The sequence below is a fragment of the Symphalangus syndactylus genome, chromosome 4 (assembly GCF_028878055.3).
Source record: "Symphalangus syndactylus isolate Jambi chromosome 4, NHGRI_mSymSyn1-v2.1_pri, whole genome shotgun sequence".
In the NCBI taxonomy this organism is placed as follows: domain Eukaryota; kingdom Metazoa; phylum Chordata; class Mammalia; order Primates; family Hylobatidae; genus Symphalangus; species Symphalangus syndactylus.
In genome coordinates, this window is record NC_072426.2 from 113,132,971 (window position 1) to 113,193,918 (window position 60,948).

Here is a 60,948-nt window from a genome sequence, read left to right on the forward strand (position 1 = left end):
ACTTCTAACTGGCTTCCCTGCTCGCAGTCTTGCCACCTTCCTCAAACTCCAAGCCCAAGGCCCTGCTGGTCTTGCCCATACTGCATTTATCACACTTCCTTCCCTGGGCAATGCCGTTCCCTCATTCTCCCACACTCACCCTTGGCTCCAGCCACAGTGAATTAGCTGCTGTTCCTCAAATGCAAGGAGCCATTTTATACCCCTGTGCTTTTGTTTGTGCTATTCTTGCTAGCACCAATGTCCTCCTTGTCCTCTACAGGTTTCAAAACTCAGTTTGTGTCACCTGCTCTGAGTTGCCCTCCTTGAGCTCTCCTCTCTGGTGTAGCTGCCTCTCCTTCTTCCTCCTCAGCATCCTGTGCAACCAGCTTGCATGACACTGACGGGGGCACCTCTGCTCACAGATGTTGCTGTCTTTGTCACCAAAGTGCAAGTTGCTGGACTCATTTGTCTTGTATTCCCAGTTCCCTGGACAGTGCTTAGCATGTTGTGATGCTCAATAAAAGTGGGTTGAATGCCTATTTGAGTAAATTTCTCAATGGTGATATTCAGTGAATGCTTTGTTCTCATTTGTGGCACTTGACCCTGCTGACCTTTTACTCCTTGAAACTCTCTTCCTTCAGTTCCTCAGTGTCACAGTCCTCTGGTTTTTCTCCTCCTGCTCGGGCCAGCCCCTCTCTGTCTTCTTCATTGAAATCTTCTTCTGGTCAATCTTACTTATTAAAAAATTTTTGTATAAATGTATGGGGTACAGGTGTAATTTTGTTACATGCACAAATTGTATAGTGGTGAAGTCGGAGCTTTTAGGTTATCTGTCACCCAAATAACGTACATTGTACCCAGTAAGTAACTTTTCATCCTCCACCACCTTCCCATCCCCCACCCCATTCCCATCCCCCACCCATCCAAGTCTCCATTGTCTATCATTTCACTCTCTATGTCTGTGTGTACACATTATTTAGCTTCCCCTTACAAATGAGAACATGCAGTATTTGTCTGTGTGTGTCTGACTTGTGTCACTTAATGTAATGGCCTCCAGTTCCATCCATGTGGCTGCAAAAGACATGATTTCATTCTTTTTATGGCTGAGTGGCACCCTAAAGTGTATGTATACCATATTTTCTTTATCCAATCATCTGTTGATGGACACTTAGGTTGATTCCACATCTTTGCTATCATGAATAGTGCTAGGATAAATATATGGGTACAGGTATCTTTTTGATATAATAATTTCTTTTCCTTTGGGTACATACCCAGTAGTGGAATTGCTGGATAGAATGGTAGTTCTATTTTTAGTTCTTTGAGAAATCTCCACTCAATCTTTTTTGTTTGTTTGTATGTTTGTTTTTGAGACAGGGTCTCACTCTGTCACCCAGGCTGGAGTGCAATGGCGTGATCTTGGTTCACCGCAATCTCTGCCTCCTGTGTTCAAGTGATTCTCATGCCTCAGCCTCCCGAGTACCTGGGATTATAGGCATGCACCACCATGCCCAGCTAATTTTTGTATTTTTAGGAATTTCACCATGTTGGTCAGGCTGGTTTTGAACTTATGACCTCAGATGAGGTCTCGCTCTCCTTGGCCTCCCAAAGTGCTGGGATTACAAGCGTGAGCCACTGCGCCTGGTCTTCCATTCAGTCTTTACATATGATACATTGCATACAATTCACTCATTTAAAGTATGCAATTCCATTGTTTTTGGTATACTGCATTATTAAGTTATTACATATTTATTATATTATTAATTTTTGAAAATTATGGTAAAATGTATATAACATAAAACCTATCATTAAGCATTTTTAAATGTGCAATTCGGTAGCATTAAGTACATTCACATGTTGTGCAGTCATCATCACTATTTCCAAAACTTTTTCATCACCCCAAACAGAAACTCTATAACCATTAAGCAATAGCTCCCCATTCCCCATTCTCTCCAGCTCCTGGCAACCTTTAATCTTCTTTCTGTCCCCATGAATTTGCCTATTCTAGGTACCTCCAATAAGTGGAATCATACAATATTTGTGCTTTCATGACTGGGTTATTTCACTTAGCATGATGTTTTCTGGTTCGTCCGTGTTGTAGCATGTGTCCGAATTTCATTCCTTTTTATGGCTGAATGATATTTCACCGTATGCATATAACACATTTTGTTTCTCCATTCATCTTTTTTTTTTGGAGATGGAGTCTTGTTGTCACCCAGGCTGGAGTGCAGTGGCACGATCTCGGCTCACTGCAACCTCAGCCTCCTAGGTTCAAGTGATTGTTGTGCCTCAGCCTCCTGAGTAGCTGGGACCACAGGTGAGTGCCACTACATCCAGCTAATTTTTGTTTTTGTTTTTTGTAGAGATGGGGTTTCGTCATGTTGGCCATGCTCGTCTTGAGCTCCTGACCTCAGGTGATCCGCTCACCTCGCCTCCCAAAGAACTGAGATTACAGGCATGAGCCACCGCGCCCGGCCTGTTTTACCATTCGTCTCTTGATGGAGACAGATTGTTTCTACCTTTAGGCTTTTGTGAATCATGCAGTTATGAATGTTGGCATACAAGTATCTGAGTTCCTGCTTTCAATCCCTTTGTGTACCCACCTAGGAGTGGCATCACTGACTCATATCATAATTCTGTGCTTAGCTTTTTCAGGAACAACCAAACTGTTCTTCATAGCAGCTGCATGATTTGTTTATTCCTATCAGCAATGTATGATGGTTCCAATTTCTCCATATCCTCACCAACACCTATTTTCCATTTTTAATACTATAGCTATCCCAGCAAGTGTAAAATGGCATCTCATTGTGGCTTTGATTTGTATTTCCCTAATGACTAGTCATGTTGAGCATCTTTTCATGTTGCCATGTCTGAATATTTGTGTCCCCCACCCCCCAAATTTTTATGTTGAAACCTAATTGCCAATGTGACAGTATTAAGAAGTTGGGCCTTTAGGAATAAATTAGTCTTCTATGAACCGGAAGACAGCCTTCCTCACACATCAAATCTGCCAGCACCTTGATCTGGGACTTCCCAGCCTCCAGAACTTGAGAAGCAAATTTTCATTTTTAAGAAACTGCTTAGTCTATGATATTTTGTTGTAGGAGCCTGAATAGACCAAGACGGCCATTTGCGTATCTTTGGAGAAATGTATATTTACGTTCTTTGCCCGTTTTTGAATTGAGATGTTCGCTTTTATATTGTTGAATTGTAAGTGTTCATTATATAATCTCGGTTTGTTTTTTTTAGGCAGGGGGAAGCTGGAGTGCAGCGGTGCTGTCATGGCTCACCGCAGCCTCAAGCAATCCTCCTACCTCAGCATCCCAAGTAGCTGGGACTACAAGCATGCACCACCACGCTCAGCTATGCTTTGTAATTTTTGTAGAAACGGGATTTTACCATGTTGCCCAGGCTGCTCTTGAACTTCTGGGCTCAAGTGATCCTCTCGCCTTGGCCTCCCAAAGTGCTGGGGTTACAGGTGTGAGCCACCACTGCACCTGGCCATATTCTGGATATTATTCTCTTATCAGACACAAAATTTGCAAATATTTCCTCCCATCCTATGGGCTGAGCCATTATGTTTTGTTGCCTCTCATAGTTCCAACCTCTGCTCTCTCTTCTCATTCATACTTCCTGGGATATTTCATCGTCATAGGTGGTTTAAATGCTTATATGTTGATGATGCCTGCATCTCTTCTGCCAATTCTGATGTTTCCTCAAGCTCTAGACCACCCATATATTCAGAGGCCTATTGACATTCCCACTTGACTGGCAAACATGGCATACTGAAGACAATTCTCACCTTCTCATTCCAAATCGACTCCCTTCTAACATTCTCCACCTCTGGCACCACCATCCCAGCCACTCTAGAAAAAAGTATGAAATCATATCTAAATCCCTCTCTCTCCCACACACACTAAACCCCTCCCAGATATTTGGTGATTGCATCCTCTTCTTTTCATGCTCATTGCCACTGGCCTTATGTGATCTCACTAGGACGACTGCAGTAGCCACCATCCTTCCTCCCCCAGGCTGTTCTCATATGTCCACCTGACTAGGCCACAAGCCTGCTTCAAATCATATAAAGACTTTCGGAAGAATGTTCAAACTCTTTGCATGAGCTTACCTGAGGCTCTTTTAGATGATCTGTCTCCTACCCCCTCAGCTCATCCTACATTCCTCCTTCACACACACTTCTGCTTCCACCTTTCCAAAATGCTTGCAGTTCCGGAGACACACTGTCTCGCATCGCTCTGCTTTTGTTCCATGCCTTGTGCACTTTCTGAGTGGAGCTTTCTCTGTTCCACCCTTCCTTGTGTGGTGAACTCTTACTCATCCTTCAAATACCCTTGTCCATGGGTCACCTCCACTGTAAAGCCCACTCTGACCTTCCCATGAAGGATTAGCTCTTTCCTCTTTTGGCTTGTTTTGTACCCTACACAAACTTTTATTATTGCACATGCCTTACTGTATTAAATTTAATTAGATGGCCAGGTGCAGTGGCTCACACTTGTAATCCCAGCACTTTGAGAGGCCGAGATGGGCAGATCACCAGAGGTCAGGAGTTCGAGACCAGCCTGGTCAACATGGGGAAACCTTGTCTCTATCAAAAATACAAAAATTAGCCAGGCATGGTGGCACACGCCTGTAATCCCAGGTACTCGGGAGGCTGAGGCAGGAAAATTGCTTGAATCTGGGAGGCGGAGGTTGCAGTGAGCTGAGATCACACCATTGTACTCCAGCCTGGGCAACAGAGCAAGACTTGGTCTCAAATAAATACATAAATACATAAATTTAATTAGATCCCTGTCTCCTCCAGCAGACTATTACCTTTGTATTTCCAGCACCTAGCATGGGGCCTGATGTGATGTAGTGCTTCGTTATTGGCAATACTTTGGAGATATTGTGGGTTTGGTTCCAGATTATCTCAATAAAGCAAATATCATAAAAAGTGAGTGGGTTGAATCACAAAAATTTATTGGTTTTCCAGTACATGTAAAAGTAACTATACTGTAGTCTATTGTGTACAATAGCATTGCACTGGAGAAACAATGTACATACCTTAATTAAAAAATACCTTATTGCTGAAAAATGCTGACACAGAGACCCAAAGTGAGCATGCACTGTTGGATAAATGACACAGATAGACTTGCTCAACACAGGGTTGCCACAAACCAATACAATATTTGCAAAGTGCAATGAGGCTAAGCACAATAAAACAAGGTCTTCCTGAGTATAAATTTTGAACTGTTTAATCAAAACCTCATGGAGTAGGCTGGGTGTGGTGGCTCATGCCTGTAATCCCAGCACTTTGGGAGGCCGAAACAGGCAGATCGCCTGAGGTCAGGAGTTCGAGATGAGCTTGACCAACATGGTGAAACCCTGTCTCTACTAAAAATACAAAAATTAGCCAGGCATGGTGGCATGTGCCTGTAATCCTAGCTACTCGGGAGGCTGAGGCAGGAGAATCAATTGAACCCAGGAGGCAAAGGTTTCAGTGAGTTGAGATCACGCCACTGCACTCTAGCCTGGGTAACATAGCAAGACTCCATCTCAAAAACAAAAACAAAAACAAACAACAACCCAAAAAAAAACCCTCATGGAGTAGAACTTCTAAACAGGTCAGACAAATTCCCACCACGAAGGAGAGCATTCAGGGAAGTGGCCCCTGCTACTTGTCTCTCACTGTCCCCAAAGGAGAGCAACTCTTTTTTTTTTTTTTTTGAGATGGAGTCTCGCTCTGCCAGGCTGGAGTGCAGTGGCGCCATTTCAGCTCACTGCAACCTCCTCCGCCTCCCTCATTCAAGAGATTCTCCTGCCTCAGCCTCCTGAGTAGCTGGGACTATAGGTGCCTGCCACCACACCAGGCTAATTTTTTGTATTTTTAGTAGAGATGGGGTTTCACCATGTTAGCCAGGATGGTCTCGATCTCCTGACCTCATGATCCACCCGCCTTGGCCTCCCAAAGTGCTGGGATTACAGGCGTGAGCCACTGCGCCCAGCCAAAGGAGCGCAACTCTTAACTGTAGGAGGCTGGACTCACAATTATTGCCTGCACTTAGTTGTGGCTCCATTTCAGCTTCGTGTAACTTTAACTTTATTCAAGTACAAAAATTGTATGTCTTAAATAAGGCAAGCTGCCCCCTTGAGAGGGCCAAATGGGGAGTGGGTTGAGAATTACTTAGGTCAGCAGACAGTGCTAGTTTGCCATCTGAGGGGATAGCAGAGTGGTTTTTGGGAATAGCAGGTGTTGGAGGTCCATAGGTATCAAAGTGACCTTATGATCACCGCCCAGCTTTGAGAAAACCCTGATCCCAGACCCCAGGCCTTATTGGCCTCGTCAGGCAGAAAATTATATATATATAATTTTCCCTCTGGGAGGAGACAAATTCTTTGGGATTTCTTTTCTTTTAGAGACAGGATCTGGCTCTGTTATCCTGGCAAAGTGCAGTGGTGCAATCACAGCTCACTGCAGCCTCCAACTTCTGGGCTCAAGTGATCCTCCTGCCTCATCCTCCCAAGTAGCTGGGACTGCAGTTGTCTGCCACCACGTCTGGCTAGTTACAAATTTTTTTTTTTTTTTTTTTATAGAACGTGGACTGTCTATGTTGGCCAGGCTGGTCACAAACTCCTGGCCTCAAGTGATCCTCATTCTTTGGGGTTTCTTAATTTTATATGACTTTCTTCTAAACAAGGCACCATGTAGCCTGGCCTGGGACACTTCTGGGTTGAGCAGACCCTCTGCTCTAAACTTTCAACCTGAAGACAACTCTGCTACCTCTACAGTTACCCAGGTTATATCAGGTAGATCTAGGAAGCCTTCTCAGCACCATCTTCCAGGTTAGAAAAATCTCAGAGAATGAGGGAGTTCTATGAACTCCAGGAATGGTCTGCTTTGGAGGACATTTGAAGGAGAGTGAACAGCAAAAGGACTGCTTTTCACAAAGAGGTGGACACTGGTGATGTTCTGGTCATCAATAGAGACCTCCAAACCAGATCTATCCAGGTAACCAAGTGAGGCTCCTGGGAGGGAGGATTCATCTTAAAATTACTTGGATCATTTCAGCCATATTTACCCTTAGTGTCACACAAATGATGAGGTTCATTTGTTAGTGAGCATATTGTAACCTAGGACTTCTCCTGTGACCTCTAGGGGTCAAACATCTTTATTAAGCACAAAGTTGCACCCACTACTCAGAATTAAAATAAAATAAAATAAGCGATTAGGTCCTGTTATGGACTGAGTTGTATCCTCCCACTTCCAAAGTCATATGCTGAAGCCCTAGCTCCCAGTACCGCAGAATATGACTGTTTTTGGAGACAGGCCACGTGATAGGCCAGGTGATAGGCTGGGTGCAGTGACTCATGCCTGAAATCCCAGCACTTTGGGAGGCTGAGGTGAGAGGATTGCTCTAGGCCAAGAGTTCGAGGTCAGCCTGGGCAACATAGGGAGACCCCCGTCTCTAGAAAAAATTAAAAAATTAGGTGGGCGTGGTGGCACACACCTGTAATCGCAGCAACTCCGGAGGCTGAGGTGAGAGGATCACTTGAGCCTGGGAGGTTGAGTCTGCAGTGAGCCATGTTCACACCACTGCACTCCAGCCTGGGCAACAGAGTGATGCCCTGTCTTTAAAGTTAAAAAAAAAAAGGGGGGGGTGGGTTGGTGGTGATGAAGTTAAAATAAGGCTGTAGGATGGGCTCTAATGCAATCTGACTGGTGTCCAAAAAGGAGATTAGGACACACAGAGAGACATCAGGGTGCACAAAGAAAAGAACCTGTGAGGACACAGTGAGAAGGCAGCTATCTGCAAGCTCAGGAGAGAGGTATCGGAAGAAACAAAACCTGCCCACACCTTGATCTTGGACTTAACAGCTTCCAGAACTGTGAGAAAATAGATCTCTGAGAAAATAGAAGGCTTCATTTTCCTAAATAGAATTCTTTTTTGACGTTCTCCCTGCAGCTGGTCTCCCTCAAGCCGATTTAAGCCACATAGTGTGTAGTACTTCATTATGGCAGCCACATCAGGCTAAGACAGGGCCCTTAGATTAGCACATGTGTGTTGTGTGCACGTTCATGTGTGTGTGTATGTTATGATATGTGCATGTTATGGTGTTATGAGATGTGTGTGTTGTGCATGTCTGTGTTACGGTGTGTGTGTGTGTTGGGTAAGCAGGCAGGAAGGGATGTCTGGGAAATGCCCCTCCAGTTGCTACAAGAAACTGCAGGCCTTGATTCTCCCCACCACCCAGCTTGCCTGCTCCTCTCTGTCTTCAGGACACACTATTCTCTGATGTGGGTGGAACTAGTGCCCTTGTGTCAGAGATGGAGAGAAAATAGAATCAGAGATGTGGGTTAGCAGTAGGATGGGAAAGGAAGAAAGAAGCGAATTCATTTATAGTCTGCCGAGAGCCATCCAAGGATCCCGGTGGGAGACGGGGCAGGCAGAAGGCTTCATTTTCCTAAATAGAACTCTGTTTTGACATTCTCCCTGCAGCTGGCCTCCCCCACGCCTGTCTCGCCAAGTGAACTGATAAAAAGCAACAGGATTTTAGCCTTCCACTGCGCCATCTGGTGGCGTTCAGGGAGAGGTACAGTGGTTCTTGTGCATACACAGCTACGTCTATCCCAAACTTAACGCCTTCCTTTCTTTAAGAGGAGTGGATACAATGACTCTTGGGAAGAAAGCAATAGTGCAAAGAGCACTGGACTGGAGTCAAAAGTGGACTCTATCTCTGCATCTTATTAGCTGTACGATCTTGGGCAAGTTAAGTAATAACCTCTTTGCGACTCAGTTTCTTTATGTAAGAAATATGGATCACTAATACCAACAGGATTTTGTGAGAATTCATTGAGAAAAAAGCACCCAAAACAGTACAGTATCGGGGATGTGGTGCCTTTGTTAATGATTCACCCCTCTTTCCCTTCTTTCTCTTTTCTTGTATTTCTTTCTCTTCCCATGATTTTGTGACAGATCAAAAGTTTTTAGTGCTATAGGCACTGCCTTTTATGAAATTAGCTGGGGGAGGGCTGTTGGGAGAACCTGAGAGTTGGGAGGGCAGGAGGGTGCAGGTCATGGGAGCCTCAGCTGGGACCGGGAGACTACCAGGCCCTGCCCCTTGTTTGGTCATTTGCAGGAATCAGAGCTAGTGTCACAGGCCTGCCCCTGACTTCTTGCTGCAGAAGGAATCTCACCTACCTATGATCAGAAACAGGAGGTGGTGAGCTCCCCATCACTTTAGGCATCCAGGCCTAGACGATTTACATTATCAATTTTAAGACAGGCTTCAGGTCTGGGAATATTATGAGTTTATGAACTAAAGCAACATTTACAAGAATGTAAGTCAAAGGCACCAATTATCTAAATAACACAGGATAGACTAACATGATGCACATGTAGAACATTTGCAATTTTGGTTAAAGATGAGAGGGAGAAGAATGAGGAGAGTTACACATTGAGAAAGGGTTCTAACATATTAGAAAATTAAAAAGTATTTTCCCCTCCCAGTTTTTTGTTTTGTTTTATTTTGTTTTTTAAGACAGAATCTTGGTCTGTCGCCCATGCTGGAGTGCAGTGGTACACTGTCAGCTCACTGCAACCTCCGTCTCCTGGGTTCAAGCGATTCTCCTGCCTCAGCCTCCTGAGTAGCTGAGACTACAGGTGCCCGCCACCATGCCCAGCTAATTTTTTTATTTTTAGTACAGACGGGGTTTCACCATATTGGCCAGGCTGGTCTTGAACTCCTGACCTTGTGATCTACACGCCTCGGTCTCCCAAAGTGCTGGGATTACAGGCGCGAGCCACTACGCCCAGCCTTCCCTTCCCAGTGTTTTTAAAAAGTATATCTGATGGGCCAAGAGGGATCTTACCACTGCACTCCAGTCTGGGCAATGGAGCAAGGCCCTGTCTCAAATAATAAATAAATAAATAAATAAATAAATAAATAAATCTGATGATATCTCTCCTGCCAGCGTTGTAGGGCATGTGTGTTTGTATATGGCAGCTCTTGTGGAAGCCACGCTTTTTCCTGGGGTCGCTTCTGTCTTCTTTAACATCCTGTTCTGGAAATACGTAATTCAGCTGGTCAAGAGTCCCAGCCTGACACCTGCAAAATATTTCTCACACAGGAAACAAGAATCAGGGACAGACCCTTAAGCCTTCTTGGGGCCCTGTGGTCTCAAGATCAATGATCTTGACCATCTTTGGTGACCTGGGCTCCCACTTCTTGTCATTTCTAATGGACTCACAGGCACTTCAATCCTAGCCCCCTCCTTTGGTCTAAATTCTGTGGCAGTAAATTGCCCCATCATTAATGTATCTAGTTGTTCAGAAACCAGAAATGTGGAAATCCTTAACTCCTCTTTTCTCTCTCTCTTTCCTTTATCAGGCACGTCCAGTGCAGCGCCCAATTTTCTGGAGCTCATCCTCTCTCCTGAATTCTCAGCCATGCACTCTACCTTGGCTCTGCTGTGGCCGGCTGACTTCCTGTGGGGCCTCTGCAATCCTGCCACCAAAGGGCCACCAGCCATACTCCTGGTGTCCCTGGCTCCTGTCTGAAGTGCCACACTTGCAGGGCATGGGGTGGTATCACTGGAGCCAAATGATGCACCCTGGGAAGCTGAGTTGTTACCTTGCAATGAGGTTGTTCTGGTGACTACTCAGGTGTGACAAAGTACCCCAAAGTTTAGGGGCTTATAACAACCATTTAATTAGGCTTTAATGAATTATGTGGGTCAGTAGGGCACAGTAGGACTGGCATGTCTCTGCTCTTCAATGTCTGAGGCCTCAGCTGAGGACACAATGGCTGGGAGTGCCCCCACAGCTGTGGGCTAGAATCATATGAACGTATATCCACGCAGGTAGGGCTGTGTGCTGGGGCCGTAGCTGGAGCTGTCACCCAGAGCCCTTACACGTGGGCTCACATGGTGCCCTTCGGGTAGCTGATTTCTCTCATGGCAGCCGAGAGCTCCAAGCATGAGGGCCCCAGTGAACAAAGCAGAAGCTGCACAGCATCACTCCTGCTGCGTGTCCCCACCTCACGACGGGAGAAATGGCAAAGAATTTGCAGTTCTGTTTAAAAACTGCCATGGGGGAAACTGCCCCATTGGGAGATGAGGTATAGAAGATAAAGTCCTGAGAACACATGGACACATGGAGGGAACACACACACCAGGTCCTTTTGGAGGGTGGAGGGTGGGAGGAGGGAGAGGATCAGGAAAAATAACGAATGGGTACTAGGCTTAATACTTGGGTAATGAAATAATCTGCACAACCAACCCCATGACACACATTTATTATGTATGTAACAAACCTGCATATGTACTCCCGAACTTAAAATAAACGTTAAAAATATATATATAATAAAAGAAAATAAGTTCTCTCTCCTTTCCTCCCTTCAGTGGATTGTGCCGAGGTGCAGTTTCTCCACTCAGCCTGTCCAGAGATCCCCTGAGGGCTGGCTGGGGTGCCTGCGCAGTGACTGGCTACATCTCATCACAGGGCATCTGAAGCAGCGCCCCACCTGGACATGCTCTGCTTCTGGCCAATCTGCCATACTTGGCTCTCCCATCACTTTTGCTGCCCTGATACTGCACCTGCCAAATAAAGCCTCAGCATTCCAGCCTTGTCTAGAAAGCATGGGCTAAGGGACCCTCTACAACCCATCTGCCCTGAAATGCAATTGATTTGTTCTTTTAAATCTCTTTCCCCATCCATGCTGACATTTCCCTAGGCCAGGCCAACATCTTCTCTTGCCTAGACCATAATATGCTTTCCTAACAGATCCATTCATATCTACACGAGTGAGACTGCCCCATCATTCCATACTGCTGTCAGAGTGATCTTTTTGAAACAAATCTCATCACAAAACCTTCCAGCTTAAAACCCATGACAGGCTTCACATCCTCCTTGTAAACAGGGTCTCTCAACCTCAGCACTACTGACATTGTGAGCGGGGCAACTCTTTGCTGTGGGGGCTGCCCTGTGCAACGTAAGATATTTAGCAGCATCCATGGACTCTACCCACTAGGTGCCAGTAGCACCTCACTCCCCAGCTGTAATAAGTAAAATGTCTACAGGCATCACCCAATGTCCCCTGAGGACAAAATCATCCCAGGTTGAGAACAGCCGGTATGAAGTAAGCATACTTAACACGACCCTATGTGGGCCAACCCTGGCACAGCAGACACTACTCTCTTCCAGGTCTCTAAGCAACAGCCACACTGGACTTCATTCAGGATTCTTTGACGATGCCATAGCCTTTCCCTCTGCAAGCCTTTTACTGTTCTTTCTCAGCCTGGAATACTCCCCTTTCTCCTTCCAGTCCACCCTCGGACACACACACACCTGTGCACCATTCATCTAGCTAACACTTTAGGATCAGTCCTCAGCCAAAATGTCGCTTTTGTGAAGGCTCTTCTTGCCTCCCAGACTAGGTTAGGCCCCCTGACATACATTCACATGGCAGCTGGGACCTCTCACAGCACTCTCCACATTGATCATGAATTAATTCGCTTTGGTTATGACTTGTTAATGTACATCCTCCTCACTCTGCTGTAAATACTGGAAGAGCAGGGCTGTTGTCTGTCTTGCTTATCCCTGGGTCTCAGCACTTAGTATGGAGCTTGCTATGTGGTAGGTACTCAATGCATTTGATGAATGAATGAATAAGTGAATGGGCAAATACTACTTATGCACATTTTTTTTTTTTTGAGATGGAGTCTTGCTCCATCTCCCAGGCTGGAGTGCAGTGGGGCGATCTCAGCTTACTTCAGCTTCCACCTCCCAGATTCAAGTGATTCTCCTGCCTCAGCCTCCTGAGTAGCTGGGACTATAGGGGCGTGCCATCACACCTGGCTAATTTTTTGTATTTTTAGTGGAAATGGGGGTTTTGCCATGTTAGCCAGGCTGGTCTTGAACTCCTGACCTCAAGTGATCTGCCTGCCTTGGCCTCCCAAAGTGCTGGGATTACAGGCATAAGCCATCACGCCCGGCCTTATGTGCATTCCTATTTTCTGGTTTCTTCCTTTCTTTCTTTCTTTCTTTTCTTTTCTTTCTTTCTTTTTTTTTTTTTTTTTTTTTTTGAGATGGCAGCTCAGGCTGGAGTGCAGTGGTGCAGTCATAGCTCACTGCAGCTTAGAACTCCTGGACTCAAGCGATCCTCCTGCCTCAGCTTCCTGAGTTGTTGGGATTACAGGTGTGAGCCACTGTACCTGGCCCCCTTTCCTTGCTTTAGATTTTTCTCTTTCATTGCAAAGCAGTACCCTCATTCCAGTATGAATAAAAACCCAGTTCTCGGATGTTTTACCAACCAAACTGCCTGATGAGAAACTCTTCAGACACTGCCCAGCTCTCTGACCCACTCCTTTCCAAAGAATTTATGCAAAGTTGTTTTTTGTTTTTTTTTTTTTTTGCCAAGCCACTTTAAAAGCTGGAGGTACATCAAGGTATCAAATCGAAGTCCAAGGTGTGGTATCCAATTCCTCAGAATATTGATCAAAAAACGGGCATCCCCTTGGCTAGGGATTTCCCCACCACCAGGTGGAAACCTTGTGTCTTTTCTCACCTCTCCTCTATCCCCTCACAGGTTGCCACAGGGACGCCAAACCTACAGTGTCCTTTTCTGACCCTTCTCCATGGAATGTACGTCTCTGGGGCAGCGTATGTGTTTGGCTTCTGTCTAGCTCTGAGTGAATCAGGACTAAGGATTAAATCCTGGTATTTTTACATTTGAGCACCTGTGGGTTTTGAGCAATTGACTGTTACAGGTCGCTTGCTGGAAATGGTCAATGTGTTAATCTCTGAAAAACTGAATTTTTATAGGACATTATTTAGGCATGATTTTGGCAGTTTTTGTTAACTGACTTGTTCCATTTTCGCTGATGTGCATCTGTAGGGACTTCTGGAAACCTGGAGGAGTAAGCTATCACAGGGACCTCAGAGGGTGGCTTGCCTGGAAGCTGAGCTGCCTCTGGTGGTGTTATCCCGGTAGGTCTGGCAGCCCTGGATTGACTCCCCCTAGCGGTTCCACAAAATATGTTATTTTGATAGAACACCTTAAACTGCAGCTCCCAGCTCTGAATGTGTGGCTGTTAGAATCCTTCTACTGCAAATTAGGGATGAAATTAGATGACCAGCCAGTGGGACCTCTGAGAAGAGAATGAGAAATAGGCTTATGCAGGAGGGGGCGTGGAAGGGCGGATAAGCTGTTTTGTCTGGAATTCCTGTCCCAGACAGGTTTGTCTGGGAATGGCCAGAGACTGAAATTCCGAGGACATCATCCTGCCCAAGTCCCAGAAGCAAAGGTGAGAACCAGGCACACTCTAAGGGCAAGAAGAAGGGAAGAAGAAAAGAAAGAAGAACGAGGGAAAAACAAGAAGAAAGAAGAAGAAAGAAAGAAGAAGGAGGAGGAGGAAGAGAAGGAGGAGAAGGGAGGGAGAGGAAGGGGAGGAGAAGGAGGGGAGGGAGAGGGGGAGAAAGAAAAGGAAGAAGTGAAAGAGGAAGAGGAAGAGGAAGAAAAAGAAAGAAAGAAAGAAAGAAAGAACGAACCAGGCAAGCAGTTTTCAAAATTCTTTATCATGTTGCTAAGGTAGCTGAAGGATGCAGTCACAGGCCTGCACGCACAGGAGGGCTTTCCTGTTTGGGGCCAGTAGGTTTCTTGTTTTGTTGTGTTTCATTTCTTTTTGTGCAGGACGTGACTTGGCCTCCGATCTAGACACATCGGTGTTTTTGTGAGTCATGTTCTAACAGGATTGTGCTGTGTTGAAATGACTGTTGTTTGGTGTGTCAGCCCAGATGCAGGTTTAGCACCATATTTCAAAGTGAATAAGAGCTGCTTTTAACTGTTTGTTCTTAATCCACCAACCTTTTGTGTTTTCTCATCAAAAAAGGGGTAGCTTGCCCTTTTTCTTTTGCCTTAACAAGCCCCAGAGAGACATAAGTGAAGCCACAGTACCCCTTTTTTTCTTTAAGTAGCCCAATCATATGCTATGCTGTAGGTTTCAAGAGAGTAAACTCTCCTCTGGTGCATAGAAATCTCAGTAAGTTCTCTGAGGCAGTAGTTGGTAGTCCTGGAGATTTTTCAGTTAAATCAGTGTTTATTTCAAAAACGCCCTTGGTGATTCTAATGTGAGAATCACCAGTCTCCATGCACTTCAAAGCCAGTGGGCGGGGATGTACTGGGCCCAATCAGCTGAGACTCGGCTCCAGCCACACTTACCTCTGCTGGTGCCTCCGAGCCTGTTGTCCCATCTCAGCCTCAGATTTCCCTCCCATGTCTGTCTGTCCTTCTCTCTTCCACCCAGGCATCCTGTAAACTCCTCCAGTGGAAACCAGCATTTCTCCTGGGCAGCACCCCTGAGGCCTACAGGTCCCATCTCTCCCAGCCTCACCTCTTCCCTTCTGCCATTGCAGAACCTTCCACACCCCTTTCTCCTCTATCCTGGCACCACTGATGCTCACTTTGGGCGCCTACCAGATTATTCACCCCCTCAACAGCCCTGCCCCATCTTCCTTCTTTAGGATGCAGTGAAATGATTAGTCAAGCTCCTGAAGCTTTCTAGATCCCAGTTTCAGTTTCCTTATCTATAAAATGGGAATAATTTACAGCCTCCTGGGAGTTTTGTGCAAGTTACATGAGACCATGTGTGCTTTGCTGGCGTGTCATAATGGATTGTGGATGAGGCCCAGACATCTGCATGTTTCTGTCACCTCCGGTGTGGTAGCGGTGGTATGGGCTATGCTGAGAAACATTGGTTAAGACAGTGGTTCTCCACCTGGCTGTGCATTAGGATTATCTGGGAAGCTTTAAAAGGTTCAGGTGTTTAGGCTGAACCTGAGCTAATTAAATCTGAAGTTCTGTAATTTTTAATGACCCCTCCTCACATGATTCCAATATGCAGCCAAAGTTAAGAGTAAAGGCTCTGGGGCAGCAGGACTGGGTTGTACTGACTCTGGGCCAGTCACTAACCTCTCAGTCTCAGTTTCTCCATCTGAAGAATGGGAATAATATATGCACTTTACTGTTTGACTATGCAGATTAGTTGAGATAATTCTGTCCGGTGGTTGGCATAGGGCCTAGTATAGTGCCTTCTGTTGACTGGATTTGGGAGCTGGCAGGGTGGGCATGAGAGGCCCCCATCAGAGTGAGGCCTTCTCAGCAGCCCTGGGCTCATCCAGAGCACCTCAGCCCTCTGGGCTCCAGCCTGTCCCGTCTCTTGCTGCTCTATCCCAGCAAGTTCAACAGTCTAGCTCTGAGCATGGCCTACAGGAGCCAGCGCATGTTCATGCCAGTTGACCCTGTTTTAAAGCATCTAATACAAAGTACTATTCAGTTTAAAAAATTTGTAATGATTCCATGAAAAAGGCAAACCAATAGTATTAGTTCTTTTTGTTGTTGTTTAATTTCCAATATGCAGTATGTTACCTAATTTATGGGTTCAAATTTGGTTTAAAACACAAAAGCAAAAAAAAAGAATAGAAAGTTTTGTTTCATGGGTGGTAACCTGGAAACATGGCTACCATTTATATTATTATTATTATTATTTTTTTTGAGATGGAGTCTGGCTCTGTCGTCCAGGCTGCAGTGCAGTGGCACGATCACAGCTCACTGCAACCTCCGCTTCCTGGGTTCAAGTGATTCTCCTGTCTCAGCCTCCTGAGTAGAGTAGCTGGGACTACAGGCACGCGACACCATGCCTGGCTAATTTTTCTATTTTTAGTAGAGACAGGATTTCACCATGTTGGCCAGGCTGGTCCTGAACTCCTGACCTCAAGTGATCCGCCCACCTCGGCCTCCCAAAGAGTTGGGATTAGAGGCGTGAGCCACTGCTCCTGGCCATAATATTATTTTTGTGAAAATATGTGTTCTGAGGTCTAAACATTCAGCTTACAAATCTCCTTTTGGAACATAAGTTTTTGTAGAGTATGTAAGTGTATGAGTGTGTGTTTTGAATGTGTGGTGGGAGTATATGAATGTGAATGTGTGAGTGCACAAGTTTGCGTGTGTGCGTGAGGGTTTTATGAGTGTGGGTGTGCGTGCGTAGGAATGTGTGTGAATCTGGATGTGTGTGTGTGTGTGTGTGACTTTGTGTGTGTGGGGAGGGCTGCATGTGCTGAGAGCTGTCAAGAGTGGGGACTTCTATTTCTCCTCACCAATCTCTAGATCCTGCTTTATTTTATCCTCTCCTAAGCCTTATGCAAACTTAAGACAACTCAGGTTGAGACCGTCTATTACTGTCAAAAGCCATTTTGAAGCAATTCAAATGCTCTGTTTCTATTCTTCTGGGAAATCCGTGCTGTCTCAGAAATTCTAATGGCATTCTAAAATCATCTGTTGCTTTGTAATATGGCCTTTGCAACAAATAGGCCTAGTCTCTTCTGCTTCCACCCAGGGTTGGAGGGCATCGGGATGGCAGAGAGAATGGGCAGGGTGGTGACACCTGTGGACAGCCAGCATCATGCCGGGTTCTGTGCTATTTGCTTCCTTCACATGACTTCATTTATTCATCAGAGGAACCCTGCAAGGTCAGTATCATTATTTCCCTTTGAAAACACATGTCCAGGAAGTTTAGCAACTTGTCCACCATGACACAGAGATAGGAGCTTAAACCTCGTACTCTTTTTTTCTACATTACATTGGCAACTGATCTTTATTTTCCTTGCCTTTCTTCTCTTTTTCTGTCTTTATCTTTGAGCCTTGATATGTCATTACTGGTGCTGGGTAGTGGGCAGTTTCTGCTGGAAGGTAGCTGGCATTCAGCTGTAACCCTTTGCCCTGTCTGGTCCAGGGCAAAGTCTCCTCAATGGGAATAAAATGCCTTTGCCCTCTTTAGCTCGGTTCTTCACACTCAGGGCTACAAAGCAAAATGCTGCAGTTACTGAAATGGGAGAAAATATTCTGTAGGATGACTAAAATTTCCTAATTTTTTGCAACATGAAGCAAAATGGAGCATAATTTCAAATTGCATTTATCTAGGCTTTGCTTAAAAACTTACTGTGTTAAAGCTACTATTAAACCCAGCTACTCAGGAGACTGAGGTGGGAGGGTTGCTTGAGCCCTGGAAGTTGAGGCTGCAGTGAGCCATGATCACGTCACTGCACTCCAGCCAGGGTGATAGAGTAAAACAGCCTCAGTTTCTCAAAACAAAACAAAACACAGAAAGACTGCTGTGTAGTTACAAGATTCTTCAACTAGTCAGGACTTCTAGCAAGATAATGTAATGAACTCTGGGTACATGGAGAGTTAAGTGGTCATTGATAATCGTGATCACTGTGATAGTTCCTGGGAAAGAGGTGTATTTTCTGTCTCTTTCTGCTACCTGGCCTGATGGCAGTGAGGACAGCCCTGCTGTAGTGCTCAGCAGAAACCTGGATGATGTGCTCTCATTTTTGGAAGGGTAGCAAGTGAACAGAGAGGGTGACACCAGGGAATAATTTGGGGGGTTGCAATTGGTTTGAGGAAAAACCTTTTTTTTTTTTTTTGAGATGGAGACAGAGCTTGACAGAGCAAGCTCTGTCACCCAGGCTGGAGTGTAGTAGCATGTTCTCAGCTCACTGCAACCTCCACCTCTTGGGTTCAAGTGATTCTCATGTCTCAGCCTCCCCAGTAGCTGGGATTACAGATGTGCACCACCATGCCTGGCTAATTTTTGTATTTTTAGTAGAGATGGGTTTTCACCATGTTGGCTAGGCTGGTCTTGAACTCCTGACCTCAGGTGATCCACCCACCTTGGCCTCCCAAAGTGCTGGGATTACAGGTGTGAGCCACCATGCCCGGCTGAGGAAAAACATTTCTATAGTTTAATATATCATTTCTTTTCATCTATTACCAAAATTATACTGAAAGAGTTACATTTAGAGTTTACATTTCACGAAAGCAGTTCTTTTACATGGTTCAGGTTTCTTTTTATGTGATCAAATCTTGGCCTCTCTGTTTCACCTTACCTAGAGTATAATTTTGGTAACAGTGATTCAGTAATAACCAAAGTCCTCAGAAACTCTTTTAGGTTTCTTTTGAGTTTACATAGATAATAAAAATATTTTAAAAACATTTTACTATCATTACTGTCTTATTCCATTTTGTCGCTATAACAGAATACCACACACTGGGTAATTTATAAAGAAAAGAAATTTATTTCTCACAGTTCTGGAGGTTAGGAGGTTTAATATCAAGGTGCTGGCATCTGCTGAGGACCTTTGTGCTATATCATCCCAAAGGGAGAGGGAGGGGGCAAGAGAGGGCCAAGCTCACATTTATAACAATCCACTCCTATGATAACAACATTAATCCATTCATGGGAGCAGGGCTCTCATGGCCTAATCACCTCTTATTGTCCTACCTCTTAATACCATTATAATGGAAGTTAAATTTTAATATGAGTTTTGGAGGGGACAAACATTCAAACCGTAGTAATTACCAGTATGCTGTTCGTCCTCTTATTTTCCTTTTCATAGAAAAATGTAATAAATGGAACATACTAGAAGGATCTATGGGAACAACATTCAGGGAAAATGCCATTCCTCTTCAACCAATCCAGGGAAAACGTACAGAGAAACTCTAATTTTTGTGAGTTTTTGTTAATGCTATGGCCGTATTTCAGCTGTGGGTCACCTGGAAATTTTATCACTGCAGAAGGTGATAAACATTTCATTATCCAATGCTCTATTCTTTTATACTTTCCTAGAGGCAATAACTACATATACTGACAATGAAGATCTTTTTAAATAGATGCATGGGGTTTTGAAGCACTTGAGGTTTTATTGATTAATTGATTTTTTATTTTTTTACTTTGTGTCAACCATCTCTTAGAATCTGGATTTGGGGGACTGACTTAAGATCGGCTGGGAGAAGTCAGTAGGGAACCTCAGGATTTGTCTAGAACCTGGGAAGTTGTCTTTTTTTTTTTTTTTTGAAACGGAGTCTTGCTCTGTCACCCAGACTGGAGTGCAGTGGCCCCATCTCAGCTCACTGCAAGCTCCGCCTCCCAGGTTCACGCCATTCTCCTGCCTCAGCCTCCCGAGTAGCTGGGACTACAGGCGCCTGCCACCACACCCGGCTAATTTTTTTGTATTTTTAGTAGAGACGGGGTTTCACCATGTTAGCCAGGATGGTCTGGAACTCCCAACCTCGGGTGATTCGCCCACCTCTGCCTCCCAAAGTGCTGGGATTACAGGCGTGAGCCACCGCGCCCGGCTGCAAGTTGTAGTTTTTAAACCAGTTGACTAGTACAGGTGTACTCAAGAGTCTCTCAAAATAAGAGTTACCAACACCCAAAAGTTACAGTCATCAGCCAGGGCCACATTTCTCTGCTCAGGTCCTCCTGCTGTTGTTCCTCTCTTCCCGAGCAGTTCTCTGACTTTGAGAGCCTCTGCCTGCCTACAGGCCTAGTGTAGATCTCTCCTTCGAGATCTGTCATTTGGGAGGTTATTATAGTAGATGGTGATATGGGTTCAGGGCAGCTAGTTTGCAGATTAGAATCTCTGCCATATACTGAAGCCCAAAACTATTCAACTGAGTATACAAGAATGTTTTGGTGCTGCCCTGGCTTCTTGGCTCTGCCTTCTTATCTAATCTTAGTTGTCAATGATTTCAAGAGCAAACAGCCAAGGAAGCCTGAAGACCAACAAGAAACTTTGAGCAGACCTGGCTTGCAACTATTTATACATTAATTTTGTTATTCCCTCTTTCCTATATATGTGTAGTTCCATGAATTCTCCTTTGAACTGGTTATAACATCTTACTGGTTCCCTCATGAATGAGTTACATAAAAATTTTGATATGTTTTCATTTCATATTGTATGAAAGGCATGATTTTTACCTCTGAAAGTATCTTTTAACATTAGGTACATTATATGCTAAGTACTTGTCTAGATACTTTGTGTGTTTATTTTGCAGACACACAGAACACATTTGTATATGCCAGGTGCTGTTTTAAGTGCTCTATAAGTATTAACTAATTCAATCCTTAGAATAGGACTATATCATTTAAATTTCTCTTCAGCTCTTATTAGCCCCATCTTATCAAATGGAGGCTCAGAGAGACCCAAGGTTGTGTCATTAAATTGTAGGGTCTGTGTGAGGCTGAGGCAACTGCCCTCCCCAGCAGACACTGGGAGCTCCCTGCTATGGACTAAATGTTTGTGTCCCCTCTGCAATTCATATGTTGAGACCCTAACCCCCAACGTGATGTTATCAGGCATTTGGCAGATAATTAGCTATAGGTGAGGTTATGAGCATAGACCCCCATAATGGGATCTATGCCCTTATAATAAGAAGTGACCAGGAAGCTTGCTCTTTCTGTCTCTCCAACATGAAGGTGTCCTTCTGCAAAGCAGGAAGAGGGCCCTCACCAGGAACTGATTGGCCAGCACTGTCATCTTGGACTTCTCAGCCTTCAGGACTGTGACGAATAGATTGCTACTGTAAGCCACCCAGTCTATGGTTTCTTTGTTATAGCAGCTTGAGCCAAGACATACACCTCTAATGGTGCTGTAGGATGGGGTGAGGAAAGGCCCCCAGCTTTCTTTTTTGGGAAGCTGCGTCTTTATTTTTATTATTTGTTTGAGACAGGGTCTCACTTTGTCACCCAGGCTGAAGTGCAGTGGAACGATCTTGGCTCACTGCAGTTCCAGGCTCCTGGGTTCAAGCAATCCCCTTGCCTCAGCCCCCTAAGTAGTGGGGACCACAACAGGCATGTGCCACCATGCCCTGCTAATTTTTGTATTTTTTTTAGAGATGGGGTTTTGCCATGTTACCGAGGCTGGTCTCGAATTCTTGAGCTCAAGCCATCTGCCCATCTCAGCCTCTCAAAGTGTTGGGATTACAGGCATAAGCCATTCTTCCAGGCCAGAATCTGCATCTCTAAAGAGCAGATTCTCCTGCCTCAGCCTCCTGCGTAGCTGGGACTACAGGTGTGTGCCATCATGCCCAGCTGATTTTTTGTATTTTTAGTAGAGAAGGGGTTTTACAGTGTTAGCCAGGATGGTCTTGATCTCCTGACTTCGTGATTTGCCCTCCTTGGCCTCTTAAAGCGCTGGGATTACAAGTGTGAGCCTCCGCGCCCAGCTGGTTTATTTTTTTAAAAATGGCTGGGCACAGTGACTTGTGGCTGTAGTCCTAGCTACTTGGGAGACTGAGGCAGGAGGATCACTTAAGCCCAAGAGTTGGAGGCTTCAGTGAGCTATGATCGTGCCACTACACACATCAGCCTGGGTGACAGATCAAGACCCTGTCTTAAAAAAAAAAAAAAAGTAAGATTATTATCAGAGTCTCTAGGTGACAGTGAGAGGCAGCCTGGTGCAGGGGATAGGGCACAGCTGGAATCTGCTAGACTGGGTTCAAATCCTAAATCGGCCATTCAGAGCGTGAATAAATTAGAACTGGCTTAAATTAGCATTTAAAATTTCAACAGGATTAAGTAAGTACTTCCATCTGACTTTTTCCACAGGTGGTGAGAAAGGTCTCAGCAAGGCCCTGGGAGGGAAGGGCGTGGGGATGAAAGGGATCCAGAGAGTCTGTGCATTGGCAGAGAAGATGGCGTAACTGGCACTGCGGCTGGAGGGCTGGTCCCACAGTGAGCTGCAGCCCTGCCCGCTGGCATGGGAGAGGCTTAAACAAACGCCGGAAGCAACTCCCAGCCCCATAAAGATCTGTGACCGGCAGCCCCAGACCTGCCTGCCTTCCTGACTTCTGTTCCAGAGCAAAGGTCATTCAGCCGCTTGAATCAGCCTTTTCCCTCCACTCGGTCCTCAACTTTGTTTACCCGGTAAGGAAGGTCAGCATTCAAAGTCAAGAAGCGCCTCTTATCTTCCCCTGCGCTCTACAAATAGTTCCGTGAGAAAGATGGCCGGGAACTCGATCCTGCTGGCTGCTGTCTCTATTCTCTCGGCCTGTCAGCAAAGTAAGAGGCATGGGAAGTTCGTGTGTGTGTGTGTGTGTGTGTGTGTGTGTGTGTGTGTGTGTGTGTGTGTGAGTCAAGGCTTGCGGGAGATAGGGAGACGAGATAGGGAGGGAGATGGGGCCGGTGTTTTGTTTCCTACTTGCCCTTGCAGGTAGCTCTGGGTCCTCAGAGCACAGTCGCCTCAGGGTCACCCATGCCGCCTGCTCCCCTCCTTCCCAGGGGCAAGCAGAGACTGAGAACATTTCAGAGATTAGTTCTCCCAACTGGAACGCTGTGGGGCCTCAGAGCTCAGCGATTCTACATCACCTGTGGTTACGACCCACAGCCCGTTCAAACGAGCGTTAGTAGCCTGCTAACCTGCAGGAAGTGGTGTGAATATTAATTACAAGTGTTCCAAAGGAAACGTGCCTGCTTCTAAACCTGGTTGTGATTTCTTGAACGTTGTTGTTTTAATTAATGTGTTTTCTTAAATAAACTGCCTATGGTGGTATGATTATCAGATTGAAAAAACTTCCTTCAGAAATATGAGCTTTAGATTAAGTAATTAGCTCTAAATTTTAAAACAGCTTCCCCCTAGGATTATTCAATATCGCGACTGCCTGGTTAAATAGAGGGCTTTTACTCCATGGGAGTCACATTTGCTCAATTCATATTATCTTACCTACAATGTCAGCTGGGGAAAGGGGTCCGAGTGCAAGAGTGTAAGACTTCTTACCAAGCATGCATATTTCTTTATATTTCCAAGTATGCCTGTACCAGGAAATAGGGCCAAGCTGTAGACTGCTCAGGTTACACAAATAGCCAGAAGCAGGAAGGCCTCACAGCTGAGGATCCAGTCCAGGCCTCCGTGCATGCTCAATGTCTTGCCTAGCCAGTCTTTTGAGATTGTATGAAGATCTTGAACCTTCAGACTCACGTTGTGTGGTTTGATTCACACAATCTGTTGTGGAGAAGAGCAGGATATTTCTTTCTAATTAAAGAAGCACTTAGATCTGTTAAAAGGAAAACCCTAGACAAATTGCATTTAACTGAGTTTAATTGAGCAAAGAACGATTCACAGTTGGGCGTGGGGAACTGGAATAGGTTCAGAGATACTCTGGGGCTGCCACGTGGTAGAAGAAGATTTATGGACAGAAAAAGAAAGCGACTCCCAGAAAATGGAAGCATACAGTTCATGATGTACGGAGAAACCTTTAGGCCGAACTTAAAATATGTCAGAAGGCAGCTTTAGGCTAAACCTAATTTAACAGGTCTAAGGCGACCTATCCTGACTCACAGGTGCTACCAAACCATAATGCGCCTTTATCCTAGGCCTGCAGGTCCACAGATGTCCCAAGGCTGACAGAGGTGCTCATCTTCCCTGTTTGCTGCTTCTGCATGGGGCTGTGTGAACTGGGGCCAGAATGTTAGGGGGCTGGATGGAGTGGGGGTAGGGGTGGGGAGAGAGGAGAGGAGACTGGGTGAATCCACATAGTTAATGGTGGACAGGGAACGTTTAATGACAAGGTGTTAGGGCCGGGCACGGTGGCTCACGCCTGTAATCCCAGTACTTTGGGAGGCCAAGTCAGGTGGATCACAAGGTCAAGAGATCAAGACCATCCTGGCCAACATGGTGAAACCCCGTCTCTACTAAAAATACACAAATTAGCTGGGCGTGGTGGCATCCTCCTATAGTCCCAGCTACTAGGGAGGCTGAGGCAGGAGAATCGCTTGAACCTGGGAGGGGGAGGTTGCAGTGGACTGAGATCACGGCACTGCACTCCAGCCTGGTGACAGAGCGAGTCTCCATCTCAAAAAAAAAAAAAAAAAAAAGATGTTGATGAAGAGTTGAACTCTGTAAAATAATTGAAAAGCTGTATTCTGAGCCAAACATGAGGGACCAGTGGCCGGTGACACAGCCCCAGGAGATTCTAAGAACATTTGCCCAAAGGGGTCTGGCTACAGATTGGTTTTATACATTTTAGGGAGACATAAGACATCAACCAATTAATGTAAGATGTACATTAGTTTGGTCCCAAAAGGCGGGACAACTGCAAGTGGGGCATGGGCTTCCAGGTCATAGGTGGATTTAAAGATTTTCTGATTGACAATTGATTAAAAGAGTTTTATCTACAGACCTCAAATCCATAGGAGGGAGTGCCTAGGTTAAGATAAGGGGTTGTGGAGGCCAAGGTTCTTACTATGCAAATGAAGCTTCCAGGTAGCAGCGTTTGGAGAGAATAGATTGTAAATGTTTCTTATGAGACTTGAAAAGATGCCAGACTCTGTTAATTCTCTCCTGGATCAGAGAAAAGACCTGGCAAGGGAAAGGGATTTTCTACAGAATGTAGACTTTTCCCACAAGAGACGACTTTGCAGGACCATTTCAAAATATGACAAAGAAATATATTTTAGAGTAAAATACTTCAATTTCTTTCAAGGCCAGCTATCTGTCATGTGATGCTATACTAGAGTCAGGCTGGAATTTGGTGTCTCATTGCTACAAAAAGTCTTAAGTGTTAGGTTTTTTAAAGGGAAGGTGGGGTGAAAGAGAGAGAGAGAGAGAGAAAGGAGGGGGAGAGGGGTGGAGGGGGAGAGGGAGAGAGAGAGAGGCTTTACAACAACACAGGTATAGTACAAAAACCTGTGGAGGTGGGGGACCAGCTTAATGCCAGAACCAACCATTACTTACATGCTGGGGTATGTATAGGTATGGGTGGGAGGGGTTTGGGCAGTATGGCTTGCTGCCCTGGAGAATATTGATAAGATGTTCTTATGTTCAGGTGCTTTGGCCAGGGATGTTCCTTGGGCTCTCTGTCAGGATTTGATAGGGATATTTCTTCAGTTGGGCCTTTGCTTGGCAGGGTATGATAAAGATGTTCCTGTGTCTTGTGGTCAGGTGGTTAGGCAGTATTTCTCAGGGCCCGAACCCCCATGGAATGTTTTACTTTGACCAAGGTCTGTGAAATGGCAGGGGGCTTACAAAATGGTGCAGTTTGGACTAACATTAAGGTCTGTTTTAATGTTAATGCTGGTCAGTTATGCCTGAATTCCAAAGAGAGGAGGATATAATAAGGCACATCTGACACCTTTTTCCCATCATGGCCTGAACTCGTTTTAACTTTGGAATGCCCTTGGCTGAGAGGAGGACTCCATTTAGATGGTTGGGGGGCTTAGAATTTTATTTTTGGTTTACAAAGGAGAGAGAGAGTGTAAGAGGCAGACAGAGAGAGGAAGACACAACTGTTTAGCTGGCATTAGGAACCAGAATTTGCTCCTTTTGCAAGTTTGGTGTTCATGGAGTCAGGACACCATGTGCCATGGTTGAAGCAGCTTAGGTTTTGAAGACAGACAGAGCTGTATCTGTTGGTCTAGCCACTTCCCGGCTGGGTGTCCCTGTTCAGGATACACTGCCCTTCAGTGTTACCATCAAACAGGATTTAATGGGACCCTGGGGAGGAAATCCCACCACAGTTCCTGGCCCCATGTAGGAACTCAGTACTGTCAGTTCCCATCCTAAGGTCCTTCTTCAAAGAGAGAAGTTTCTGCTGCATGGAGAGGTAGAGACAGGGTGAAGGAACCCAGCTGTGGCTGGGTGGGCATCACAGGGGGTAAGGGGCAGAGAGAAAGCTTCCCCTTCACCCTCTGAAGGTTCACTGAACATCAACTGACAAAAGGCAGATTAACAGGAGAAAGGGTATGACAATTTATTTTAATATGCACAGCATGAGAGAATGGTTGCCCAATAATCCAAAGGGGTACAGCAGTTTGTATACCATTCTTCACAGGGGAGGGAGGAAATGGGGAATGCAGACAATTCTTTTGAGTGGCAGTAAACGATTATTAGGGAGAATGAATGGACTGGGAGACAAAGTAACTTGTCAATGATTCTCTGGAATTTGATTGGTCAGAGGGGTAGGCTTAATCTGGTGGAAAAGTTCGTCCAGGTGTGTGCATTCCTCGGTCTCCTTTTCCACATGAGATAATGAGGTCTGAGGGAGGAGATGGCAGGCCATTGTGTTTGTCTTAGGGGGTCTGGTTTCTAGGTAGATAAGGGAGCTTCAGAGGACTGCCCAGCCGCATCCTGTGCCTTGGTAGAGACCACAGGTTGAGACAGGAGGCAGTGGAGAGGTCACAAAGACCCTGAGGCGGCTTCTTTAGTTCAGTCATATTTTGAGGTGCAATATTCTGATTTCCTTCGGTGGGGGGGTTAACAGAAATACCAAACTCTGTGAAATCTTTTAAAGAGGTTTATTCTGAGCCAATATGAGTGACCATGGCTCGGAGAAAACACAAACCCAAGAAGCCTTCAGTGGGTGGTCCCAAGGCAATTGGGTTACAGTTTTTATACATTTTAAGGAGGCAGGAATTACAGGCAAAGACATAAATCAATACATGGAAGGTATCTATTGGTTCGGCCCCAAAAGGTGGGATATCTTAAAGCAGGGGGCTTACAGGTTATAAGTGGACTCAGAGATTCTCAAATTTGCAGTTGTTAAAGGAGTAAAGCTTTGTTTAAAGACGAATTCAGCACAAAGAAATGCTTACATTAAGAGAAAGGGTGGCCGGGTGTGGTGGTTCATGCCTTTAATCAAGCACTTTGGGTGACCAAGGTGGGTAGATCACTTGAGCCCAGGAGTTCAAGACCAGCCTGGGCAACATGATGAAATGCTGTCTGTATTAAAAATACAAAAAATTAGCTGAGCGTGGTGGCGCTCACCTGTAATTCCAGCCGCTTGGGAGGCTGAGGTGTGAGAATTGCTTGAGCCCATGGGTTGCAGTGAGCCGAGATCGTGCCACTGCACTCCAGACTGGGTGACAGTGAGACCCTATCTCAAAAAAAAAAAAAAAAGATAAAGAGGTCATCTGATGCTATACCAGAGTCAGTTGGAAAGTAAGCCACATACTGGGTTAATTTAAAAGGACTGGCCTAATGAGATTTGATGGTTTGTAGGGCGTGACTTAACCCTTGCCTTGCAAGGCCTTAGGTCTTGTCTACAGTTTGATGTCTTCTTGCTGCAGCTGGCTTTGTTAGTCTTATGATCCCCATTTTAACCTTAATCTTGGGCAGTTGTGCCTAAACTCCAAACGGGAGGGGGCACAACCAGGTGTGTCCTGCCTCTCTTCCCCTCACGGCAGGGAATTCAGTTTCTCAGGTCTCTCTGGGGTTCCCTTGGCCAAGAGGGGGTCTGTTCAGTTGTTTGGTGGCTTAGGATTTCATTTTTGGTTTCTCCCCAGCACATGTGTATCTCTGGAGAAAGCTAGGGAAAGAGGAAAGACAGGCAAAGCAAAAGGAGATTATTCTCAAGAGGTTTTAATCAACTCATAAGGGAAATAAATTTGAAACTCTACAGAAAAGGAGATGAAATAGCACCCCACTCTCATCATATATATGTATATATATTTTAAGACATACTGCTCTGTCACCCAGGCTGGAGTGCAGTGGTGTGATCTCAGCTCACCGCAGCCTCTGCCTCCCAAGGTCAAGCAATTCTCCTGCCTCAGCCTCCCGAGTAGCTGGGACTACAGGTGCACCACCATGCCTGGCTAGTTTTCGTTGTTGTTTTTTTTGTTTTGTTTTGTTTTTTTGAGAGGGAGTCTCACTCTGTGGCCCAGGCTGGAGTGCAGTTGTGCAATCTCGGCTCACTGCAACCTCTGCCTCCCGGGTTCAAGTGATTCTCCCGGCTCAGCCTCCTGAGTAGCTGGGACTACAGGCACACGACACTGTACCTGGCTAATTTTTGTATTTTTAGTAGAGACGGGTTTCACTGTGTTGGCCAGGCTGGTCTTGATCACCTGACCCCAAGTGATCCACCTACCTCAGCCTCCCAAAGTGCTGGGATTACAGGCACGAACTACCACACCCGGCCCCACTCTCATCATATTATTCCAAAAATAGCCATGGTCTCTCTGAGGCCCCTGACCTGAGAGAATAGAAGGGCTTCTATCCCTTGGGGCTGGAGGTGAGCCCAGCTGAATCCTCTTTCTTGGGGCTGGGCTGGGAGTAGGTGGGATATCTCAGTACCTCTTCCATTTACTAAAGCTCATTACTCACACTTGCTAGTGTCACAAACAGATGCCCACTGGGTGCAATTAGCATAAGAAAAGATAGCACTTTTAAAGCTTGCTTACTCCCAGCCTCATTTTGAAGCTCTAGGCTCTTGTGCATTACTAATTCATAAGTCTAGGAGCGCATACCTTTCATTATTTCCATTTTATAGGTGGAAACAAGAAGACTTGCCAAGTATTTTCTGCAACGCTGTGAAGCATGTTAGAAGCAACGGTAATAGCAGGTGCAGAGTGGCCAAGTCCTCATTTCCCCCTCAATGGACAAATCCCTTTAGCTGAGCCCATGAGTCATTGGCCTTTCCAGATTGATGCTGCCCTGGAGGGATGGAGCCCAGGGTTGGAGACAGTCAGGGCCCATCTGTACATTCCTTCTCCTCGCTCTGCTCTCTCAGGCTGCAGTATGAATGAGAAAACTCCGATCCCAAGCATTTACACACTTTTTTTTTTTTTTTTTTTTTTTTGACTCGGAGTACAGTGGTGCGATCTCAGCTCACTGCAACCTCTGGCTTCTGGGTTTCAGCAAATCTCCTGCCTCAGCCTCCTGAGTAGCTGGGACTACAGGTGTGCACCACCAAATCCAGCTAATTTTTGTATTTTTAGTAGAGACGGGGTTTCACCACGTTGGCCGGGCTTGTCTCAAACTCCTGACCTCAAGTGTTCCGCTCGCCTCAGCCTCCCAAAGTGTTGAGATTACAGGCGTGAGCTACCGGCCACCCGGCCAGCATTTACACACTTTAGATATTCAGTGACAATGTTTAAATCCTAAACAACAGCTTATTTGTAGCAGAAGGGGATTAGCGGAAGGGAAGAACCTGCTTTGAGAGCCCTTGCTATACCAGGGTCAATATTGACTTCTTGTGAGAGGGGAGATCGTATCCTGTTCCAGTAGGAAACACATTGCCTCTAATACTCTTAACACAGGGAGAGACCCAAACTACACACTTGGTGTGGAATTTTAAAAGGAAACCATTTTTAAAACATTAGCAAGTAGGAAACAGGTATTGAGGTACTCAAACAAGTCAGACAAGGGGATAGTGGGGGAGACAACTGGTAAGGAGCTAAAACTGAAAGAAATAATGTGAAGGGAAATAATAGTTGCTGTAACCCAAGTGAACATGGGTCCATTCGCCCAGCACACAGAAACAAACACAAGCACCAGGATTTGCAGTGACAGAAAGGTAGGCATTGATTGCAGGGTGCCAAGCAAGGAGAACTGGGCAGCTAACACTTAAGACCCTGACTCCCCGATGGCTTTCGGGCAAGAGTTTTATAATTTTATTTATTTTATTATTATTTGAAACAGGGTCTTGCTCTGTCACCCAGGCCGGAGTGCATTGATCCTGGCTCACTGCAGCCTTGTCCTTCCAGGCTCAAGCGATCCTGCCTACTCAGCCTCCTAAGTAGCTGGGACTACAGGCGTGCACCATCACCACACCTGGTTAATTTTTGTATTTTTATTTTATAGACATGGGGTCTCACTATGTTGTCCAGGCTGGTCTCAAACTCCTGGGCTCAAGCAGTCCTCCTGCCTCGGCCTCCCAGAATGCTGGGATTACAGGTGTGAGCCACCACACCTAAATGGGTTTTTAAAATTTGTTTTATAGAGATAGGGTCACGCTATGTTGCCCAGGCTGGTCTTGAACTCCTAGTCTCAAGTGATCCTCCCACCTTGGCCTCCTGAAATTCTGGATTATAGGAGTGAGCCACCAGACTTGGCCCAAGCAAGGGTTTTTAAAGGCAGAGGTATATTTCAGGAAAGCATAAGGCATTTGGCCTCAAAAGACAGGATATCTTGACACAGGGGCTTAGAGGCCACAGGTGGATTCAGAGATTCTTTAGTTTGCAATTGGTTAAGGGAGCAAGGCTTTGTCTAAAAACTTGGGGTCAGCAGAAAGAAATGTTAAGGTTCTAAACTAAAAAGTATCTGAGACAATCAATTTAGAAAATTTATTTTGCCAGGGTTAAGGACATGCCCGTGACACAGCCTCAGGGGCTCCTGACAACATGTGCCCAAGGTGGTCAGGGCACAGCCTGGTTTTATACATTTTAAGGAGACATGAGACATAAATTCATCTATGTCAGGTGTACATTGATTCAGTCCGGAAAGGCGAGACAACTCAAAAGTGTGTATCCAGGTCATAGGTAGATAGGAGACATTCTTTTGAGTTTCTGATTAGCTTTTTACTGAATCAAAGGAAGCAATCAAATATGTGTTTGTCTCAAGTGAGCAGAGGAATCACTTTGAGTTCTATCTGTCCTTTGTCCACAAGGAATTTCCTTGTGGGTAAATTGTGAGGGAGCTATGTAGTTTTTTTTTTGTTGTTGTTTAACCTGGGGTCTAGGCACAGTGGCTCACACCTGTAATCCCAGCACTTTGGGAGGCTGAGGCGGGTGGATCACTTGAGGTCAGGAGTTCAAGACCAGCCTGGCCAACATGGTGAAACCCCATCTCTGCTAAAAATACAAAAAACTAGCTGGGCATGGTGGCACATACCTGTAATCCCAGCTACTCGGGAGGTTGAGGCAGGAGAATTGCTTAAACCCGGGAGGTGGAGGTTGCAGTGAACTGAGATCATGCCACTGCACTCCAGTCTGGGTGACAGAATGAGACTCTCTCTTAAAAAAAAAAAAATCTTTATAGCTATCTTATTTAGGTATAGAGTGGGAGGCAGGTTTGTCCAATGCAGTTCCCAGCTTGACTTTTCCCTTTGGCTTGGTGATTTGGGGGTCCCGAGATTTATTTTCCTTTCACGAGGTTTAACCTGTGTGTGTGATTCTCTGCAGGTCCCTCAGGAAGAAATTTAGAACAGGGAATTGTGGTCAGAATTCAGTCCTCAGTTCCCGCTTAGCTGAGGTCTGTGTAACAGTGGTCAGCATTTTCCATCTGGTGGAGGTCCTGGTTTCTGAGGAACAACTCAAGAACCTATGTGAAGACGTTATCTTTAGTTTCTATAGGGAACCGAACGTCTTGTAACTCTATCTTATTTGGGTGACTATTATTTAAACTATTATTACCTTCTCACTTAGCGGGACTGAAGGCTAACAAGGTGCTTGGAATTTCCCTTGAAGGAACTCAAGAGTTTTTATTTCCATGCTTGAGGTGGCTGGCAGGTCCCTAAGAGTGTTCCTTGCTCTGTCTCAATGCCAGAAGTTTATTATGGGGTGAAAAGAGGAAGTTAAGGACAGGAGGCAAGACCTATTGAAGGCTCAAAGACTGACAGAGGAGGAAGTATGGATGTGGAAGTGAAAGAAGTCCACAGAGCTCATCACAAGATGAAGGTGGTCCCAGGCATCAGAGTTGATTATCTAATGAAATGAAGGAGAAGAAAGTCATACTGTTTTATAACAGGGAAACTTCGGCAGGCAGGAGCCATCATCCCCAAAGTTTTCTTGTACCTGCTGGGCAAGGTGTCAGAGCCCTGGCAATGGAAAGTGATTGGCCCACAGGGAGTAAGAATTTACCGACAACAGTATAGGTTTGAAAAGGAAAGTTTTATTAGATTGAGAGAAAGCTGCAGAAGAGTGCAGCGGGCTGCCTCAGCGAGAGGACTGAGCGCGCCGGGAAGGATTTTCCTTAGGGGAATTTATGGACCTTAAAGCAAGAGCTTAGGGGTAATTTGGTCCATATTAGCCACGCATGTCATGATAAATGATTACATTTGTAGACATTTTGGTGTCATAATGTCAGCAAGGGTTGCACAATGAGTGTCATCATGCATGCATTCCGGAGCTGTATAGAGGTAGAGAAAGTCTAGTTACGTATAAATTTTGGGGAAAGAAGCCTGGAACCAGCCTTAGATGTAGGGAAGATCAATTATTTCTAAACTCCTCAGATAAGGAGTTCTGCCTCTGGATGGTCGGCTTCATGGCCACCAGGTAGTCTTTGCTCTCTTTAGTGGCCCCTCCCTCCTGGCCTCCCCATCTCCAGGCAATCTTTATGTCACTATAGATCCATTTGCATTTTGAGAATTTTATATAAATGAAATTATTCAGTAGTACTCTTTTTTAAAATCCTTGCTTTCATTCAGCATAATTATTTTGAGATTCACTCATTTTTTGGGGGGTATCAGTAGTTTATTCCTGTTTCTTATTGTTAAGTAGTATCCCATTAGTTTATTCCTGTTTCTTACTGTTAAGTAGTATCCCATTAGTTTATTCCTGTTTCTTACTGTTAAGTAGTATCCCATTAGTTTATTCCTGTTTCTTACTGTTAAGTAGTATCCCATTAGTTTATTCCTGTTTCTTACTGTTAAGTAGTATCCCATTAGTTTATTCCTGTTTCTTACTGTTAAGTAGTATCCCATTAGTTTATTCCTGTTTCTTATTGTTAAGTAGTATCCCATTAGTTTATTCCTGTTTCTTACTGTTAAGTAGTATCCCATTAGTTTATTCCTGTTTCTTACTGTTAAGTAGTATCCCATTAGTTTATTCCTGTTTCTTACTGTTAAGTAGTATCCCATTAGTTTATTCCTGTTTCTTATTGTTAAGTAGTATCCCATTAGTTTATTCCTGTTTCTTATTGTTAAGTAGTATCCCATTAGTTTATTCCTGTTTCTTATTGTTAAGTAGTATCCCATTAGTTTATTCCTGTTTCTTACTGTTAAGTAGTATCCCATTAGTTTATTCCTGTTTCTTACTGTTAAGTAGTATCCCATTAGTTTATTCCTGTTTCTTATTGTTAAGTAGTATCCCATTAGTTTATTCCTGTTTCTTATTGTTAAGTAGTATCCCATTAGTTTATTCCTGTTTCTTATTTTTAAGTAGTATCCCATTGTATGGCTCCATCATGATTTATTTATCTACTCACCTGTTGATGGAGACTCTTATGAGTCAGCGTTCTCCAGAGAAACAGAATCAATACATACACTCACACAGAGACACACACGGAGAATTATTTTAAGGAATTGGCTCACACAATTGTGGGGGCTGGCAAGTCTGAAATCTGCAGGAAAGGCTGGTAGGCAAAAGTTGATGTTACAATCTGGTGTTGAAGGCAGTCTGGAGGCAGAAGTCCTTTCTCTTGGGGGACCTCAGTCTTAGCTCCTAAGGCCTTCAACTGATTGGATGAGGCCCACCCACGTTAAGGAGGGTAATCTGCTTTACTCCAAGTCAATTGATTTCAATATTAATCACATCTAAAAAAAACACCTTCACAGCAACATTTAGGCTGGTGTTTGACCAAACAACTAGGCACCATATGCTAGCCAAGTTGATGCATAAAATTAGCCATCACAGAGTTGTTCCTGTTACAAACAAAGCTGCTGTGAATATTTGTGTACAATTCTTTGTACTGAAGGAAATAAAAATATTTTACCCAAGATAGATTTCTTTGACAGATTTTGAAATGGCCCTGCAAAGCTGCTTTTTTGTGCGGGAACTTTGCATTGTGGAGAATCTCCATTAATGCAGCCAGGCCTTCCCTTGTCCAGATCTGGGAGAGATTAATGGAGTCTGACACCTGCAAAGATCTGGAAGAAACACTTTCCATCTATTTTCTCTGAGGAGCTGCTATCTGTGAGATTTCATCTGCATAACATGACTCCCTTGGCTAGCTGAGCCTCCTCTTCTTCCCCTCCCATATCCTGTCTTGCCACTAAAACCTGACCTACCACCATAACCTGTTTTTTTTGGCCATGTTCTGAGCCTGCATTGCTTCTGTGAACCCAAAATATCTGATAGGTCTCAACCAATTTAGAAAGTTTATTTTGTGAGGGTTAAGGACATGCCCATGACACAGCCTCAGGAGGTCCTGATGACATGCGCCCAAGGTGGTCAGGGTACAGCTTGCTTTTATACATTTCAGAGGGACATGAGACATCAATCAATATGTGTAACATGTACATTGGTTTGGTCCAGGTAAGGCAGGACAAATCAAAGCAGGGGCTTCCAGGTCATAGATAGATAAGAGACATAGGTTGCATTCTTTTGAGTCCTTGATAAGCCTTTCATGAATACACAATTTAGTCTGGCTCTGTGAATCTACTTTTTTTTTTTTTTTTTTTTTTTTGAGACAGAGTTTCACTCTTGTTGCTCAGGCTGGAGTGCAATGGCATGATCTCGGCTCACCGCAACCTCTGTCTCCCAGGTTCAAGTGATTCTCCTGCCTCAGCCTCCTGAGTAGCTGGGATTACAGGCATGCACCACCACACCTGGCAAATTTTTTGTATTTTTAGTAGAGACAGGGTTTCTCCATGTTGGTCCGGCTGGTCTTGAACTCCCGACCTCAGGTGATCCACCCGTCTCAGCCTCCCAAAGTGCTGGGATTACAGGCGTGAGCCACTGCGACCGGCACATTTTTACATAAGCAATCAGATATGCGTTTGTCTCAGATGAGCAGAGGGATGACTTTCTGTCCAGCACCTGTGAAGATAAGCTTTTCCTTGTGGGCAAATTGTGCTTTGTAGCTATCTTATTTAGGAATTAAAATGGGAGGCAGGTTTGCCTGCCGGAGTTCTCAGCTTGACTTTTCCTTTGGCTTAGTGATTTTGGGATCCTGAGATTTATTTTCCTTTCACATTTCTGTAGCCTCAAGATGGCATATGAACTTCTGTACCTCACTGTGGAGCTGGGTCTTTGTTCTGAAGGCTGCTATGTATACATATGAAATAAATGTGTGTGATCTTTCTTTTAACTTCTGTTAATTAATCTGCCTCATGTCAGTGATTTTCAGTGAAACTCCAGGGGGCCAAGGGCTTTGGCCCCTACAGTATGGACATACAATTTCGTTTCTCTTAGGGAAATACCTATGAGTGGAATGACTGGGTTATACATTGGAGGTATATCTAACTAAAAGACTCCCTTCCAAACTGTTTTTCAAAGTGGTTGTACCATTTTACATTCCCACCAGCATTGTATGAAAGTTTCAGTTGCTCTCATAGCCTCTCCTGTCTGTCTTTTTTAATTGCTATCATCTGTCTTTTTGATTTTAGACATTCTAATAGGTATGTAGTACTATCTAATTGTGATTTAAATTTGCATTTCACTAATGACTAATGATGTGCCACATCTTTAACGCAACATTTCCCTTTACTTGCAGGTTATTTTGCTTTGCAAGTTGGAAAGGCAAGATTAAAATACAAAGTTACGCCCCCAGCAGTCACTGGGTCACCAGAGTTTGAGAGAGTATTTCGGGCACAGTAAGTAATGCTTCTTCCACCCTTCATGGATCTATGCCTGCCATAGAGACACAATTCCTGACTAGGGGAAAGGGACATGGAGAAGACCCTAAGTTCATGTGCAATATCCAGTTATAACAAGTCACTCTTGACAGCCAAGACCGTTCTCAGAATCCATAAAGTTTGAAGGGTTCGGGGCATGAAGTCTCTGCCCACATCTATTACCAATTCAGCAGGGTATATTTACAGAAAAGGCTGGGATCTCAGGAGGGACTAATCTGTCTCCCAAGGAGGGACACTGGGTCAAAGAGGCCCCCTGGAGCCTTGTGAGACCACAATAGTCTGAAGTCGGATTAGTTATGCCACAATTTTCTCTTATTTTTTCCTCCCTACTTCAAAACAGAAGTAGATCAGGATTAATCTTCTGCCAGTTTCTCTGTGAACCATTTCTTAAAATCAGAAACCTGTAAGAACGAGAAAGCTTGCCAGCTCACATGCATGCGCCATGTTTTTGATCACCTTGTGCTCCTTGTTTTTTCAGACCCACACAGAATGTTCCACCATAAAACTATGAACTTGCCTGCTGCAGGAATGCTAGGGCGTCCTTTATATTTCATCCCCCAAAATAAGTGCTTTAAGAAACATTTCATGCATCACTACTGATACGTCATTGGGTTCTTTTGTTACCATCTTGGGATTTTTCATTTATGTTTACGAATGAGATTGGCCTATACTTTGCCTTTCTTGTCTGGTTCTTGTCTCATTTTGATACAGATGAACCTAGTCTCAAATGAGTTGGAGGGCGCATCCTGTTCTGTTTTCTCAGAGAATTTTAATAAGGTTGGAAGAGTGTGTTCCTTCAAGGTTGTGTAGAACTTGCCTTAAAATAATCTGGACCTAATGTTTTCCTTGTGGGAAATTTTTAAATTATGGGATTTGCATTCTTTAATGATTATTGGACTAGGCAGGCTTTTTATTACATCTTGAATCAATTTTGGTAGGCCTTGGTCCTTGAGATGATAACATTGGTCTCTTGATTACCCACTTGCTCCAAGGAGGGTTTTACAGACTACTCCCTGGGCTTGAAAGTGTGGGGTGAATACCACCGAGAGTACACGAGATAATTGTAAGAGGTGTGTAGACTTGGTTTTAAATAACATTGAACTACATGATGAAAAGTCATTCTCATTTCAATTATCTTTGAATCCTTATGGTTATGTCAAGTGGAAAGTATTGGTTTGGAGCCAGCATGTCCCACACCTCAAAATTAATGTTTATTTTTATCAAAGTAATTCATGTACATGATCTGAAAATAAAGTAGGATTACAGGTTTTATGACAACAAATAACTCTTCCTTGTCCCTACCTCCCCTCACCCTCTATCCCTAGAGATAACCCTTTTTGATTACTACTTTGGGTATTTACTTCCATATTTCTAAACATTATAACTTTCATTGCTATTTATTGATTCACAAATTTTAGACATTGTCAGTTGGCTTCTTTTTATGGAAGAAATAATTTCACGCTCCTTTACTTCCTCTTTTCCTTACCTCATCCTTCCAGTAACATTATATCACTCTGTTGAGTTAAATCAATACCGAATGTTTATATTATTGTGATTAAGAAAATAATGTTGAAAGCAGGGCCATATAGTATACTGTGGTTACATTTCCTTCTTGTGCAATTTTTTTTTCACTAGGGTTAATAATTGTCTCTTTATTTCTTTGTTTGCTTAGTTTCATGCCCAAATCTTCTGCAGAACTGAAAATCTCCTTTTGTTACATTCAAATGCATTAGATAATCTAGTAATACATTTTTCTGTCTTGGAGTCATTTCTGCCTGAGTCCTCCACTTTCCCTTCAAGCTGTGGGATGCTATTGGTGCTTGCTGCACAGCTGCTATCCTGGGACTTCCTGTCACCATCCTAGAAATTTCCCTTATACTCTCCTGATTTGGATTTCCTGGACCTCCTGTTTTCCTGTTTATTGGCTTTCTCTCTTGTTTTAGTGGAGTACGCCCGTCAGAAGCTTCCTGAGAGAGGGTGAATGTTTGGTAAAGTTTTGAGACTTCACGTATCTGAAAATGCACCTTTATCTTGCCTCACAGTTAAGGGATGGCTTGGTTACATACATTTCTGTATTAGAAATCCCTACCCTCAGAATTTTTGAAAAAATTTGCTCCATGGCTTCCTAGTTTCCATTGATATTGTTGAGATGTTCTGTGCTATTCTGATTTTGGACCTTGTGTTTGGAAACTATGGAAGCTTCAGGATCTTGCCTGGCCTACTTTCCCAAGATGTCAATAGCATTGTGCTTGTTGAGAGGCTTTTCCTTCACTGTGCTCAACCCCAGGTGAGGCCTTTTCACAGCCTGAAAACTCAAGTCCTTCTGTTTTAGAATTTTTTTTCGTTTTAAGACGGGGTCTCACTCTGTTGCCTTGGCTGAAGTACAGTGGCACAATCTCAGTTCACTGCAGTCTTGACCTGCCAGGCTCAGGCAATCCTCCTACCTCTGCCTCCTGAGTATCTAGGACTACAGGTCCATGCTACAATGCCCTTCGTAATATTTGTATTTTTTGGTAGAGATAAGGTTTCACCACGTTGCCCAGGCTGGTCTCGAACTTCTGGGCTCAAGCAATCTGCCCACGTCAGCCTCCCAAAGTGCTGGGACTACAGGTGTGAGCCACTATTCCTGGCCCAGAATATTTTTTAATATTATTTTTTCCCCCAAATTTCCTCTCCTTCATTTTCTCTGTTCTTTCATTCTTAAAACACATACTAGTTGTGTGTTAACCTCCAGGCCTCATCCTCTAGTTTTCTTTTATCTTCAGGTTTTCATATTTTTGGATGTTTGTTCTTTCAGAGGAATTTCTTCAACTTCTAACATTTTATCTGAAATTTCAGATATCATAATTTTAATTTCCAATAACTTATTTTTATTCTCTGATTGTTTTTTAGTTGTTGGTGCTGATGTTAAACCATCACTTTTTTATTTCATTGATGTAGTTTATTCTCTTACATTTGAGGATTTTAATTATAATTTTAAAAATTATCTGTAACATTTCTGTTTCTTCCAAGTGTCTTCTTGTCTTTTTTAGCCTTTGTCTTTCATTTGTGTTTATTATTTACCCATTAAGTATTTATTGAGCACCTCTGTGTACTGGGCATTGTTGTAATAGTTTAGCCTAGATTCATGAACAAATCCCACAAAAATCCTTGCCCTCTTGGAGTTTGCTGAGGAAGCCAGAAAATAAACAATAAGCAGATGATATTGTAAGAAAATAATATAAGCTGGGCATAGTAGCTCACACCTGTAATCCCAGGGACTCAGGAGGCCCTGGTGGGAGAACTGCTTGAAACCAGAAGTTCAAGAGCAGCCTGGGCAACATAGCGAGAGCCCCCTCTCTCTATTAAAAAAATTTTTTTAAATTAGCCACGTGTGGGTACATACCTGTAGTCCTAGCTACTTGGGAGGCTGAGGTGGGAGGATTGGTTGAGCCCAGGAGTTCAAGGCTTCAGTGAGCTATGATCATGCCACTATACTCCAGCCTGGGCAACAGAGAAAGACCCCAACTCAAAAGAGAAAATCATATATTATGTTAGAAGGTAATCGGTGCTAAAAAAGAAAGAAAACAAAAAGGATAGCATTGTAAGAGGGTATGGGATGGGTTCCTCGGGGGTAAGTTGGGTGGTCTGTGAGGTACAATAAGGCCATGGGTGTAGGTCCTGCTGAGAAGGTGACATTTGTTAACGTGTAGAGAAAGAACTCTTGGGTCAGAGAGAATAGTCAGGGAAAAGCCCTTAACTGGGGATACACCTAGTGGGTTAGTCAGGAGGTCAGGGGGCTGCAGAGGAGGAGCCTGGCAGGGAGTGGGAGGAGGTCAACTCAGAGAGGTCATAGACGACTGGGTCACATGGGCCTTAAAGGCCACTGTAGGGGACTTCGGCTTTTCTCTGAGTGAAATGGAAAGTCATGACAGGGTTTTAAGCAGAAGAGTGACATGATCTTATATTTTAAAAGGAGAATCCTGTTTGCTTTGCTGAGAAGAGTCTGTATGGAGGCATTGGTAGAAGCAGAAAATTCATTTAGAATTCCAGGCAAGAGATGATGGTGGCTGTGTTGCAGAATTTTTGCTCCTTAGTTCAGCTAAAACTGGGTTCTCGTCACATGGCCAGGAAAGATTAGGCGTGCTGACACACTGATGGGTGAGTAGAGCAGAATTTATTGGATGTAAAGGAAAAAAAGAAAAAAAAAAAAAGAAACTCTCAACAAAACGGGAGGGGGTCCTACTCACAGGCCCCTGCCTCACAGATTAATTCCAGGTCACCACCCACGAGCTCCTCCCTCTGCACAAGGTGCGAACTTCCTGTGGCTCCACCTCGTTCCCCCAGTGAGCATGCGGGCTTTATTCAGAAAGAATCAGTCTGGAAAGGGTGGGCAAGCGGGGGCAGTTCTCCCTCAGGGTGGCGAGTTTCATCCTGGACCAGCAGTCTGGCCTTTCGGCCTTCAAGCTTTTTTAGACTTGAGGGTGGGGTTTCACCAGGGACCCTTGGCTGTCTCCTGTCTCTGTCAGCTAGAGCCAGGGAGATAGCAGTGAAATGATGGGAAGTGGTCAGGTTCTCGATATATTTTGAGGGTAGACTCAGTAGAATTTTCTGACATAATGAATGTGAAGTGTGAGAACAGTCAAGTATGATTCTTGGATTATTGGCCTGAGCATCCATCCCAAAGGATGGCCTTGTGATGATCTGAAATGGAGAAGGCTGCAGGAGAAGTGGTTTTGGGGAAGTATTAGGAGGTTCAGTCTTGACATGTTGTGTTTGAGATGTGACTTATGCTACTGTAAAGGAGAGGCCTTAAGCATTATGATCTACCAAGCTATTTGGATTGTTTATGATTGCATCATAAACTGACAAATACATTGTTGGTTACACCTCCAAGTAGAGAGGCAGCTGGATAAACAAATCTGCATTTTAGGAGAGAGATCTGAGCTGGAAATATAAATTCAGGAGTCACTGGCACAGGAAGATGATTTACAGCCATGAGACTGGATAAAATCACTTAGGGGAGCATGTGTAGGTGTATTAGTCCGTTTTCACACTGCTGATAAAGACATACCCGAGACTGAGCAATTTACAAAACAAAGGGGCTTAATTGGACTTACAATTCCATGTGGCTGTGGAAGCCTCACAATCATGGAGAAAGGCAAGTCGCATCTTACATGGATGGCAGCAGGCAAAAAATGAGAGAGCTTGTGCAGGGGAATGCCTCTTTTAAAAACCATCAGACCTTTTTTTTTTTTTTTTTTTTTTGAGATGGAGTCTCACCCTGTCACCCAGGCTGGAGTGCAGTGGCTGCAATCTTGGCTCACTGCAGCCTCCACCTCCCAGGTTCAAGCAATTCTTGTGCCTCAGCCTCCTGAGTACTGGGACTACAGGTGCCTGCCACCGTGCCTAGCTAATTTTTTGTATTTTTAGCGGAGACAGGGTTTCACCATGTTGACTGGGCTGGTCTTGAACACCGAAACTCGGGTGATCCGACTGCCTTGGCCTCCCAAAGTGCTGGGATTACAGATATGAGCCACAGTACCTGGCCTAAAACCATCAGATCTTGTGAGACATATTCACTGTCACAAGAATAGCATGGGAAAGACTTGCCCCCATGATTCAATTACCTCCCACCAGGTCCCTCCCACAACACGTGGGAATTCAAGATGAGACTGGGGTGGGGACACAGCCAAACCATATCAGTAGGTAAAGAAGAAAAGAGGACTGAGCCCTGATGGCATCAGGAGGTCAAGATGATAACAAGGGTCCTGCAGAGAGATCTGAATACAGGAGATCTTAGAGGTTTTACCCAAACATCTGGTATTAATAATTCTCAACTGGCTGTTAAGAAAGAGGCATTAGAGAGTGATGTGGAAGCTCCATGTGCATGGCTGGGGCTTATGATTGGTCAGGAGGCAGCTTTCTTCTGGAGAACCCCCAAAGTATCTGTAGGTCATCTTTCTGGTACCACTTAGTTTCTCTAGAGAAAACTCTTTAAACCTCCTTCAGGGGTTGAAGGAAAGAGGGGTGGAGATAGGATAATAGGCCTGACTTTTCAGAGTGCCGTAGGTAAAGACAGGAAGGTTTTTCGACTGTGCAGTGTGCAGCATGCAGATTCTGACTGTTTTCAGGACAGAATTTTACCCGCACCCTCTGTTGTTCCTGAAGTCCCCAACGGTCTCTGGTTCTGCTTCTCCAGGCAATAAGCCTCCCACCTCCTGTGATGGGGAGCAGGGTGGGGCTCAGGAGTGGGAAGCAGAGGTGGAGGGCAGCTAAGCCCTCCTTATTCAGGTTTTCAACCACTCTTATGTTCCAGCCTTTGGCCTCTAAGGTACCTGGGTCGCCCAATTCCTGAGCTTCTTTGGGTTCTGGGGTAAGGATGGTCTCAGTCTTCATTGCTTCTTCCTTCAGCAGGCACATAGGTTTCGGCTTTCTGCACTCTACCAGTCCAGCCACTGTTCCTCCGTGTGCTGTCTTTCCTGCGGAATTTTGCTAATGGCTCTCTTCCACTCTTGAGAGCTTGTTTGGAGGTTCCAGCAGGGGAGCGTAGCTACTCATATACCCTTGAGCGAAAACTGGTCCTCCTCTATTGAGGATGGTCGTCCTCTTTGACTGAGCATGCAGCTTTGGGAGGGACGCACATGGAGTAGGGAGGGAGGAAGGGAACACTCGCCTAGCCAGCCAGATCAGCCAAATCAACCCTGGCAATTGATGGGGTGACAGATGTTGCAGCCAGATTACCCTCATTTCCTCTCTTTTACTCTTGTGTCTGCTCTCATTCTCTTTGTTCTTGATTACTCATATCTATTTTTTAATTCTTTAACTAGCATTTTAGTGAAGCTTCAGAAGTGAGAAGAAATGAACATGGGTTCAATCTGCCATGTTTAGCAGGAAGTCATCATGATATGTTTTTGATATCCTGTGCACACCCATTTTCCCTTGTCAACATAAAGAGTCAAATTCTATAAAATACTTAGAGATTTATGTATGTATTTATTTATTTTTAGACAGAATCTCACTCTGTCGCCCAGACCGGAGTGCAATGGCATGATCTTGGCTCACTGCAACCTCCCCTTCCTGGGTTCAAGTGATTCTCTTGCCTCAGCCTCCTGAGTAGCTGGGACTATAGGCACGTGCCACCACACCCGGCTAATTTTTGTATTTTTAGTAGAAACAGAGTTTCACCATCTTGGCCAGGCTCGTCTCAAAGTCCTGACCTCAAGTGATCCACCCTCCTTGGCCTCCCAAAGTGCTGGGATTACAGGCATGAGCCATCACACTCAGCCTGAAGAGATTTATTCTGAGCCAAATATGAGTGATCATAGCCCATGCCACGGCCCTCAGGAGGTCCTGAAAACACTGCCTAGTTTGGTTGGGGTGCAACTTGGCTTTATACATGTTAGGGAGATATGAAACTTCAACAAATACATTTAAGAAATACATTGATTTTGTCCAGAAAAGTGGGACAATGTGAAGTGGGGTGGGGTGGGAGCGGGGGGGCTTCCAGCTTATAGGTAGATTTAAAAGTTTTCGTGGTTGACATCTGGTTGAGTTTATCTAAAGACCTGGGATCAACAGAAGGGAATGTCTGGGTTAAGATAAAGGATTATGGAGACCAAAGTTCTTATTTGCAGAGGAAGCCTTCAGATTATAGGCTTCAGAGAGAATAGTTTGTAAAAGGTTTCTTATCAGACTTAAAGTCTGTGTTGCTGTTAATGCTGAAGAGGTATAAGGTGGTATGTCTGACTCTCACTTTCCATCATGGCCTGAAACAGCTTCTCAGGTTAAATTTTAAAAGAGCCCTGGCTGAGGAGGAAGTCCATTCAGACGGTTGGGGGGCCTTAGAATTTAATTTTTGGTTTACACCCTATTCAACAGAGAAAGAATCTCATGGTCAGAGCCTTCAGCAATCAATAGTATCTAACTAGAATTTAGTAACTTTTTGCTTTCATTGGATTTATTTTTATACTTAACCTTTATTTAGAAAGTTATACTCTTTTTGCATTTGTAATGATGTAAAATTTATTTTTTCCTAATTTAAGCAAAAAAGCTGATATATAGAAAGATAGTGATACATTAAAAGGCTAAAACTTTGACAGTGTTAGATTAATCCTTGAAGTTTGGGAGACACTATGCTATTTATAAAAATCATCACAGGAAGAAATTCCAGATCTTCCCACTTTGTCTTTCATGATTTGAAAACTTGTTGGGAACTACTGGGTATCAAGCAGCCTAAGTCCCTGGGCCGCTTCTTGGTTCTATTTTTATTCTCATAGTTTCCACAAATTTGACTTTCTTTGAAGTTATTTTGCTCTCCCTCTTCTTCTATATCTGGAATCCTCTTGTCCCAGGAATAAAACTGAACACCATTTCCAAGTATTTCTCTCAAGTTACTATTTATAAAGTAAGTACTATATACAAACCCAGTTTCCTGGTTAGAAATGTTTTGCTTTGTTGGATTAATCATGGTAGAACAGAGAGTGGTTTAAAAATGACCATCAATAATCAGGACAGATTTGGAGCCAGGAAATACCTTGAGCAACAACACAGTAGTTGTTCCCCTGGTTACTCACTGAAGAGTGAATGGAGATGGCTCCACTCCATACTTCGAATTTCTTCGTGAATTTTCCCAGCCCTATCCCAATTTTTGCCTTAGATTCTAAGGTGTAGGATAAATCCAGCCAAACCAGATCAGAGTCATTGCTTGCAAAGCCATTTAGACTTTATCTGAAGTAGTTAGAGCAGAATTCCCTGGGATAACCAGTTCAGTCCAAAGCCTACTTGGTTATCTGTTCTTTTCCCTGGAGGAGGAATGTACTGTCTTTTCTGGCTCTCCTGGACCAGAAGCACTGGTTTCCCTTTGCCTCTTTGGAAGGACTTAGAGCTTAGAGGTCCAGCCTTTTCCCTACCGTTTTCTCCTGCTGATTTTGCCCTCAGCATAGGCAAGAAGCCCATAGTTATGACTAATTCTATCTTTAGGTGGACCTTGACATCTCATCAGCAGTCACTTCAAGGTTCACTGATCCTAAAGGACTGTTTCTTGTTTGAAGGTCGTCTCAGGCTAGGTATCTATTTGTGAGCAGAGCTGATATGGAGTCCAGCCTTTCTGAGTTACTAGCCCTGGGCTCCTTAGAATCTCCACTCACTTCCTCTTCCCCTCTTTACAGGAGAGGACTTACAGATGACAGTCTCTAGAGTCTTGCTGTCTTTTGCCAGAATGCATTCTTTAAAATTGTGAAAATAGCAACTATAATTTCACCAAGGACCATTCCTTTACGTTATTGCTGAATTTAGAAAATTCTATCTCATCTAATTTGAGCACCTTGATCCCTTTAGAGTAAAGTCATTTTATAAAATCTAAAAAGTAGATCCAAGTAATAAGTTGATCTTCTTGCAATTTAAGTACATTTCCTCTGATTCTACCTTCACTGGAAGGGGAGAATAGCTGCTGACCTCACTCCCTTTCATGTGCTGAAAGACCATTATTAAGCATCTTTCATCTTCTGGATTTTGAGGCTAGGGAGCACTAATTCTTCAGCTTTTTTTCTCCAACCATTTAGAAATTTTGGTTCTCTTTAGACAAAAATTTTTAATATTATTTCTAAACCTGGAGTCTAGATGTATATCTAGTATACTAATAATGGTTTCTTTGGTGCTGGTTAAGACAGAAGAATTGCCTCTTAGTTCTTGTGAATGCACTCCTATTTGCTTAATGCTGAATTATTCAGTTCCTTTTCCAAAATTAACCTGCCACAAGGCACAGGTAAGCCTGATCACTGTGAATCTCGGTACCCTTTAGAAATATTAGCCTCTTCTCATTCTACTGTGATTCTGTATTTTTTTTTATATTTTATTAACTTTTTAATGTCATTTTGAATTCTGATTCTGAAATTTGGAAATTAAAACTAGTGACCTTAATGCATATCTAAAAACTGTGGAGAAAAGGAAAATTTACAAGAATAGTGATTTTTCAGATATTGTGCAACTGTAAGATTACAGTAATGTGGGCCACTGACTTTTGTAATAAGTGGAAAAAAAAGAGACAGTAAACATATTCCTATTTTCTTACAAGTGTAACCATCATAGACAATAGCAGAAAGCACTAGATGCCCTTATCCACTCCATTATTATAAATGGCTGGGGGCTGGGTGCAGTGGCCCATGCCTGTAATCACAGCACTTTGGGAGGCCAAGGCGGGTGGATCACTTGAGGTCAGGAGTTCGGGACCAGCCTGGCCAACATGATGAAACCTCATCTCTACTAAAAAAACACAAAAATTAGCTGGACGTGGTGGCACATGCCTGTAATCCCAGCTACTTGGGAGCTGAGGCAGGAGAATCATTTGAACCCAGGAGGCGGAGGTTGCAGTGAGCTGAGATCGCGCCACTGCACTCCAGCCTGGGTGACAGAGTGAGACTCCATCTCAAAAAAAAAAAAAAAAAAAGGGATCTCCCAAAATGACAGAGTGACTCTGTGTGATGAGCTCCTCAAACTCCAGTGTCCTTACAAATACCAAGCAGCATCTGTCACATAAGCTGGGAGATTCTCCAGGTGGTCAGGGGACAAGAGGGAGCTGGGATGTGGAGGAACGGCAAATCTCCCTTCCCTGCATGCTCTTTGTGTTCCCTACAAGCAGCACCACTGAAGGGCAGTGGTGGGACTCATGCCCTCCTGCCACCAGTCGCCACCTCCCTATTGTGTCCCCACTCAGAGTTACTTGACAAGGAGCAATTTAGGCAGTTACACGTCTTTATAAAAAGATTAACTCCAGCAACCTCTCATCCCCAAGCCTTTTCTGAGCATATTAACCTGTTGCTCTGATCCCAGTCAGTGTAATCATCCAAAAGACCGCCCGGGGTCCAAAGTCAGAAGACCAAGGTCAGGTCATCCATTCAGAGTGCAAGCGGCTCATGGCGGTGTACAGCCCACTGCTTCAGGATGAGTCACCTAAACAAGAGGAGAAAAAATCAGGAGCAAACAAAAAACCTGCAAGAAGCAAACCTCCTTTGAATTGCTTTGTCTGTTTTTATTTAGAAAAAGATCTATGAACACGGCATTAGAAATGGCTCATGAGGTTTTCTCTTAGGAGAATGTTTCATATTTTCTGAACAAAGCTGTTGCAAGTAAAGTTGCATATTGTGTTCATTGGACACGGTCAAATAGAGAAATATTCATAAAAAGTTTTAGGCCAGAAGTCTCCCAAGTGATGTGCCCACTTTGAAGGAATACACTAAGTAATCCACTGTGAGGGTGAGGAAAATATTGGAGCATCTGTTTATACTTATTCTTAAAATCCTATCCTTTAATTAAAAATTTTTTTTTTTGAGACAGAGCCTTGCTCTGTTGCCCAGGCTGGAGTGCAGTGGTGCGATCTTGGCTCACTGCAGCCTCTGCCTCCTGGGTTCAAGCGATTCTTCTGCCTCAGCCTCCTGAGTAGCTGGGACTACAGGCATATGCCACCATGCTCAGCTAATTTTTGTATTTGTAATAGAGTCAGGGTTTCACCATATTGGCCAGGCTGGTCTTGAACTCCTGACCTCAAGTGATCCACCTGCCTCGGCCTCCCAAAGTGCTAGGATTACAGGCATGAGCCACCACTCCCGGCCTTAAATTTTTAAAAAAAAATTTTATTTTTTTATAGAGATGAGGTCTCACTGTGTTGCCCAGGCTGGTCTCAAACTCCTGGCTCAAATGATCCTCCTGCCTCTGCCTCCCAAAGGCCCGGGATTCCAGGCGTGAACCAGCTTCCTGATCCCCCATCCTTTAATTTTTATAATGTTTGTTTTATAATGAATATGATATTCTTTTCCAGTTGAATGTATTAGCTGTGCTAATGGATAAATCCCAGATTCTCCATGGTTTAACACAGTGGAAGTTCATGTCTTGCTCAAGTCCAGTCCTGTGTGGGAGCTCCTGGGTGTGGGCCTCCTCTGCTACAGGAGGATGTGTGCATATTTTTATGGGGCTGTGCAACTGTTAGAGCTATGCAATCAGAAAAGTTTGGAGACTAGTATTGAAGGAACTTCCACATTTGGAGGTGCCAGGCCACAGTTTGATTCTTTTCCTCACCCCCAAATAGCATAAACTTTGTAGTATGCTTATTGACTGAGACAATGCCCAAATAGCATTTTTGGGGCCATCCTCATTGCTCCTGGTTACCAGATCCAGGTGGGAATGTGCAGTAGTCCTGAGCCCCCAGGGCCCAGGCTCCATGGTATTGGGATGGACAACGAGGGGTCTCAGCAGCTTTAACTACTCAATCTCCACAGTGCCCACAGGACTCTTTCCAGTTCTTCTGGGTCTTAACCAGTTTTAGCACTTAGAGCTCCATGTCCCCCTAAATTCCTCAGTCCCAGGCAAGCCAAGATAGCTTTCATGGGAAGCTTCAATATCAAAGGAGCATGGGATTGTTCAAAGAGGGCTCTCGCCAGGGAATGAGTAGACACAGCCTGTTATCCCATGGACAGCCTGTTTTTCCAGTATGGACATGCAGGAGAGGAGACAGTGGTCATAATCAACTCTACCCCCTGTTCTCACCAGAAGGGAAGATAGACAGCTGCTGCAGGCTGTTTGCTGTTCCATTTGGGAAATTTTCCTGAGGATCCCCTGTAATAAGAGGATAGAATATATCTGCCTTCATGACTTAAAAGAGGCTATAAATTGTTTTCATGTCAATGAAACTGTAGTTAGCCACTGACAGGATTGTCAAGAAGTAATTTTCAGAGTTTGGTCCCCTTGAGTTAAACATGCCTGCTGACAGCTTACTGAGGACATGTTATTGTGGGACACCATCCAGGCCTGGAGGGACCCAGAATCAGGCAGAAGGACGTGGTCACATGGTGGAGGGGCTGGAGAAGGTGACAATTAGCAGGTAGAATGGGATTCCAGGTATTTCAAGGCCAAAGCAATACTTGGTGCTTTCACCAGGCAGGCAGCAGGGAAGACTGTCAGCAACAAACAGGGCACCCCACTGGCGGTCAGATAATTACTATTTTTTTTTTGAGACAGAGTCTCACTCTGTCGCCCAGGCTGGAGTGCAGTGGCGTGATCTTGGCTCACTGCAAGCTCCGTCTCCCGGGTTCACACCATTCTCCTGCCTCAGCCTCCCAAGTAGCTGGGACTACAGGAGCCCGCCACCACGCCCAGCTAATTTTTTATATTTTTTTAGTAGAGACAGGGTTTCACCATGTTAGCCAGGACGGTCTCGATCTCCTGACCTCGTGATTCGCCTGCCTCGGCCTCCCAAAGTGGTGGGATTACAGGCATGAGCCACTGCACCTGGCAATTATTTTCAGTCTCTGAGAGATGATAGCAAGAAATGGGCAAAGTCTCATTTCCAAGGGACTAAGGCTTGAGGCAGGTCAGCAAAAGAGGGACCAGGGTGAAGTACAGTGAGCACAGCTGGGACGTGAGGTTGGGGTGAGCTCAGCAGTGACCAACCACTTGTAGGGTACAATGGGCCTATTTCTTGAGAAAGAAAGGTACAGAGATATGGTGCTGAGCTGCTCCAGTACTCCAGGAGTTGCCATCCTGTGAGCACAAATGCAGTTGCAATCACATCCTTGCCTAAATCTCAGTGGCTTCCAGCCACCTGCTGCTCAGCCAGGATCCCAGCACCCCGGTTCCCCATCTTCCCAATTCCTTCTGGGATTACAGGGGATGTGCCCAGGGACACAGCTCCTGCTGGCGAGCAGTTGAAGCAAGGGGCTGTGCCACTGTCCTGCTCCCCAGTCCTCTGTGAGTACGATACCCTCCCCAGGTTCTGGAGTGCCTTCCACCATCACCAGGAGCTGCTCTGGGTCTGTGGCAGAGGGAGATTAAGGGTGTGACTCTCCCCGGCTTTGTCTCTTCTGTCATCTGAGGCATGGCACCCCTTGTGTCTGGAATCTCACCACGTTTTTCATGAGGACGATCCGTCAGCGTTTGTTCTGGTCTCTGGTTTCCCATTAGGTGTGAAACTAGTTCCCTAGCTTGTGAGGGCAGCAGGGGGAACTCCAAAACATCCCGTCTATTTTTATTTGGTTCTCCTTGCTCAAAGGCCTTCTTCCTCTTTCAGATAAGAGACACAAAAGCACACATGCCTATCAATTTATGTGGACAGACACCCAAAGGGCTTCTGCCCTCTGCAGTGCGGTTTGGACTTAGGACATTCTTACACAATATTATCTCTTTGTCCCCAGATGCCAAGCCAAGGCCACTAGAAAAAACTCTAAATAATTAGACTTTTATGAAGGCTAACCTGGGCTATTTTCGAAGGTGCTTTTAAAACAATCTTATCACACCTAATTTTTGAATAAAAATATGTTGTGGAAAAACTTGATGCTTACATTTGGAATAATTTAAGGTGTATTACAAAACAATAAATGATGGAACAATTGTGTTATGTTTCCAAAACAGTTCATATAAAATTTCAGTGAGTGTGGAAGGACTAGAGCCTTCCTCTGCTACTACTCCATTTTACCTCATGGGAAACAGGCCTATGGATTTAGCCAAGGAAGAAGAAACGTGGGAATGCTGTTTATTCTTTGCATAGCTGTAATGTAAAGTACGAATTTTATCAAGTGTCTTTTCACTCAACCTATCACAGCCACTCAAAAAGACGTTAGTGGAAAGACAACCATCAGAAGCAAAATCATGCCAAGAATGAGAAGCAGCAGGAGGAAAAACTTTGGTTACTTCTGTGAGTTGTAGAAAGTTCTAGTTACGGTTTGTGAGAGTATCAGTGTTAGGCTTTAGACAAGACATTCCTTGGGTCACCAGTGGCCTTTTGGGTGGTAATGGCAACAGTCCAAAAGGAAGGAGAAAGCAATTTTGCATTCACATTATCCATTTCCAATTTTTTAGGGGACTGATGGTCACCCTCCTGGCCCTTAGAGATGTGTGTGGGTAACCTCGCTGGTGTCTTTGCTGGTGGGGTTAAAATTTTCCATATGTGCTTCAGGACTCTACCTCAGCCATGTCTTTCTGTGAGCATTGAGCTTGTTAATGATGCATGTTTCTTACCCAGCTTTAAAAGATGATTGAGTTATTATTGGGGAGTTTTTTCCCATCTAGTTGAGGCATAAGCTGATAAGGTTGAGCTGACCTAGACACAATTTTCTGTGGGATTATGGAGAATGAGGGAAGAATTACGCTTTGTAATTATGCTTTTTTATTTTTTTTAATTCAGAGAAAAAAGATCACTTATGGTGACCCAGGCTAAACGACCTAGGTCTTCAACAATCAGCATCATCTGTTTCTAGATCAATTGCCTTGTAATATTAAGTATTCAAGCTTTGAGGCTTACTGAAGGAAAGATATGGGGTCATTTACAATCCTGTAGACTATGACCTTCCACAGGATCTATTCAAGACCTCATCACACATTACGTTAAAGTTCTTTCTGGTGGTGAAATTGTCAGCAAAGAGCTCGGCCAACCCAACCAAGATCACTTGGAAGTATACCTTAGGAGGGAGGATGAATATAATTCATCTTTTTCCCCTTTGTTAGATGCAGATGAATTAATTACAGCTCCCAGAGAACTATTCCCTTTTGCTTAAATTAGTGTCAGATTTTCCATCCAAGTCTTCTATGAATAGAGGCAATATGACTTGACATTAGGACAGAGCTTTGGAATCTAGAGATGGATGCTGTCTATCTTTGATTGTCTGCAATGCATGTCAGTCTGGGCTCTCAGGCCTTAGTTTCTTCCTTCATAAAATGGGAATGAACTATGCTCACTCATTTACTTCAGGAGATTTTAAGGGAATTATTTAAAGACCATTTGTAATGTTCTGGGTAACTCAAGTGGAAGGCAATGGATGTGAGGGAATTTTTAAAACAAGAAATCTCTTGAATATGAATTGAGTAATCTCTTAAGTTCTTTAGATAAGATATGGAGTGATCTGGCCGGGTGCTGTGGCTCACGCTTGTAATCCCAGCACTTTGGGAGGCCGAGGCGGGCGGATCACGAGGTCAGAAGATCGAGACCACGGTGAAACCCAGTCTCTACTAAAAATACAAAAAAATTAGCTGGGCGTGGTGGCGGGCGCCTGTAGTCCCAGCTACTCGGAGAGGCTGAGGCAGGAGAATGGCGTGAACCCGGGAGGCGGAGCTTGCAGTGAGCCGAGATTGCGCCACTGCATCCAGCCTGGGCGACAGAGCAAGACTCCGGTCTCAAAAAAACAAAACAAAACAAAACAAACAAACAAACAAAAAAACACAACAAGATATGGAGCGATCTTTAGGCTCAGGAGGCCTGTCTTTTGGGAAAGTGCTATAACTCATTTCTACTACTGGCAACTTATATGTAGGAGAATATTCTTGGCCCTGCTCTGAGATTTAAACAATGTTCAACCTTGAAAGATTGATTTTAAATTTAAAGGTCATTTAAACTCTTTTGTAAGTTCTTATACTACTTTTGTTAAAATAGGCTGAACATTTACCTCTAGATGAAAAATCAATGCTTCAGTGTATAGTTTTCTCATAAAATAACCTATGTCTTTATTTTGTTCTGCAGACAAAACTGTGTGGAGTTTTATCCTATATTCATAATTACATTGTGGATGGCTGGGTGGTATTTCAACCAAGGTAATGTTAAAATACAGTCAACTGTGTTCTAATGATGACTATGATGCTTAAACCATTAAGGAGTGGATATATGGCCAGCCACGGTGGCTCACACCTATATTCCCAGCACTTTGGGAGGCCCAGGTGGGCAGATCACCTGAGGTCAGGAGTTCGAGACCAGCCTGGCCAACATAGTGAAACCCTGTCTCTACTAAAAATACAAAAATTAGGCGAGCCTGGTGGCGCATGCCTGTAATCCCAGCTACTCGGGAGGCTGAGGCAGGAGAATCACTTGAACCTAGGAGGCGGAGGTTGCAGTGAGCTGAGATCATGCCACTGCACTCCAGTCTGGGTGACAGAGACTCCATCTCAAAAAAACAAAAAAAAGGAGCAGATATGCAACTATATAGCTACCAATCCTGGAGACTAAACAAAATAAACAGTGTGTGCATCAGAGTGCTATGTTGCAGATACATGAACTTTGGCTTCATTCTAATTTAATTCAATAATGAAAAAAATATTGAGACAAACTATATGCTAGATACTCAAGGATGAAAATGACATGAGCTTTGTCTTCAAATCTAATGATCTATAGTTGACTCTTGAACAATGGAGGGGTTGGGGCGCTGACCCCCTCGCTCCACACACACACAGTAGAAAATTTATATGTAACTTGATTCCCCAAAACTTAACTACTAATATCCTGCTGGTCTGGAAGCCTTACTGAGTATAGTCTACTAATACATATTTTGCATGTTTTATGTATCATATACTGTATTTTTGCAATAAAGCAAGCTAGGGAAAAGAAAATGTTATTAAAATTTTAAGGAAGAGCAATTATTTACTATTTATTAAGTGGAAATGGACCATCATAAAGGTCTTCATCCTCATCATTTTCACATTGAGTAAGCTGAGGAAGAAGAGGGGTTGGTTTTGCTGCTTCAAGGGTGGCAGAGTCAGAAAAGGTGAAGGAGGTGGAAGGAGAGACAGAATTGGCAGGTGCAGTAGGTATAAATTTATAGAAATATCATCATTTCTGACTTTTTTGCTTTTTTTCTCTAAAAATGTTTTTATATATTACCAATCCTTCTTCCACTGTTACCTTTAGTTTCAGTGCTTGTATCATAGAAGGGTCCATGTCATAAAAGAAGTAAAAAAGCAGACTTGAATCATCAGAACCCTTCTGCCAGATTGTCTAATGTCAATTTGTTTTCTGGTACTGCCTCTTCTGTCTTCTTCCTTATCATCTGGCAGTGGTTCAGAGCACTCATCTCTACCAAGTCATCTTCTGTTAATTCATCTGGCGTGGTGTCTATTAGCTCTTGAATTTCTCCAAGATTCATATCTTGAGACCCTTTATCCCCCACATTCTTTGCCACAGCCACTATCTCTTTCATGATTTCCTTGATTGGCTCTGTTGTAAATCCTGTGAGTGTCATGCACAACGTCTGTACACAGCGTTCTTCAGCAAGAATTTATTTTTTCAGGTTTGATGGCTTTCACAACCTTCCTATAACAATGCTAGCATCTTCAATGATGTAATCCTTCTAGTCATTCATAATGCTCTTTCAGGGTTCTCTTCCACAACATTGACAATCATTTCCATAGAGTACCTTGTATCATGAGCCTTAAAGGTCCTGATAACCCCCTGATTTGGAGGCTGAATTAAAGATATTGCGTTTGGGGGCAAGTAGACTTATGCCTTCCACGTTGAACTCATGGGGTTCCGGGTGGTCAAGGACAGTGTCCAATATCAAAAGAATGTTAGAAGATAATCCTGTCCTGACTTCAGGGACAAAGCATTGATGGAACCAATCCAGAGAAGGGGTTCTTGTTGTCCAAGCTTTTTTTTGGTACAACCAAATGACTGGCAGGTGCTGTTTATCTTTTTCCTTCAAGGCTCAGGGGGTTGGCAACTTTATAGATAAGGGCAGTCCTGATTATAAACCTGACTGCATTTACACAAAACAGTAGAGTTAGCCTATCCCTTCCTGCCTTAAATCCTGGAGCTTGCTTCTCTTCTTTACTAATAAATGTCCTTTGTGACTTTTTTTTTCCCCCAGGACAGGGCACCTTTGTTTGCATTAAAAACCTGTTCAGGCAGATATCCTTTCTTCTCAATGATTTTCTTAATGGTGCCTGGGAACTCATGTATTGCTTCTTGGTTGGCAGAAGCTGCTTCTCCTGTTATCTTGATATTTTAAAAGCTAAATTTCTTTCTAAAATTATCAAACCATCCTTTGCTGGCATTAAATTCTTCTGCTTTAGATCCTTCATCTTCCTTTTGTTTAAAGTTGTCATGTAAGGATTTTGCTTTTTCTTGAATCCTATTAGAGTCTACAAGTATGTGTTTCTTATAGCAATCCTGCCCCCACATAAAAGCTGCATTGCAATATGAGATAAAAAGATATTTTGGAAAAAGTGCAAGGTTTTTCCCCCTGCTGGTATAGCTACAAGTGACAGCTTTACAAATCACCTTTTCTTTCCTTTTTCTTTTCTTATCGTTTCCTTTTTTCTTTCTTCATCTTCTTCTTTTTTTTTTTTTTTCCACTGGTCCTTGCACTGAATTCATTTATCTTGCAATGGTGGTCAACCACAGCTCACAGCTGCAGACCTCAATCTATGACACATATTAAGCTATTCAGTTTTTTCTTGTAATATCATGATTTTTGTCTGCTTTTTGGGAGCACTTTCAGCACCACTCGTAGCAATCTGTATGGGTCTCATGGCATTATTCAAGGTTTATGGTATTGCACCAAACATTGATAAAAAATAGGCAAAAACCCTGAGAGATCACTTTTTACTGCGATACGCAATTTTCTGGAGAGAAGGACTGCTCAGTTGGAGATGATTAGCATCACCTTTTAAGCAGATACTTGCAACACTTGAGCTCACTGCAATAGCAACAGGAGGTGGCTACAAAATATTTATAGTAGTACAGTATTTCTATAGTTAATTTTATGCAGTTATGATTTAACACTGCATCTTTACATTTGTTTACATTTCTCTCAACTACAAATGGCACCATGTATTATGGTCTGTGTATGCTTTGATAAATTTTAACTTTGCATAAAATTCATATGTATATGTCTATATAGGCTTTCTGCTGAAGCTTTGTAAAAATTTGTGTATATTTTATGATAGTAAATGATAAAATAGACCAGTATCTACATCTGTTTTATGTATTTGTGACATACCTTTTTCCTAATTTTTCAGTATTTCTGGGCTATGTGGTTCATTTGTGAGTTTTGTCAAATTGTCACAAACCTCCAAAATGTTTTCCAGTATATTTATGTGTTTATTTTTGTAAACCCACCTCCTGCACAATCCAATATATTTATTTGAAAATATCCATGTATAAATGGACCTGTGCAGTTTAAACCCATGTTGTTCAAGGGTCACCTATAATTCTAATTAACTGAAGGAAGAGGACACAGAATGAACAATTCACATTGATAATTATAGCTGGCGAGGTCCAGCAGCTTATGCCTGTAATCCCAGCAATTTGGGAGGCTAAGGTGGAGGGATTGCTTGAGGCCAGAAATTCACGACCAGTCTGGGCAACAAAGGAGACCCTGTGTCTACAAATTTTTTTTTAAAAAGCCATCTGGGCACACATGTAGTCCCAGCTACTTGGGGGGCTGAGGTGAGAGGAGCTCTCAAGCCCAAGAGTTTCAGGCTGCAGTGAATCATGATAGTGCCACTGCACTCCAGCATGGGTGACAGAGTGAGACCCTGTCTCAAAAAGAAAATAATAATAATTATCATTATAGCTATTATTTATTGAGCCCTTACTATGTGCCAGGTACTGTTTTTGTTTTTTGTTTTGTTTTGTTTTGTTTTTGAGACGGAGTCTCGCTTTGTTGCCCAGGCTGGAGTGCAGTGATGCGATCTCTACTCACTGCAAGCTCCGCCTCCCGGGTTCACGCCATTCTCCTGCCTCAGCCTCTCCAAGCAGCTGGGACTACAGGCGCCCGCCACCACGCCCAGCTAGTTTTTTGTATTTTTAGTAGAGATGGGGTTTCACTGTGTTAGCCAGGATGGTCTCGATCTCCTGACCTCGTGATCCGCCCATCTTGGCCTCCCAAAGTGCTGGGATTACAGGCATGAGCCACCGCGCCCAGCCACCAGGTACTGTTTTTAAGTTTTATGCATACATTGTCCCATGTGTAAGATTTACAGGATTTAAAACCTTCATATGAGGGAAGGTCTATAATTTTTACTTTACAGATGAGGAAGCTGAGGTACAGAGATGTTAAGTAATTTTTCCAACTTGACATTCACCAATGTGGGGAAATTTTTCCTTTCAAGTGCAGAGCCGGGTCTGTAGGTATTTGTGCCAACAACCCATGCACCTTTCCTTAAAGGTCTCCAAGTATGTAGTGCTGCCGTTTGTATGTAGCGACTCTACAAACGTCCACTTTCTATTTGACTGGGGTATCCTTGGTGAGCTGAGGGCTTTCTCCAAACTTGGCTTATGCGTTTAACAGTGAGTCAGACCAGCCCCTGCTACCTTCGTTGGAGAAATTCAGTCTCCTTTTTCTGGTAACTTTCACTGTCTCATTTTGGTCTATACTTGATTGCCAAGATTTAAATAAACCAAAATCCAGCTGCTTTCAAAGGCAACCCCATCACTCTCTTTCTTGTAGTTTTTACTGTGAACTGAGGAATTTCAGGTACAATGTCCTTTAGAGAAAGACTTCTTCATTTTATTCCAACTCATACTTGTGTCGCTTAAGGGCATGAATGAAACTGCTGTTCCTTGTCACGTAAGAGCACATTAACAACTAATAAGAAAAGCGCCTTTTGGTAATGGGACTCTGTCTCTGCCATTTGACCCTTTGGATTTCTCTGTGATAGGCTGAATGAGGCAGACTGCCTGTCAGAAAGGATTTCTTGAGTATCTTCTCAGAAATTTCTTTTCATTCTTTCTCATCCAAAGTAAGTCACCTATAACTGTTGCTGAACTGTTCTCAATGGCTTTCTGGGAGTAACTCCCTAGACAGGGAGTCTCAAAACTGAGAACCATGTTCAGAACTCTTTGGCTTCCTCAGACCGTGGGAAGGGTCTACCAGCTCTTCCTTCCCAGCTCTTTGCTTGGTCCCCTCGTTCCTGTCCTCTGGCGCTGATACAGATGTCATCCCCTCCAGAGGCCTTCCTTTACCCCATTTTGGCAGCCTCCTCCAGTTCTTCTCTCTCCCATCTCTCTTCATTTCTTTCACAGCACTTTCAAGTTTGGACTTTTCTTCTCATTTTTTTCTTTGTTGTCTGTCTTTGCTGAGAGAATGTATACTCTATGAAGTCAGGGAGCTTGTATCTTTTTCACTGCTAACCTCAATCCTTAAAGTAATACCTGGTTTATGGTAGATACGCGGCTGGGTGTGGTGGCTCACACCTGCAATCCCAGCACTTTGGGAGGCCAAGACAGGAGGATGGCTTGAGTCCAGGAGTTCAAGACCAGCCTGGGCAACATAGGGAGGCCTTTTCTCTACAAAAAAAAATTAAAAAATTGGCCAGGCCTGGTGGCATACACCTGTGGTCCCAGCTACTTAGGAGGCTGAGGTGGGAGGATTGCTTGAGCCCAGGAAGTCAAAGCTGTGGTGAGCCATGATCATGCCACACATTCCTGCCTGGGTGACAGAGCAAGACCCTGTCTCAAGAAAAAAAAAATCATGCGGCCAAGTAAAATAATTAATTTAATCTAGCATATCACAGTCCCACATGTAGACTCCAAATGTTTACAGTAGGGCTCTGGCAACTTGCATCTGTGAGGTGCTGAGGAAGAGAGCGGGGCCCTAACATAGGGAAAACATTGATATGTTTCACTGGGTGCGATGACAGAACATCATCATACTGTATTTCATATTTCTTTTTGAGATAAATTTTGTATGTAATAAAATGCATAAATCTTCAATGAATTTTGAGAAGTACACACACCTGTGTGGTCCAAATCTCTATCAAGATCTAGAACATGACAACCACCCAGAAAGTGTCCTCCTGCTTCTCTCAGTCAGATGCAAGCACTTCTGATTGTTTTCATCAGTTAGGTTTGTCCATTCTAGAACTTCATATAATTGGAATCATACAGTATGTAGCCTGTATAATGCTTCATTCACTCAGCAAAATGTTGTGTTGCATGGATCTGTTTCTTTTCATTGCTGAGTAGCATTCCATTGAATAGACTCTGTCACAGCTTGGTTATCCATCTCCTGTTGATAGGCTTCTGGGCTGTTCCAGTTTTTGGCTATAATGAATAAAGCTGCAATGAACATTCTTAAACAAGTCCTTTTGTGAACACATGCTTTCATTTCTCTTGGGTAAATACATAGGAATGAGATTGCTGAGTCAAATGTTACGTTCGATTTTATAAGAAACTACCAGAACTTTTCCCAAAGTGGCTGTACTATTTTGCATTACTGCCAATGATGTATGAGGATTCCAGTTGCTCCACATCCTCAACAACATTTTGTGTTGTTGTTGTTTTTTTTTTTTTTTTTCACAATTTTAGCCATTCTGGTGGATGTGTGGTGGTGCCATCTCATTATAGTTTTTTATTTATTTATTTATTTTTCAGATGGAGTCTCGATTTGTCACCCAGGCTAGAGTGCAGTGGCATGATCTTGGCTCACTGCAACCTCCACCTCCTGGGTTCAAACGATTCTCCTGCCTCAGCTTCCTGAGTAGCTGGGACTGCAGGTGCCCGCCACCATGCCCAGCTAATTTTTGTATTTTTAGTAGAGACCAGGTTTCACCATGTTGGCCAGGCTGGTCTTGAACTCCTGACCTCAAGTGATTCACCCCCCTCGGCCTCTCAAAGTGCTGGGAATACAGGCCTGAGCTACCGCGTCCAGCCTCATTATAGTTTTAAGTGGGAATTTGTTAATGTTGAATCAGGTTGAAACATTTTTCTTGTGATTATTGGCACATTTGTTTCCTTCCTATGTGGATTCTCTCTATATTCTGAATATAAGTATTTTGTCCAATATATGTTTTGTGAATATTTTCTCAGTCTTCATACAACATCTTAAGAGACTGCTGTTGTATTTTGTGCTTTTTCTTTCTTTCCCACCCCCTCTATAGTTTTTGCTACTTGTCTGGGTCTGGTGTACATATATGGCCGTCACCTATACTTCTGGGGATATTCAGAAGCTGCTAAAAAACGGTGAGGAGAACCCAGTAATTTTGTATTTATGCAAAAAGTAGCAGGATAAGGTCTGCGTCAGTTTCCTTCTCTTGAGAGATATTAACAGCACTGCGAGTTGTGGTGGCAAAAGTAATCCATGCTGTCTGAGGCCAAGTCTTGCCAGTTCATACACAATTAGGCCTGAGATGGGAAAATGCAAGTATAAAACTGTGCACTGAATGGGGACTCTAGTTCCTTGCAAAAATTTTGCATTGTCTCCAGAAAGTTACCGAGGAAATAATCCTGCCTAGCCTTGATAATGCTTTGAATGGTCAAAGAAACCAAGTGATCTCTATGGCTAGGCATTCCCTTTAACTTATGTGATGAGCCAAAATTTTCAAATTGCAAAAATATAGAAGTTCTGGGCAGTGTTAACGATCGGACAGCCTATTTCAGGACTCTCAGCTTCCTTATTACAGTCCAGTTTGTCACTTTTCTCCCTCATGTCCACCCTGCAGGATCACTGGTTTCCGATTGAGTCTGGGGATTTTGGCCTTGTTGACCCTCCTAGGTGCCCTGGGAATTGCAAACAGCTTTCTGGATGAATATCTGGACCTCAATATTGCCAAGAAACTGAGGCGGCAATTCTAACTTTTTCTCTTCCCTTTAATGCTTGCAGAAGCTGTTCCCACCATGAAGGTAATATGGTATCATTTGTCAAATAAAAATAAAGTCTTTATTCTGTTTTTCTTGAAATGGCTTTGTAGAAACACACCCTTTAGAGAATACATTTCCTGTTTAAGAATTGAAATTTGTTTGGGGTAGGTACATTCATATCATCAGTGGAAGTGTGTTGTGCCCTAGTTTTAGAAATGCATGCTGAAGTCATGACCGGTTGTGTAGGGACACAGCAGCCTGACCCGTGTGCTGGCCTTTCTGAGGACTACTGACATATCCTGCCACTCTGACTGCTTCTTTCCTGATGGAAAGTTTCAGACAGAAGCTGATAAGGCAGCTGAGCCCTTTCATTGGTTATAGGAAAACAACAGATAGGAAGGCATGTGGGGGACATCAGGCAAACACAGAGTAGCCAGAGAAGGGAGTCATCAACTGATAGCACAAAACGAAACAGGTTATAGAAGGCTGGGCGCGGTGGCTCACGCCTGTAATCCCAGCACTTTGAGAAGCCAAGGCGG

At 43.8% G+C, this 60,948-nt stretch overlaps 1 protein-coding gene across 3 annotated transcripts; it reads left to right on the forward strand.

The window, feature by feature from the left end:
- Positions 1-22,438: 22,438 nt before the first annotated feature.
- On the forward strand, positions 22,439-60,508 carry MGST2 (microsomal glutathione S-transferase 2). 3 transcript variants are annotated; one of them, XM_055275961.2, is made up of 5 exons: positions 22,452-22,873; positions 35,958-36,057; positions 52,580-52,650; positions 59,710-59,791; positions 60,271-60,508. In XM_055275961.2, the coding sequence occupies exons 1-5, from the start codon at positions 22,816-22,818 to the stop codon at positions 60,401-60,403; spliced, it is 444 nt and encodes a 147-aa protein (XP_055131936.1). In that variant the 5' UTR covers positions 22,452-22,815; the 3' UTR covers positions 60,404-60,508. The 3 variants fall into 3 exon arrangements, with proteins under 3 accessions (XP_063494281.1, XP_055131938.1, XP_055131936.1); XM_063638211.1 differs by lacking the exon at positions 52,580-52,650 and having other exon boundaries at positions 22,439-22,873; positions 60,432-60,508; XM_055275963.2 differs by lacking the exon at positions 52,580-52,650 and having other exon boundaries at positions 22,446-22,873.
- Positions 60,509-60,948: the final 440 nt, after the last annotated feature.

Excerpts from the sequence above, each read along its gene's own strand:
- MGST2 (XM_055275961.2), top strand. The coding sequence starts at position 22,816 with ATGGCCGGGAACTCGATCCTGCTGGCTGCTGTCTCTATTCTCTCGGCC. Across the intron at positions 36,058-52,579 it reads GAGAGAGTATTTCGGGCACA|ACAAAACTGTGTGGAGTTTT; the intron begins GTAAGTAATGCT and ends TTTGTTCTGCAG. Across the intron at positions 59,792-60,270 it reads TCAGAAGCTGCTAAAAAACG|GATCACTGGTTTCCGATTGA; the intron begins GTGAGGAGAACC and ends TCCACCCTGCAG.